Source organism: Heterodontus francisci, chromosome 28 (assembly GCF_036365525.1).
Source record: "Heterodontus francisci isolate sHetFra1 chromosome 28, sHetFra1.hap1, whole genome shotgun sequence".
Taxonomy (NCBI): Eukaryota; Metazoa; Chordata; class Chondrichthyes; order Heterodontiformes; family Heterodontidae; genus Heterodontus; species Heterodontus francisci.
The window spans coordinates 8,178,799-8,247,405 of NC_090398.1; positions in this window are offsets into that span (position 1 = coordinate 8,178,799).

Sequence of the window (68,607 nt, forward strand, 5' to 3'; positions counted from 1 at the left end):
CTTTTATTCTCCTGTGTCTCTTATTTTCTCCTGTGTCTCTTATTTTCCCTGTGTCTCTTTTATTCTCCTGTGTCTCTTTTATTCTCCTGTGTCTCTTATTTTCTCCTGTGTCTCTTTTATTCTCCTGTGTCTCTTATTTTCCCTGTGTCTCTTTTATTCTCCTGTGTCTCATTTATTCTCCTGTGTCTCTTATTTTCCCTGTGTCTCTTTTATTCTCCTGTGTCTCTTTTATTCTCCTGTGTCTCTTATTTTCCCTGTGTCTGTTTTATTCTCCTGTGTCTCTTATTTTCTCCTGTCTCTCTTATATTCCCTGTGTCTCTTTTATTCCCCTGTGTCTTTTATTTTCCCTGTGTCTCTTTTATTCTCCTGTGTCTCTTTTTTTCCCCTGTGTCTCTTTTATTCTCCTGTGTCTCTTATTTTCTCCTGTGTCTCTTTTATTCTCCTGTGTCTCTTATTTTCTCCTGTGTCTCTTATTTTCTCCTGTGTCTCTTATTTTCCATGTGTCTCTTTTATTCTCCTGTGTCTCTTTTATTCTCCTGTGTCTGTTATTTTCTCCTGTGTCTCTTTTATTCTCCTGTGTCTCTTATTTTCCCTGTGTCTCTTTTATTCTCCTGTGTCTCATTTACTCTCCTGTGTCTCTTATTTTCCCTGTCTCTCTTTTATTCTCCTGTGTCTCTTTTATTCTCCTGTGTCTCTTATTTTCCCTGTGTCTCTTTTATTCTCCTGTGTCTCTTTTTTTCTCCTGTGTCTCTTATTTTCTCCTGTCTCTCTTATATTCCCTGTGTCTCTTTTATTCCCCTGTGTCTCTTATTTTCCCTGTGTCTCTTTTATTCTCCTGTGTCTCTTTTATTCTCCTGTGTCTCTTTTATTCTCCTGTGTCTCTTATTTTCCCTGTGTCTCTTTTATTCTCCTGTGTCTCTTATTTTCCCTGTGTCACTTTTATTCTCCTGTGTCTCTTATTTTCTCCTGTGTCTCTTATTTTCCCTGTGTCTCTTTTATTCTCCTGTGTCTCTTTTATTCTCCTGTGTCTCTTATTTTCCCTGTATCTCTTATTTTCCCTGTGTCTCTTATTTTCCCTGTGTCTCTTTAATTCTCCTGTGTCTCTTTTATTCTCCTGTGTCTCTTATTTTCCCTGTGTCTCTTTAATTCTCCTGTGTCTCTTTAATTCTCCTGTGTCTCTTATTTTCTCCTGTGTGTCTTTAATTCTCCTGTGTCTCTTATTTTCTCCTGTGTCTCTTTTATTCTCCTGTGTCTCTTATTTTCCCTGTGTCTCTTTTATTCTCCTGTGTCTCTTATTTTCCCTGTGTCACTTTTATTCTCCTGTGTCTCTTATTTTCTCCTGTGTCTCTTATTTTCCCTGTGTCTCTTTTATTCTCCTGTGTCTCTTTTATTCTCCTGTGTCTCTTATTTTCCCTGTATCTCTTATTTTCCCTGTGTCTCTTATTTTCCCTGTGTCTCTTTAATTCTCCTGTGTCTCTTTTATTCTCCTGTGTCTCTTGTTTTCCCTGTGTCTCTTTTATTCTCCTGTGTCTTTTATTTTCTCCTGTGTCTCTTATTTTCTCCTGTGTCTCTTTTATTCTCCTGTGTCTCTTATTTTCCCTGTGTCTCTTTTATTCTCCTGTGTCTCTTATTTTCCCTGTGTCTCTTTTATTCTCCTGTGTCTCTTATTGTCCCTGTGTCTCTTTTATTCTCCTGTGTCTCTTATTTTCTCCTGTATCTCTTATTTTCCCTGTGTCTCTTTTATTCTCCTGTGTCTCTTTTATTCTCCTGTGTCTCTTATTTTCGTTGTGTCTCTTTTATTCTCCTGTGTCTCTTATTTTCTCCTGCCTCTCTTATATTCCCTGTGTCTCTTTTATTCCCCTGTGTCTCTTATTTTCCCTGTGTCTCTTTTATTCTCCTGTGTCTCTTATTTTCTCCTGTGTCTCTTTTATTCTCCTGTGTCTCTTATTTTCCCTGTGTCTCTTTTATTCTCCTGTGTCTCTTATTTTCTCCTTTGTCTCTTTTATTCTCCTGTGTCTCTTATTTTCCCTGTGTCTCTTTTATTCTCCGGTGTCTCTTTTATTCTCCTGTGTCTCTTATTTTCCCTGTGTCTCTTTTATTCTCCTGTGTCTCTTATTTTCTCCTGTATCTCTTATTTTCCCTGTGTCTCTTTTATTCTCCTGTGTCTCTTTTATACTCCTGTGTCTCTTTTATTCTCCTGTGTCTCTTATTTTCCCTGTGTCTCTTTTATTCTCCTGTGTCTCTTATTTTCTCCTGTCTCTCTTATATTCCCTGTGTCTCTTTTATTCCCCTGTGTCTCTTATTTTCCCTCTGTCTCTTATTTTCCCTGTGTCTCTTTTATTCTCCTGTGTCTCTTATTTTCTCCTGTGTCTCTTATTTTCCCTGTGTCTCTTTTATTCTCCTGTGTCTCTTTTATTCTCCTGTGTCTCTTATTTTCTCCTGTGTCTCTTTTATTCTCCTGTGTCTCTTATTTTCCCTTTGTCTCTTTTATTCTCCTATGTCTCATTTATTCTCCTGTGTCTCTTATTTTCCCTGTGTCTCTTTTATTCTCCTGTGTCTCTTATTTTCTCCTGTATCTCTTATTTTCTCCTGTGTCTCTTTTATTCTCCTGTGTCTCTTATTTTCTCCTGTGTCTCTTTTATTCTCCTGTGTCTCTTATTTTCCCTTTGTCTCTTTTATTCTCCTATGTCTCATTTATTCTCCTGTGTCTCTTATTTTCCCTGTGTCTCTTTTATTCTCCTGTGTCTCTTATTTTCTCCTGTATCTCTTATTTTCTCCTGTGTCTCTTTTATTCTCCTGTGTCTCTTTTATTCTCCTGTGTCTCTTATTTTCCCTGTGTCTCTTTTATTCTCCTGTGTCTCTTTTATTCTCCTGTGTCTCTTATTTTCCCTGTGTCTCTTATTTTCCCTGTGTCTCTTATTTTCCCTGTGTCTCTTTTTTTCTCCTCTGTCTCTTTTATTCTCCTGTGTCTCTTTTATTCTCCTGTGTCTCTTATTTTCTCCTGTGTCTCTTATTTTCCCTGTGTCTCTTTTATTCTCCTGTGTCTCTTTTATTCTCCTGTGTCTGTTATTTTCTCCTGTGTCTCTTTTATTCTCCTGTGTCTCTTATTTTCCCCGTGTCTCTTTTATTCTCCTGTGTCTCATTTATTCTCCTGTGTCTTTTATTTTCCCTGTGTCTCTTTTTCTTCTCCTGTGTCTCTTTTATTCTCCTGTGTCTCTTTTATTCTCCTGTGTCTCTTATTTTCCCTGTGTCTCTTTTATTCTCCTGTGTCTCTTTTATTCTCCTGTGTCTCTTATTTTCTCCTGTCTCTCTTATATTCCCTGTGTCTCTTTTATTCCCCTGTGTCTCTTTTATTCCCCTGTGTCTCTTATTTTCCCTGTGTCTCTTATTTTCTCTGTGTCTCTTTTATTCTCCTGTGTCTCTTATTTTCTCCTGTGTCTCTTATTTTCCCTGTGTCTCTTTTATTCTCCTGTGTCTCTTTTATTCTCCTGTGTCTCTTATTTTCTCCTGTGTCTCTTTTATTCTCCTGTGTCTCTTATTTTCCCTGTGTCTCTTTTATTCTCCTGTGTCTCATTTATTCTCCTGTGTCTCTTATTTTCCCTGTGTCTCTTTTATTCTCCTGTGTCTCTTATTTTCTCCTGTATCTCTTATTTTCCCTGTGTCTCTTTTATTCTCCTGTGTCTCTTTTATTCTCCCGTGTCTCTTATTTTCCCTGTGTCTCTTTTATTCTCCTGTGTCTCTTTTATTCTCCTGTGTCTCTTATTTTCTCCTGTCTCTCTTATATTCCCTGTGTCTCTTTTATTCCCCTGTGTCTCTTATTTTCCCTGTGTCTCTTATTTTCCCTGTGTCTCTTTTATTCTCCTGTGTCTCTTATTTTCTCCTGTGTCTCTTATTTTCCCTGTGTCTCTTTTATTCTCCTGTGTCTCTTTTATTCTCCTGTGTCTCTTATTTTCTCCTGTGTCTCTTTTATTCTCCTGTGTCTCTTATTTTCCCTGTGTCTCTTTTATTCTCCTGTGTCTCATTTATTCTCCTGTGTCTCTTATTTTCCCTGTGTCTCTTTTATTCTCCTGTGTCTCTTTTATTCTCCTGTGTCTCTTATTTTCCCTGTGTCTGTTTTATTCTCCTGTGTCTCTTATTTTCTCCTGTCTCTCTTATATTCCCTGTGTCTCTTTTATTCCCCTGTGTCTTTTATTTTCCCTGTGTCTCTTTTATTCTCCTGTGTCTCTTTTTTTCCCCTGTGTCTCTTTTATTCTCCTGTGTCTCTTATTTTCTCCTGTGTCTCTTTTATTCTCCTGTGTCTCTTATTTTCTCCTGTGTCTCTTATTTTCTCCTGTGTCTCTTATTTTCCCTGTGTCTCTTTTATTCTCCTGTGTCTCTTTTATTCTCCTGTGTCTGTTATTTTCTCCTGTGTCTCTTTTATTCTCCTGTGTCTCTTATTTTCCCTGTGTTTCTTTTATTCTCCTGTGTCTCATTTAATCTCCTGTGTCTCTTATTTTCCCTGTGTCTCTTTTATTCTCCTGTGTCTCTTTTATTCTCCTGTGTCTCTTTTATTCTCCTGTGTCTCTTATTTTCCCTGTGTCTCTTTTATTCTCCTGTGTCTCTTTTATTCTCCTGTGTCTCTTATTTTCTCCTGTCTCTCTTATATTCCCTGTGTCTCTTTTATTCCCCTGTGTCTCTTATTTTCCCTGTGTCTCTTTTATTCTCCTGTGTCTCTTTTATTCTCCTGTGTCTCTTATTTTCCCTGTGTCTCTTTTATTCTCCTGTGTCTCTTATTTTCCCTGTGTCACTTTTATTCTCCTGTGTCTCTTATTTTCTCCTGTGTCTCTTATTTTCCCTGTGTCTCTTTTATTCTCCTGTGTCTCTTTTATTCTCCTGTGTCTCTTATTTTCCCTGTATCTCTTATTTTCCCTGTGTCTCTTATTTTCCCTGTGTCTCTTTAATTCTCCTGTGTCTCTTTTATTCTCCTGTGTCTCTTATTTTCCCTGTGTCTCTTTAATTCTCCTGTGTCTCTTTAATTCTCCTGTGTCTCTTATTTTCTCCTGTGTCTCTTTAATTCTCCTGTGTCTCTTATTTTCTCCTGTGTCTCTTTTATTCTCCTGTGTCTCTTATTTTCCCTGTGTCTCTTTTATTCTCCTGTGTCTCTTATTTTCCCTGTGTCACTTTTATTCTCCTGTGTCTCTTATTTTCTCCTGTGTCTCTTATTTTCCCTGTGTCTCTTTTATTCTCCTGTGTCTCTTTTATTCTCCTGTGTCTCTTATTTTCCCTGTATCTCTTATTTTCCCTGTGTCTCTTATTTTCCCTGTGTCTCTTTAATTCTCCTGTGTCTCTTTTATTCTCCTGTGTCTCTTGTTTTCCCTGTGTCTCTTTTATTCTCCTGTGTCTTTTATTTTCTCCTGTGTCTCTTATTTTCTCCTGTGTCTCTTTTATTCTCCTGTGTCTCTTATTTTCCCTGTGTCTCTTTTATTCTCCTGTGTCTCTTATTTTCCCTGTGTCTCTTTTATTCTCCTGTGTCTCTTATTTTCCCTGTGTCTCTTTTATTCTCCTGTGTCTCTTATTTTCTCCTGTATCTCTTATTTTCCCTGTGTCTCTTTTATTCTCCTGTGTCTCTTTTATTCTCCTGTGTCTCTTATTTTCGTTGTGTCTCTTTTATTCTCCTGTGTCTCTTATTTTCTCCTGCCTCTCTTATATTCCCTGTGTCTCTTTTATTCCCCTGTGTCTCTTATTTTCCCTGTGTCTCTTTTATTCTCCTGTGTCTCTTATTTTCCCTGTGTCTCTTTTATTCTCCTGTGTCTCTTATTTTCCCTGTGTCTCTTTTATTCTCCTGTGTCTCTTATTTTCTCCTTTGTCTCTTTTATTCTCCTGTGTCTCTTATTTTCCCTGTGTCTCTTTTATTCTCCGGTGTCTCTTTTATTCTCCTGTGTCTCTTATTTTCCCTGTGTCTCTTTTATTCTCCTGTGTCTCTTATTTTCTCCTGTATCTCTTATTTTCCCTGTGTCTCTTTTATTCTCCTGTGTCTCTTTTATACTCCTGTGTCTCTTTTATTCTCCTGTGTCTCTTATTTTCCCTGTGTCTCTTTTATTCTCCTGTGTCTCTTATTTTCTCCTGTCTCTCTTATATTCCCTGTGTCTCTTTTATTCCCCTGTGTCTCTTATTTTCCCTCTGTCTCTTATTTTCCCTGTGTCTCTTTTATTCTCCTGTGTCTCTTATTTTCTCCTGTGTCTCTTATTTTCCCTGTGTCTCTTTTATTCTCCTGTGTCTCTTTTATTCTCCTGTGTCTCTTATTTTCTCCTGTGTCTCTTTTATTCTCCTGTGTCTCTTATTTTCCCTTTGTCTCTTTTATTCTCCTATGTCTCATTTATTCTCCTGTGTCTCTTATTTTCCCTGTGTCTCTTTTATTCTCCTGTGTCTCTTATTTTCTCCTGTATCTCTTATTTTCTCCTGTGTCTCTTTTATTCTCCTGTGTCTCTTATTTTCTCCTGTGTCTCTTTTATTCTCCTGTGTCTCTTATTTTCCCTTTGTCTCTTTTATTCTCCTATGTCTCATTTATTCTCCTGTGTCTCTTATTTTCCCTGTGTCTCTTTTATTCTCCTGTGTCTCTTATTTTCTCCTGTATCTCTTATTTTCTCCTGTGTCTCTTTTATTCTCCTGTGTCTCTTTTATTCTCCTGTGTCTCTTATTTTCCCTGTGTCTCTTTTATTCTCCTGTGTCTCTTTTATTCTCCTGTGTCTCTTATTTTCCCTGTGTCTCTTATTTTCCCTGTGTCTCTTATTTTCCCTGTGTCTCTTTTTTTCTCCTCTGTCTCTTTTATTCTCCTGTGTCTCTTTTATTCTCCTGTGTCTCTTATTTTCTCCTGTGTCTCTTATTTTCCCTGTGTCTCTTTTATTCTCCTGTGTCTCTTTTATTCTCCTGTGTCTGTTATTTTCTCCTGTGTCTCTTTTATTCTCCTGTGTCTCTTATTTTCCCCGTGTCTCTTTTAATCTCCTGTGTCTCATTTATTCTCCTGTGTCTTTTATTTTCCCTGTGTCTCTTTTATTCTCCTGTGTCTCTTTTATTCTCCTGTGTCTCTTTTATTCTCCTGTGTCTCTTATTTTCCCTGTGTCTCTTTTATTCTCCTGTGTCTCTTTTATTCTCCTGTGTCTCTTATTTTCTCCTGTCTCTCTTATATTCCCTGTGTCTCTTTTATTCCCCTGTGTCTCTTTTATTCCCCTGTGTCTCTTATTTTCCCTGTGTCTCTTATTTTCCCTGTGTCTCTTTTATTCTCCTGTGTCTCTTATTTTCTCCTGTGTCTCTTATTTTCCCTGTGTCTCTTTTATTCTCCTGTGTCTCTTTTATTCTCCTGTGTCTCTTATTTTCTCCTGTGTCTCTTTTATTCTCCTGTGTCTCTTATTTTCCCTGTGTCTCTTTTATTCTCCTGTGTCTCATTTATTCTCCTGTGTCTCTTATTTTCCCTGTGTCTCTTTTATTCTCCTGTGTCTCTTTTATTCTCCTGTGTCTCTTATTTTCCCTGTGTCTGTTTTATTCTCCTGTGTCTCTTATTTTCTCCTGTCTCTCTTATATTCCCTGTGTCTCCTTTATTCTCCTATGTCTCTTTTATTCTCCTGTGTCTCTTATTTTCTCCTGTGTCTCTTATTTTCTCCTGTGTCTCTTATTTTCTCCTGTGTCTCTTATTTTCACTGTGTCTCTTATTTCCACTGTGTCTCTTATTTTCACTGTGTCTGGAGGAGGTTACATAGATAGGGAGAGTTGTCGGAGCTGGAGGAGATTACAGAGATAGGGAGAGTTGTAGGATTTGGAGGTGGTTACAGAGATAGGGAGGGTTGTAGGTGCTGGAGGAGGTTACAGAGATAGGGAGGGTTGTAGGAGCTGGAGGAGGTTGCAGAGATAAGGAGTGTTGTAGCAACTGGAGGAGGTCGCAGAGATAGGTAGGTTTGTAGGGCTGGAAGAAGTTACAGAGATGAGGAGGGTTGTAGGGGCTGGAGGGGGTTATTGAGATAGGGAGGGGTGTTGGTGCTGGCGTCTGTTGCAGAGATGCGGAGGGTTGCCGGGACTGGAGGAGGCTAAAGAGATAGGGAGCTGTGTGGGGACCGGAGCAGTTTACAGAGATTGGGAGGGCTGGAGGGGGGTTAAACAGGTTGGGAGGGTTGCAGGTGCTGGAGGAGATTACAGAGATCGGGAGGATTGTAAGGTCTGGAGGAGGTTTAGGATAGGGAGGGTTGTATGTTCTGGAGGAGGTTAGAGATAGGGAGTGTTGTAGGGTCTGGAAGGAGTGACAGAGATAAGGAGGGCTGTCGGAGCTGGAGGGGGCTCCAGAGATAGGGAGGGTTGTGGGGTGGTGGAGGTTACAGAGATAGGGAGGGTTGTGGGCTGGAGGAGGTTTCAGAGATAGGGTGGGTTGTAGCAGCTGGAGGAGGTGACAGAGATAGGGAGGGTTGTAGGGTCTGGAGGAGATTACAGAGATAAGGAGTGTTGTAGGGGTTGGAGGAGTTTGCTGAGACAGGGAGGGTTGTAGGGGCTGGAGGAGATGACAGAGATAGCGAAGGTTGTTGGGGTTGGAGGAGGTTGCAGAGATAGGGAGGGTTTTTGGGGCTGGAGGAGTTTACAGAGATAGGGAGGGTTGTGGGCTGGAGGAGGTTTCAGAGATAGGGTGAGTTGTAGCAGCTGGAGGAGGTTACAGAGATAGGGAAGGTTGTTGGGGCTGGAGGAGGTTGCAGAGATAGGGAGGGTTGTAGGGGCTGGAGGAGTTTACAGAGATAGGGAGGGTTTTCGGGCCAGAGGAGGTTACAGAGGTTTGAAGGGTTTAGGGCCTGGTGGAGGTTACAGAGATAGGGATGGTTGTAGGGGCTGGAGGAGGTAACAGAGATAGGGAGGGTTGTAGAAGCTGGAGGAGATTACAGAGATAGGGAGGGATGTTGGATCTGGAGGAGGTTGCAGAGATAGGAGGGTTGTAGAGGCTGGAGGAGGTTACAGAGGTAGGGAGTGTTGTAGGGGCTGGAGGAGGTTGCTGAGATAGGGAAGGTTTGGGGGCTGGAGGAGGTTACAGAGGTTTGAAGGGGTGTAGAGCCTGGTGGGGATAATAGAGATAGGGAGTCTTGTAGGTGCTGGAGGAGCTCACAGAGATCGGGAGGGCTTTAGGGGCTGGAGGAGGTTAGAGAGATAGGGAGGGTTGTCTGGCCTGAAGGAATTCACAGAGGTAAGGAGTGTTGTCGGTGCTGGCGGGTGTTACAGAAATGGGGAGGTTTGTTGGGGCTGAAGGAGGTTTCAAAGATAGAGAAGGTTGCAGGGGCTGTCGGACGTTACAGAGATAGGGAGGGTTGTAGGGTCTGGAGGTGTTACAGAGATAGGGAGGGTTGTAGGGGCTGGAGGTGTTACAGAGATAGGGAGGGTTTCGTGGCTGTAGGAAGCAACAGAGATAGGGAGGGTTGTCGGAGCTGGAGGAGGTTACAGAGATAGGGAGGGTTGCAGGGGCTGGAGGTGTTACAGAGATAGGGAGGGTTTCGTGGCTGTAGGAAGCAACAGAGATAGGGAGGGTTGTCGGAGCTGGAGGAGGTTACAGAGATAGGGAGGGTTATAGCGTCTGGAGGAGATTACAGAGATAGGGAGAGTTGTAGGAGCTGGAGGAGGTTACAGAGATAGGGAGGGTTGTTGGGGCTGGAGGAGGTTACACAGATAGGGAGGGCTTTTGGGGCTGGAGGAGGTTACAGAGATAGGGAGGGTTGTCGGAGCTGGAGGAGGTTACAGAGAGAGGGAGAGTTGTAGGAGCTGGAGGATGTTGCAGAGATAGGGAGGGTTGTAGGAGCTGGAGGAGGTTACAGAGATAAGGAGAGTTGTAGGAGCTGGAGGATGTTACAGAGATAGGGAGCGGTGTAGGGTCTGGAGGAGGTTGCAGAGATAAGGAGTGTTGTAGCAACTGGAGGAGGTCGCAGAGATAGGGAGGTTTGTAGGGCTGGAAGAGGTTACAGAGATGAGGAGGGTTGTAGGGGCTGGAGGGGGTTATTGAGATCGGGAGGGGTGCAGGTGCTGGCGTCTGTTGCAGAGATGAGGAGGGTTGCCGGGATTGGAGCGGGTTATTGAGATAGGGAGGGGTGTAGGTGCTGGCGTCTGTTACAGAGATGAGGAGGGTTGCCGGGACTGGAGGAGGTTAAAGAGATAGGGAGGTGTGTGGGGTCCGGAGCAGTTTACAGAGATTGGGAGGGTTGTAGGGGCTGGAGGGGGGTTAAACAGGTTGGGAGGGTTGCAGGTGCTGGAGGAGATTACAGAGATAGGGAGGATTGTAGGGTCTGGAGGAGGTTTAGGATAGGGAGGGTTGTATGTTCTGGAGGAGGTTAGAGATAGGGAGTGTTGTAGGGTCTGGAAGGGGTGACAGAGATAGGGAGGGCTGTCGGAGCTGGAGGGGGTTACAGAGATAGGGAGGGTTGTGGGGTGGTGGAGGTTATAGAGATAGGGAGGGTTGTGGGCTGGAGGGGGTTACAGAGATAGGGAGGGCTGTCGGAGCTGGAGGGGGTTACAGAGATAGGGAGGGTTGTGGGGTGGTGGAGGTTATAGAGATAGGGAGGGTTGTGGGCTGGAGGAGGTTTCAGAGATAGGGTGGGATGTAGCAGCTGGAGGAGGTTACAGAGCTAAGGAGGGATGTGGGGCCTGGAGGGGGTAACAGAGATAAGGAGTGTTGTAGGGGTTGGAGGAGCTTCCAGAGACAGGGAGGGTTGTCGGGGCTGGAGGGGGTTACAGAGATAGGGAGGGTTTTTGGGCCCGAGGAGGTTACAGAGGTTTGAAGGTTTATGGCCTGATGGAGGTTACAGAGATAGGGAGGGTTGTTGGATCTGGAGGAGGTTACAGAGATAGGAGGGTTGTAGGGTCTGGAGGAGGTTACAGAGTTAGGGAGGGTTTTTGGATCTGGAGGAGGTTACAGAGATAGGAGGGTTGTAGGGTCTGGAGGAGGTTACAGAGTTAGGGAGGGTTGTTGGATCTGGAGGAGGTTACAGAGTTAGGGAGGGTTGTTGGATCTGGAGGAGTTTACAGAGATAGGGAGGGTTGTTGGATCTGGAGGAGTTTACAGAGGTTTGAAGGGTTTGTGGCCTGGTGGAGGTTACAGAGATAGGGAGGGTTGTAGGAGCTGGAGGAGGTTACCTACGTAGGGAGGGTTATCCGGCTGGAGAGGTTTCAGCAATACAAAGGGTTTTGGGAGCTGGAGCAGGTTACCTAGGTCGGGACGGTTGTCGGGTCAGGAGGAGGTTGCAGCGATGAGGAGTGTTGTAGGAGCTGGAAGAGTTCACAGAGATCGGGAAGGTTGTAGGGCTGGAGGAGGTTACAGAGATATGGTTGGTTGGGGGGAGCTGGATGACCTTACTGAGATAGGGTGGGTTGTTGGGTCTGGCGGGTGTTTCAGAGAGAGGGAACTTTGCCGGGACTGGAAGTGGTTACAGAGATCTGTAGGTTTGTGGGGACCGGAGACGTTTACAGAGATAGGAAGAGTTGTAGGAGCTGGAGGATGTTACAGAGATAGGGAGGGTTGTAGGAGCTGGAGGAGGTTACAGAGATAAGGAGAGTTGTAGGAGCTGGTGGATGTTACAGAGATAGGGAGGGGTGTAGGGTCTGGAGGAGGTTGCAGAGGTAAGGAGTGTCGTAGCAACTGGAGGAGGTCGCAGAGATAGGGAGTGTTGTAGGGGCTGGAGGAGGTTACAGAGATGAGGAGTCTTGTAGGAGCTGGAGGAGGTTACAGAGATAGGGAGGGTTGTAGGAGCTGGAGGAGGTGACAGAGATAGGGAGGGTTGTAGGGGCTGTCGGAGGTTACAGAGATAGGGAGCGTTGTTGGGGCTGTAGGAGGTTACAGAGATAGGGAGTGTTGTAGGGGCTGGAGGAGGTTTCAGAGATAGGGAGGTTCGTAGGCGCTGGAGGAGGTTACAGAGATAGGGAGTGTTGTAGGGGCTGGAGGAGGTTACAGAGATATGGAGGGTTGTAGGGGCTGGAGGAGGTTACAGAGATCGGGAGGGTTGTAGGGGCTGGAGGAGGTTACAGAGATAGGGAGGGTGGTATGGGCTGGAGGAGGTTACAGAGACAGGGAGTGTTGAAGGAGCTGGAGGAGGTTTCAGAGATAGGGAGGGTTGTCGTGGCTGGAGGAGGTGACAGACATAGGTAGGATTTTAGGGGCTGGAGGAGGTTACAGAGATCGGGAGGGTTGTCGGGGCTGGAGGAGGTTACTGAGATAGGGAGGGTTGTAGGGGCTGGAGGAGGTTCCTGAGATAGGGAGGGGTGTAGGTGCTGGAGAAGGTTACTGAGATAGGGAGGGTTGTAGGGGCTGTAGGAGGTTACAGAGATAGGGAGGGTTGTAGGGGCTGGAGGAGGTTACTGAGATAGCGTGGGGTGTAGGGGCTGGAGGAGGTTACTGAGATAGGGCGGGGTGTAGGGGCTGGAGGAGGTTACTGAGATAGGGAGGGGTGTAGGGGCTGGAGCAGGTTACTGAGATAGGGAGGGTTGTAGGGGCTGGAGGAGGTTACTGAGATAGGGAGGGGTGTAGGGGCTGGAGGAGGTTACAGGGGTAGGGAGGGTTGTAGGGGCTGGAGGAGGTTACAGAGATAGGGAGGGTTGTCGGGGCTGTAGGAGGTTACAGAGATAGGGAGGGTTGTAGGGGCTGGAGGAGGTTACAGAGATAGGGAGGGTTGTCGGTGCTCCAGGAGGTTACAGAGATAGGGAGGGTTGTAGGGGCTGGAGGAGGTTACAGAGATAGGGAGAGTTGTAGGGGCTCTAGGAGGTTACAGAGATAGGGAGAGTTGTCGGGGCTCTAGCAGGTTACAGAGATAGGGCGGGTTGTAGGAGCTGGAGGAGGTTACAGAGATAGGGAGAGTTGTAGGGGCTCTAGGAGGTTACAGAGATAGGGAGAGTTGTCGGGGCTCTAGCAGGTTACAGAGATAGGGAGAGTTGCAGGGGTTGGAGGAGGTTACAGAGATAGGGAGTATTGTAGGGGTTGGAGGAGGTTACTGAGATAGGGAGGGTTGTTGGAGCTGGAGGATGTTACAGAGACAGGGAGTGTTGTAGGGGCTGGAGGAGGTTACAGAGATAGGGAGTGTTGTAGGGGCTGTAGGAGTTTACAGAGATAAGGAGGGTTGTGGGGAGCTGGATGACCTTACTGAGATAGGGAGGGTTGTTGGTTCTGTTGGAGGTTACTGAGAAAGGGAGGGTTGTAGGGGCTGTAGCAGGTTACAGGGATAGGGAGGGTTGTAGGGGCTGCAGGAGGTTACAGAGATAGGGAGGATTGTAGGGGCTGTAGGAGGTTACAGGGATAGGGAGGGTTGTAGGGGCTGGAGGAGGTTACAGAGATAGGGTGGGTTGTAGGGGCTGGAGGAGGTTACAGGGATAGGGAGGGTTGTAGGGGCTGTAGGAGGGTACAGAGATAGGGTGGGTTGTAGGGGCTGGAGGAGGTTACAGAGATAGGGAGGATTGTAGGGGCTGGAGGAGGTTACAGAGATAAGGAGTCTTGTCGGAGCTGGAGGAGCTTACAGAGATAGGGAGGGTTGTTGGAGCTGGAGGAGGTTACAGAGATAGGGTGGGTTGTTGGTTCTGTAGGAGGTTACTGAGAAAGGGAGGGTTGTAGGGGCTGGAGGGGGTTACAGAGATAGGGAGGGTTGTAGGGGCTGTAGGAGGTTACAGAGATAGGGAGGGTTGTAGGGGCTGTAGCAGGTTACAGGGATAGGGAGGGTTGTAGGGGCTGGAGGAGGTGACAGAGATAGGGTGGGTTGTAGGGGCTGGAGGAGGTTACAGGGATAGGAAGGGTTGTAGGGGCTGGAGGAGGTTACAGAGATAGGGTGGGTTGTCGGGGCTGGAGGAGGTTACAGAGATAGGGAGGGTTGTCGGGGCTGTAGGAGGTTACAGAGATAGGGAGGGTTGTAGGCGCTGGAGGAGTTTACAGAGATAGGGACTCTTGTAGGGGCTGGAGGAGGTTACAGAGATAGGGAGGGTTGTAGGCGCTGGAGGAGTTTACAGAGATAGGGACTCTTGTAGGGGCTGGAGGAGGTTACAGAGATAGGGAGGGTTGTAGGAGCTGGAGGAGGTTACAGAGATAGGGAGGGTTGTAGGCGCTGGAGGAGGTTACAGAGATAGGGAAGGTTGTAGGGGCTGTAGGATGTTTCAGAGATAGGGAGGTTTTTACGGGCTGTTGGAGGCTACAGAGATAGGGAGGGTTGTAGGAGCTGGAGGAGGTTACAGAGATAGGGAGGGTTGTCGGGGCTGGAGGAGGTTACAGAGATAGGGAGGGTTGTAGGAGCTGGAGGAGGTTACAGAGATAGGGAGGGTTGTAGGAGCTGGAGGAGGTTACAGTGATAGGGTGGGTTGTTGGTTCTGTAGGAGGTTACTGAGAAAGGGAGGGTTGTAGGGGCTGGAGGGGGTTACAGAGATAGGGAGGGTTGTAGGGGCTGGAGGAGGTGACAGAGATAGGGTGGGTTGTAGGGGCTGGAGGAGGTTACAAGGATAGGGAGGGTTGTAGGGGCTGTAGGTGTGTACAGTGATAGGTTGGGCTGTGGGGGCTGGAGGAGGTTACAGAGATAGGGAGAATTGTAGGGGCTGGAGGAGGTTACAGAGATAGGGAGTCTTGTCGGAGCTGGAGGAGGTTACAGAGATAGGGAGGGTTGTAGGAGCTGGAGGAGGTTACAGAGATAGGGTGGGTTGTTGGTTCTGTAGGAGGTTACTGAGAAAGGGAGGGTTGTCGGGGCTGGAGGGGATTACAGAGATAGGGAGGGTTGTAGGGGCTGTAGGAGGTTACAGGGAAAGCGAGGGTTGTAGGGGCTGGAGGAGGTTACAGAGATAGGGTCGGTTTTCGGGGCTGGAGGAGGTTACAGGGATAGGGAGGGTTGTAGGGGCTGGAGGAGGTTACAGAGATAGGGTGGGTTGTAGGGGTTGGAGGAGGTCACAGAGATAGGGAGGATTGTAGGGGCTGGAGGAGGTTACAGAGATAGGGAGTGTTGTAGGAGCTGGAGGAGGTTTCAGAGATACGGAGGGTTGTAGGGGCTGGAGGAGGTTACAGAGATAGGGAGGGTCGTCGGGGCTGTAGGAGGTTACAGAGATAGGGACTCTTGTCGCGGCTGGAGGAGGTGACAGAGATAGGGAGGGTTGCAGGGGCTGGAGGAGGTTACTGAGATCGGGAGGGTTATAGGGGCTGGAGGAGGTTACAGAGATAGGGACTCTTGTAGGGGCTGGAGGAGGTTACAGAGATAGGGAGGGTTGCAGGGGCTGGAGGAGGTTATGGAGATCGGGAGGGTTGTCGGGGCTGGAGGAGGTTACAGTGATAGGGAGTGTTGTAGGAGCTGGAGGAGGTTACAGAGATAGGGAGAGTTGTAGGGGCTCTAGGAGGTTACAGAGATAGGGAGAGTTGTCGGGGCTCTAGCAGGTTACAGAGATAGGGAGAGTTGCAGGGGTTGGAGGAGGTTACAGAGATAGGGAGTATTGTAGGGGTTGGAGGAGGTTACTGAGATAGGGAGGGTTGTTGGAGCTGGAGGATGTTACAGAGACAGGGAGTGTTGTAGGGGCTGGAGGAGGTTACAGAGATAGGGAGTGTTGTAGGGGCTGTAGGAGTTTACAGAGATAAGGAGGGTTGTGGGGAGCTGGATGACCTTACTGAGATAGGGAGGGTTGTTGGTTCTGTTGGAGGTTACTGAGAAAGGGAGGGTTGTAGGGGCTGGAGGGGGTTACAGAGATAGGGAGGGTTGTAGGGGCTGCAGGAGGTTACAGAGATAGGGAGGATTGTAGGGGCTGTAGGAGGTTACAGGGATAGGGAGGGTTGTAGGGGCTGGAGGAGGTTACAGAGATAGGGTGGGTTGTAGGGGCTGGAGGAGGTTACAGGGATAGGGAGGGTTGTAGGGGCTGTAGGAGGGTACAGAGATAGGGTGGGTTGTAGGGGCTGGAGGAGGTTACAGAGATAGGGAGGATTGTAGGGGCTGGAGGAGGTTACAGAGATAAGGAGTCTTGTCGGAGCTGGAGGAGCTTACAGAGATAGGGAGGGTTGTTGGAGCTGGAGGAGGTTACAGAGATAGGGTGGGTTGTTGGTTCTGTAGGAGGTTACTGAGAAAGGGAGGGTTGTAGGGGCTGGAGGGGGTTACAGAGATAGGGAGGGTTGTAGGGGCTGTAGGAGGTTACAGAGATAGGGAGGGTTGTAGGGGCTGTAGCAGGTTACAGGGATAGGGAGGGTTGTAGGGGCTGGAGGAGGTGACAGAGATAGGGTGGGTTGTAGGGGCTGGAGGAGGTTACAGGGATAGGAAGGGTTGTAGGGGCTGGAGGAGGTTACAGAGATAGGGTGGGTTGTCGGGGCTGGAGGAGGTTACAGAGATAGGGAGGGTTGTCGGGGCTGTAGGAGGTTACAGAGATAGGGAGGGTTGTAGGCGCTGGAGGAGTTTACAGAGATAGGGACTCTTGTAGGGGCTGGAGGAGGTTACAGAGATAGGGAGGGTTGTAGGCGCTGGAGGAGTTTACAGAGATAGGGACTCTTGTAGGGGCTGGAGGAGGTTACAGAGATAGGGAGGGTTGTAGGAGCTGGAGGAGGTTACAGAGATAGGGAGGGTTGTAGGCGCTGGAGGAGGTTACAGAGATAGGGAAGGTTGTAGGGGCTGTAGGATGTTTCAGAGATAGGGAGGTTTTTACGGGCTGTTGGAGGCTACAGAGATAGGGAGGGTTGTAGGAGCTGGAGGAGGTTACAGAGATAGGGAGGGTTGTCGGGGCTGGAGGAGGTTACAGAGATAGGGAGGGTTGTAGGAGCTGGAGGAGGTTACAGAGATAGGGAGGGTTGTAGGAGCTGGAGGAGGTTACAGTGATAGGGTGGGTTGTTGGTTCTGTAGGAGGTTACTGAGAAAGGGAGGGTTGTAGGGGCTGGAGGGGGTTACAGAGATAGGGAGGGTTGTAGGGGCTGGAGGAGGTGACAGAGATAGGGTGGGTTGTAGGGGCTGGAGGAGGTTACAAGGATAGGGAGGGTTGTAGGGGCTGTAGGTGTGTACAGTGATAGGTTGGGCTGTGGGGGCTGGAGGAGGTTACAGAGATAGGGAGAATTGTAGGGGCTGGAGGAGGTTACAGAGATAGGGAGTCTTGTCGGAGCTGGAGGAGGTTACAGAGATAGGGAGGGTTGTAGGAGCTGGAGGAGGTTACAGAGATAGGGTGGGTTGTTGGTTCTGTAGGAGGTTACTGAGAAAGGGAGGGTTGTAGGGGCTGGAGGGGATTACAGAGATAGGGAGGGTTGTAGGGGCTGTAGGAGGTTACAGGGAAAGCGAGGGTTGTAGGGGCTGGAGGAGGTTACAGAGATAGGGTCGGTTTTCGGGGCTGGAGGAGGTTACAGGGATAGGGAGGGTTGTAGGGGCTGGAGGAGGTTACAGAGATAGGGTGGGTTGTAGGGGTTGGAGGAGGTCACAGAGATAGGGAGGATTGTAGGGGCTGGAGGAGGTTACAGAGATAGGGAGTGTTGTAGGAGCTGGAGGAGGTTTCAGAGATACGGAGGGTTGTAGGGGCTGGAGGAGGTTACAGAGATAGGGAGGGTCGTCGGGGCTGTAGGAGGTTACAGAGATAGGGACTCTTGTCGCGGCTGGAGGAGGTGACAGAGATAGGGAGGGTTGCAGGGGCTGGAGGAGGTTACTGAGATCGGGAGGGTTATAGGGGCTGGAGGAGGTTACAGAGATAGGGACTCTTGTAGGGGCTGGAGGAGGTTACAGAGATAGGGAGGGTTGCAGGGGCTGGAGGAGGTTATGGAGATCGGGAGGGTTGTCGGGGCTGGAGGAGGTTACAGTGATAGGGAGTGTTGTAGGAGCTGGAGGAGGTTTCAGAGAAAGGGAGGGTTGTAGGGGCTGGAGGAGGTTACTGAGATAGGGAGGGTTGTAGGAGCTGGAGGAGGTTGCAGAGATAGGGAGGGTTGTAGGCGCTGGAGGAGGTTACAGAGATAGGGAGTCTTGTAGGGGCTGGAGGACGTTACTGAGATAGGGAGGGTTGTAGGGGCTGTAGGATGTTACAGAGATAGGGAGGGTTGTAGGGGCTGGAGGAGGTTACAGAGATAGGGAGGGTTGTAGGGGCTGGAGGAGGTTACAGAGATAGGGAGGGTTGTAGGAGCTGGACGAGGTTACAGAGATAGGGAAGGTTGTAGGGGCTGTAGGATGTTACAGAGATAGGGAGGTTTTTACAGGCTGTTGGAGGCTACAGAGATAGGGAGGGTTGTCAGGGCTGGAGGAGGTTACAGAGATAGGGAGGGTTGTAGGAGCTGGAGGAGTTTACAGAGATAGTGAGGGTTGCAGGGGCTGGAGGAGGTTACAGCGATAGGGTGGGTTGTTGGTTCTGTAGGAGGTTACTGAGAAAGGGAGGGTTGTAAGGGCTGGAGGGGGTTACAGAGATAGGGAGGGTTGTAGGGGCTGCAGGAGGTTACAGAGATAGGGAGGATTGTAGGGGCTGTAGGAGGTTACAGGGATAGGGAGGGTTGTAGGGGCTGGAGGAGGTTACAGAGATAGGGTGGGTTGTAGGGGCTGGAGGAGGTTACAGGGATAGGGAGGGTTGTAGGGGCTGTAGGAGGGTACAGAGATAGGGTGGGTTGTAGGGGCTGGAGGAGGTTACAGAGATAGGGAGGATTGTAGGGGCTGGAGGAGGTTACAGAGATAAGGAGTCTTGTCGGAGCTGGAGGAGCTTACAGAGATAGGGAGGGTTGTTGGAGCTGGAGGAGGTTACAGAGATAGGGTGGGTTGTTGGTTCTGTAGGAGGTTACTGAGAAAGGGAGGGTTGTAGGGGCTGGAGGGGGTTACAGAGATAGGGAGGGTTGTAGGGGCTGTAGGAGGTTACAGAGATAGGGAGGGTTGTAGGGGCTGTAGCAGGTTACAGGGATAGGGAGGGTTGTAGGGGCTGGAGGAGGTGACAGAGATAGGGTGGGTTGTAGGGGCTGGAGGAGGTTACAGGGATAGGAAGGGTTGTAGGGGCTGGAGGAGGTTACAGAGATAGGGTGGGTTGTCGGGGCTGGAGGAGGTTACAGAGATAGGGAGGGTTGTCGGGGCTGTAGGAGGTTACAGAGATAGGGAGGGTTGTAGGGGCTGGGGGAGGTTACAGAGATAGGGAGGGTTGTAGGCGCTGGAGGAGTTTACAGAGATAGGGACTCTTGTAGGGGCTGGAGGAGGTTACAGAGATAGGGAGGGTTGTAGGAGCTGGAGGAGGTTACAGAGATAGGGAGGGTTGTAGGCGCTGGAGGAGGTTACAGAGATAGGGAAGGTTGTAGGGGCTGTAGGATGTTTCAGAGATAGGGAGGTTTTTACGGGCTGTTGGAGGCTACAGAGATAGGGAGGGTTGTAGGAGCTGGAGGAGGTTACAGAGATAGGGAGGGTTGTCGGGGCTGGAGGAGGTTACAGAGATAGGGAGGGTTGTAGGAGCTGGAGGAGGTTACAGAGATAGGGAGGGTTGTAGGAGCTGGAGGAGGTTACAGTGATAGGGTGGGTTGTTGGTTCTGTAGGAGGTTACTGAGAAAGGGAGGGTTGTAGGGGCTGGAGGGGGTTACAGAGATAGGGAGGGTTGTAGGGGCTGGAGGAGGTGACAGAGATAGGGTGGGTTGTAGGGGCTGGAGGAGGTTACAAGGATAGGGAGGGTTGTAGGGGCTGTAGGTGTGTACAGTGATAGGTTGGGCTGTGGGGGCTGGAGGAGGTTACAGAGATAGGGAGAATTGTAGGGGCTGGAGGAGGTTACAGAGATAGGGAGTCTTGTCGGAGCTGGAGGAGGTTACAGAGATAGGGAGGGTTGTAGGAGCTGGAGGAGGTTACAGAGATAGGGTGGGTTGTTGGTTCTGTAGGAGGTTACTGAGAAAGGGAGGGTTGTAGGGGCTGGAGGGGATTACAGAGATAGGGAGGGTTGTAGGGGCTGTAGGAGGTTACAGGGAAAGCGAGGGTTGTAGGGGCTGGAGGAGGTTACAGAGATAGGGTCGGTTTTCGGGGCTGGAGGAGGTTACAGGGATAGGGAGGGTTGTAGGGGCTGGAGGAGGTTACAGAGATAGGGTGGGTTGTAGGGGTTGGAGGAGGTCACAGAGATAGGGAGGATTGTAGGGGCTGGAGGAGGTTACAGAGATAGGGAGTGTTGTAGGAGCTGGAAGAGGTTTCAGAGATACGGAGGGTTGTAGGGGCTGGAGGAGGTTACAGAGATAGGGAGGGTCGTCGGGGCTGTAGGAGGTTACAGAGATAGGGACTCTTGTCGCGGCTGGAGGAGGTGACAGAGATAGGGAGGGTTGCAGGGGCTGGAGGAGGTTACTGAGATCGGGAGGGTTATAGGGGCTGGAGGAGGTTACAGAGATAGGGACTCTTGTAGGGGCTGGAGGAGGTTACAGAGATAGGGAGGGTTGCAGGGGCTGGAGGAGGTTATGGAGATCGGGAGGGTTGTCGGGGCTGGAGGAGGTTACAGTGATAGGGAGTGTTGTAGGAGCTGGAGGAGGTTTCAGAGAAAGGGAGGGTTGTAGGGGCTGGAGGAGGTTACTGAGATAGGGAGGGTTGTAGGAGCTGGAGGAGGTTGCAGAGATAGGGAGGGTTGTAGGCGCTGGAGGAGGTTACAGAGATAGGGAGTCTTGTAGGGGCTGGAGGACGTTACTGAGATAGGGAGGGTTGTAGGGGCTGTAGGATGTTACAGAGATAGGGAGGGTTGTAGGGGCTGGAGGAGGTTACAGAGATAGGGAGGGTTGTAGGGGCTGGAGGAGGTTACAGAGATAGGGAGGGTTGTAGGAGCTGGAGGAGGTTACAGAGATAGGGAAGGTTGTAGGGGCTGTAGGATGTTACAGAGATAGGGAGGTTTTTACAGGCTGTTGGAGGCTACAGAGATAGGGAGGGTTGTCAGGGCTGGAGGAGGTTACAGAGATAGGGAGGGTTGTAGGAGCTGGAGGAGTTTACAGAGATAGTGAGGGTTGCAGGGGCTGGAGGAGGTTACAGCGATAGGGTGGGTTGTTGGTTCTGTAGGAGGTTACTGAGAAAGGGAGGGTTGTAAGGGCTGGAGGGGGTTACAGAGATAGGGAGGGTTGTAGGGGCTGCAGGAGGTTACAGAGATAGGGTGGGTTGTAGGGGCTGGAGGAGGTTACAGAGAGAGGGAGGGTTGTAGGGGCTGTGGGTGGGTACAGAGATAAGGTGGTTTGTAGGGGCTGGAGGAGGTTACAGAGATAGGGAGGATTGTAGGAGCTGGAGGAGTTTACAGAGATAGTGAGGGTTGTAGGGGCTGGAGGAGGTTACAGAGATAGGGTGGGTTGTTGGTTCTGTAGGAGGTTACTGAGAAAGGGAGGGTTGTAGGGGCTGGAGGAGGTTACAGAGATAGGGAGGGTTGTAGGAGCTGGAGGAGTTTACAGAGATAGTGAGGGTTGTCGGGGCTGGAGGAGGTTACAGAGATAGGGTGGGTTGTTGGTTCTGTAGGAGGTTACTGAGAAAGGGAGGGTTGTAGGGGCTGGAGTAGGTTACAGAGATAGGGAGTCTTGTCGGAGCTGGAGGAGCTTACAGAGATAGGGAGGGTTGTAGGAGCTGGAGGAGATTACAGAGATAGGGTGGGTTGTTGGTTCTGTAGGAGGTTACTGAGAAAGGGAGGGTTGTCGGGGCTGTAGGGGGTTACAGAGATAGGGAGGGTTGTAGGGGCTGTAGGAGGTTACAGAGATAGGGAGGGTTGTAGGGGCTGTAGGAGGTTACAGGGATAGGGAGGGTTGTAGGGGCTGGAGGAGGTTACAGAGATAGGGTGGGTTGTCGGGGCTGGAGGAGGTTACAGGGATAGGGAGGGTTGTAGTGGCTGGAGGAGGTTACTGAGATGGGGTGGGTTGTAGGGGCTGGAGGAGGTCACAGAGATAGGGAGGATTGTAGGGGCTGGAGGAGGTTACAGAGATAGGGAGTGTTGTAGGAGCTGGAGGCGGTTTCAGAGATACGGAGGGTTGTAGGGGCTGGAGGAGGTTACAGAGATAGGGAGGGTTGTCGGAGCTGGAGGAGGTTACAGAGTTAGGGAGTGTTGTCGGAGCTGGAAGAGGTTTCAGAGATACGGAGGGTTGTAGGGGCTGGAGGAGGTTACAGAGATAGGGAGGGTTGTCGGGGCTGTAGGAGGTTACAGAGATAGGGAGTGTTGTAGGGGCTGGGGGAGGTTACAGAGATTGGGAGGGTTGTAGGCGCTGGAGGAGGTTACAGAGATAGGGACTCTTGTCGGGACTGGAGGAGGTTACAGAGATAGGGAGGGTTGTAGGGGCTGGAGGAGGTTACGGAGATCGGGAGGGTTGTAGGGGCTGGAGGAGGTTACAGTGATAGGGAGTGTTGTAGGAGCTGGAGGAGGTTTCAGAGAAAGGGAGGGTTGTAGGGGCTGTAGGAGGGTACAGAGATAGGGAGGATTGTAGGTGTTGGAGGAGGTTACTGAGATAGGGAGGGGTGTAGGGGCTGGAGGAGGTTACAGAGATAGGGAGGGTTGTAGGAGCTGGAGGAGGTTACAGAGATAGGGAGGGTTGTAGGGGCTGTAGGAGGGTACAGAGATAGGGAGTATTGTAGGGGTTGGTGGAGGTTACTGAGATAGGGAGGGGTGTCGGGGCTGGAGGAGGTTACAGAGATAGGGAGGGTTGTAGGGGCTGTAGGAGGTTACAGAGATAGGGAGTGTTGTAGGGGCTGGAGGAGGTTACAGAGATAGGGAGGGTTGTAGTTGCTGGAGGAGGTTACAGAGTTAGGGAGGGTTGTAGGGGCTGGAGGAGGTTACAGAGATAGGGAGGGTTGTAGGGGCTGGAGGAGGTTACAGAGAGAGGGAGTTTTGTAGAGGCTGCAGGAGGTTACAGAGATAGGGAGGGTTGTAGGGGCTGTAGGAGGTTACAGGGATAGGGAGAGTTGTAGGGGCTGGAGGAGGTTACAGAGATAGGGTGGGTTGTAGGGGCTGGAGGAGGTTACAGGGATAGGGAGGGTTGTAGGGGCTGTAGGAGGTTACAGGCATAGGGTGGGTTGCAGGGGCTGGAGGAGGCTACAGGGATAGGGAGGGTTGTAGGGGCTGGAGGAGGTTTCAGAGATAGGGTGGGTTGTAGGGGCTGGAGGAGGTCACAGAGATAGGGAGTCTTGTCGGAGCTGGAGGAGCTTACAGAGATAGGGAGGGTTGTCGGAGCTGGAGGAGGTTACAGAGATAGGGAGTGTTGTCGGAGCTGGAGGAGGTTTCAGAGATACGGAGGGTTGTAGGGGCTGGAGGAGGTTACAGAGATAGGGAGGGTTGTAGGGGCTGGAGGAGGTTACTGAGATTGGGAGGGGTGTAGGTGCTGGAGGAGGTTACTGAGATAGGAAGGGTTGTAGGGGCTGTAGGCGGTTACAGAGATAGGGAGGGTTGTAGGGGCTGGAGGAGGTTACTTAGATAGGGAGGGGTGTAGGGGCTGGAGGAGGTTACTGAGATAGGGAGGATTGTTGGGGCTGGAGGAGGTTACTGAGATAGGGAGGGGTGTAGGGGCTGGAGGAGGTTACTGAGATAGGGAGGATTGTTGGGGCTGGAGGAGGTTACTTAGATAGGGAGGGGTGTAGGGGCTGGAGGAGGTTACTGAGATAGGGAGGATTGTTGGGGCTGGAGCAGGTTACTGAGATAGGGAGGATTATCGGGGCTGGAGGAGGTTACTGAGATAGGGAGGGGTGTAGGGGCTGGAGGAGGTTACAGAGATAGGGAGGATTGTTGGGGCTGGAGGAGGTTACTGAGATAGGGAGGGGTGTAGGGGCTGGAGGAGGTTACAGAGATGGGGAGTGTTGTAGGAGCTGGAGGAGGTTTCAGAGATGGGGAGGGTTGTAGGGGCTGGAGGAGGTTACTGAGATAGGGAGGGTTGTCGGGGCTGTAGGAGGTTACCGAGATAGGGAGGGTTGTAGGGGCTGGAGGAGGTTACTGAGATATGGAGGGGTTGCAGGGGCTGGAGTAGGTTACTGAGATAGGAAGGGTTGCAGGGGCTGTAGGCGGTTACAGAGATAGGGAGGGTTGTAGGGGCTGGAGGAGGTTACTGAGATAGGGAGGGGTGTAGGGGCTGGAGGAGGTTACTGAGATATGGAGGGGTGTAGGGGCTGGAGGAGGTTACTGAGATAGAGAGGGGTGTAGGGGCTGGAGGAGGTTACTGAGATAGGGAGGATTGTCGGGGCTGGAGGAGGTTACTGAGATAGGGAGGGGTGTAGGGGCTGGAGGAGGTTACAGAGATAGGGAGGGTTGTCGGGGCTGTAGGAGGTTACCGAGATAGGGAGGGTTGTAGGGGCTGGTGGAGGTTACAGAGATACGGAGGGTTGTCGGGGCTGGAGGAGTTTACAGAGATCGTTAGGGTTGTAGGGGTTGGAGGAGGTTACAGAGATAGGGAGGGTTGTAGGGGCTGTCGGAGGTTACTGAAATAGGGAGGATTGTGGGGGCTGTAGGAGATTACAGAGATAGGGAGGGTTGTCGGGGCTGGAGGAGGTTACAGAGATAGGGAGTCTTGCAGGAGCTAGAGGAGGTTACAGAGATAGGGAGGGTTGTAGGAGCTGGACGAGGTTACTGAGATAGGGAGGTTTGTAGGAGATGGAGGAGGTTTCAGAGATACGGAGGGTTGTAGGGGCTGGAGGAGGTTACAGAGGTAGGGAGTGTTGTAGGGGCTGGTGGACGTTACAGAGATACGGAGGGTTGTAGGGGCTGGAGGAGGTTACAGAGATCATTAGGGTTGTAGGGGCTGGAGGAGGTTACAGAGATAGGGAGTGTTGTCGGAGCTGGAGGAGGTTTCAGAGATGGGGAGGGTTGTAGGGGCTGGAGGAGGTTACTGAGATAGGGAGGGTTGTAGGGGCTGGAGGAGGTTACAGAGATAGGGAGGGTTGTAGGGGCTGGAGGAGGTTACAGAGATAGGGAGGGTTGTAGGGGCTGGAGGAGGTTACTGAGATAGGAAGGGTTGTAGGGGCTGTAGGCGGTTACTGAGATAGGGAGGGTTGTAGGGGCTGGAGGAGGTTACTGAGATAGGGAGGGGTGTAGGGGCTGGAGGAAGTTACTGAGATATGGAGGGGTGTAGGGGCTGGAGGAGGTTACTGAGATAGGGAGGGGTGTAGGGGCTGGAGGAGGTTACTGAGTTAGGGAGGATTGGCCGGGCTGGAGGAGGTTACTGCGATAGGGAGGATTGGCGGGGCTGGAGGAGGTTACTGAGATAGGGAGGGTTGTCGGGGCTGTAGGAGGTTACAGAGATAGGGAGGGTTGTAGGGGCTGGAGGAGGTTACAGAAATAGGAGGGTTGTAGGGGCTCTAGGAGGTAACAGAGATAGGGAGGGTTGTAGGGGCTCTAGGAGGTTACAGAGATAGGGAGAGTTGTTGGGGTTGGTGGAGGTTACTCAGATAGGGAGGGGTGTAGGGGCTGGAGGAGTTTACTGAGATAGGGAGGGGTGTAGGTGCTGGAGGACGTTACAGAGATAGGGAGGGTTGGATGGGCTGTAGGAGGTTACTGAGATAGGGAGGGTTGTCGGGGCTGGAGGAGGTTACTGAGATAGGGAGGGGTGTAGGGGCTGGAGGAGGTTACTGAGATAGGGATAGTTGTCTGGGCTTGAGGAGGTTACTGAGATAGGGAGGGGTGTAGGGGCTGGAGGAGGTTACTGAGATAGGGAGGGTTGTAGGGGCTAGAGGGGGTTACTGAGATAGGGAGGGGTGTAGAGGCTGGAGGAGGTTACTGAGATAGGGAGGGTTGTAGAGGCTGTAGGAGGTTACAGAGATAGGGAGGGTTGTAGGTGTTGGAGGAGGTTACTGACATAGGGAGGGGTGTAGGGGCTGGAGGAGGTTACTGAGATAGGGAGGGGTGTAGAGGCTGGAGGAGGTTACTGAGATAGGGAGTGTTGTAGGAGCTGGAGGAGGTTTCAGAGATGGGGAGGGTTGTAGGGGCTGGAGGAGGTTACTGAGATATGGAGGGGTGTAGGGGCTGGAGGAGGTTACTGAGATAGGGAGGGGTGTAGGGGCTGGAGGAGGTTACAGAGATAGGGAGGGTTGTTGGGGCTGGAGGAGGTTACAGAGATAGGGAGGGGTGTAGGGGCTGGAGGAGGTTACTGAGATATGGAGGGGTGTAGGGGCTGGAGGAGGTTACTGAGATAGGGAGGGGTGTAGGGGCTGGAGGAGGTTACTGAAATAGGGAGGATTGTCGCGGCTGGAGGAGGTTACTGAGATAGGGAGGGGTGTAGGGGCTGGAGGAGGTTACAGAGATAGGGAGGGTTGTCGGGGCTGGAGGAGGTTACAGAGATAGGGAGGGTTGTAGGGGCTGGTGGAGGTTACAGAGATACGGAGGGTTGTTGGGGCTGGAGGAGGTTACAGAGATCGTTAGGGTTGTAGGGGCTGTAGGAGGTTACTGAAATAGGGTGGGTTGTGGGGGCTGTAATATGTTACAGAGATAGGGAGGGTTGTAGGGGCTGGAGGAGGTTACAGAGATAGAGAGGGTTGAAGGGGTTGGAGGAGGTTACAGAGATAGGGAGGGTTGTAGGGGCTGGTGGATGTTACAGAGATAGGGAGGGTTGTAGGGGCTGGAGGAGGTTACAGAGATAGGGAGGGTTGTAGGGGCTGGTGGATGTTACAGAGATAGGGAGGGTTGTAGGGGCTGGAGGAGGTTACAGAGATAGGGAGGGTTGTAGGGGCTGTAGGAAGTTACTGAAATAGGGAGGATTGTGGGGGCTGTAGGAGGTTACAGAGATAGGGAGGGTTGTCAGGGCTGGAGGAGGTTACAGAGATAGGGAGGGTTGTAGGGGCTGGAGGAGGTTACAGAGATACGGAGTCTTGTAGGAGCTAGAGGAGGTTACAGAGATAGGGAGGGTTGTAGGAGCTGGACGAGGTTACTGTGATAGGGAGGTTTGTAGGAGATGGAGGTGGTTTCAGAGATACGGAGGGTTGTAGGGGCTGGCGGAGGTTACAGAGATAGGGAGGGTTGTAGGCGCTGGAGGAGGTTACAGAGATAGGGAGTGTTGTAGGGGCTGGTGGAGGTTACAGAGATACGGAGGGTTGTAGGGGCTGGAGGAGGTTACAGAGATCATTAGGGTTGTAGGGGCTGGAGGAGGTTACAGAGATAGGGAGTGTTGTAGGAGCTGGAGGAGGTTTCAGAGATGGGGAGGGTTGTAGGGGCTGGAGGAGGTTATTGAGATAGGGAGGGTTGTAAGGGCTGGTAGGAGGTTACTGAGATAGGGAGGGGTGTAGGTGCTGGAGGAGGTTACTGAGATAGGAAGGGTTGTAGGGGCTGTAGGCGGTTACAGAGATAGGGAGGGTTGTAGGGGCTGGAGCAGGTTACTGAGATAGGGAGGATTGTCGGGGCTGGAGGAGGTTACTGAGATAGGGAGGGGTGTAGGGGCTGGAGGAGGTTACTGAGATAGGGAGGGGTGTAGGGGCTGGAGCAGGTGACTGAGATAGGGAGGATTGTCGGGGCTGGAGGAGGTTACTGAGATAGGGAGGGGTGTAGGGGCTGGAGGAGGTTACAGAGATAGGAAGGTTTGTCGGGGCTGGAGGAGGTTACAGAGATAGGGAGGGTTGTCGGGGCTGTAGGAAGTTACAGAGATAGGGAGGGTTGTCGGGGCTGTAGGAGGTTACAGAGATAGGGAGGGTTGTCGGGGCTGGAGGAGGTTACAGAAATAGGAGGGTTGTAGGGGCTCTAGGAGGTAACAGAGATAGGGAGGATTGTAGGGGCTCTTGGAGGTTACAGAGATAGGGAGAGTTGTTGGGGTTGGAGAAGGTTACTCAGATAGGGAGGGGTGTAGGGGCTGGAGGAGGTTACTGAGATAGGGAGGGGTGTAGGGGCTGGAGGACGTTACAGAGATAGGGAGGGTTGGATGGGCTGTAGGAGGTTGCAGAGATAGGGAGGGGTGTAGGGGCTGGAGGCGGTTACTGAGATAGGGAGGGGTGTAGGGGCTGGAGGAGGTTACTGAGATAGGGAGGGTTGTAGGGGCTGGTGGAGGTTACTGAGATAGGGAGGGATGTAGGGGCTGGAGGAGGTTACTGAGATAGGGATAGTTGTCTGGGCTTGAGGAGGTTACTGAGATAGGGAGGGGTGTAGGGGCTGGAGGAGGTTACTGAGATAGGGAGGGTTGTAGGGGCTAGAGGAGGTTACTGAGATAGGGAGGGGTGTAGAGGCTGGAGGAGGTTACTCAGATAGGGAGGGTTGTAGAGGCTGTAGGAGGTTACAGAGATAGGGAGGGTTGTAGGGGTTGGAGGAGGTTACTGAGATAGGGAGGGGTGTAGGGGCTGGAGGAGGTTACTGAGATAGGGAGGGGTGTAGAGGCTGGAGGAGGTTACTGAGATAGGGAGTGTTGTAGGAGCTGGAGGAGGTTTCAGAGATGGGGAGGGTTGTAGGGGCTGGAGGAGGTTACTGAGATAGGGAGGGTTGTCGGGGCTGTAGGAGGTTACCGAGATAGGGAGGGTTGTAGGGGCTGGAGGAGGTTACTGAGATATGGAGGGGTTGCAGGGGCTGGAGTAGGTTACTGAGATAGGAAGGGTTGCAGGGGCTGTAGGCGGTTACAGAGATAGGGAGGGTTGTAGGGGCTGGAGGAGGTTACTGAGATAGGGAGGGGTGTAGGGGCTGGAGGAGGTTACTGAGATATGGAGGGGTGTAGGGGCTGGAGGAGGTTACTGAGATAGAGAGGGGTGTAGGGGCTGGAGGAGGTTACTGAGATAGGGAGGATTGTCGGGGCTGGAGGAGGTTACTGAGATAGGGAGGGGTGTAGGGGCTGGAGGAGGTTACAGAGATAGGGAGGGTTGTCGGGGCTGTAGGAGGTTACCGAGATAGGGAGGGTTGTAGGGGCTGGTGGAGGTTACAGAGATACGGAGGGTTGTCGGGGCTGGAGGAGTTTACAGAGATCGTTAGGGTTGTAGGGGTTGGAGGAGGTTACAGAGATAGGGAGGGTTGTAGGGGCTGTCGGAGGTTACTGAAATAGGGAGGATTGTGGGGGCTGTAGGAGATTACAGAGATAGGGAGGGTTGTCGGGGCTGGAGGAGGTTACAGAGATAGGGAGTCTTGCAGGAGCTAGAGGAGGTTACAGAGATAGGGAGGGTTGTAGGAGCTGGACGAGGTTACTGAGATAGGGAGGTTTGTAGGAGATGGAGGAGGTTTCAGAGATACGGAGGGTTGTAGGGGCTGGAGGAGGTTACAGAGGTAGGGAGTGTTGTAGGGGCTGGTGGACGTTACAGAGATACGGAGGGTTGTAGGGGCTGGAGGAGGTTACAGAGATCATTAGGGTTGTAGGGGCTGGAGGAGGTTACAGAGATAGGGAGTGTTGTCGGAGCTGGAGGAGGTTTCAGAGATGGGGAGGGTTGTAGGGGCTGGAGGAGGTTACTGAGATAGGGAGGGTTGTAGGGGCTGGAGGAGGTTACAGAGATAGGGAGGGTTGTAGGGGCTGGAGCAGGTTACAGAGATAGGGAGGGTTGTAGGGGCTGGAGGAGGTTACTGAGATAGGAAGGGTTGTAGGGGCTGTAGGCGGTTACTGAGATAGGGAGGGTTGTAGGGGCTGGAGGAGGTTACTGAGATAGGGAGGGGTGTAGGGGCTGGAGGAAGTTACTGAGATATGGAGGGGTGTAGGGGCTGGAGGAGGTTACTGAGATAGGGAGGGGTGTAGGGGCTGGAGGAGGTTACTGAGTTAGGGAGGATTGGCCGGGCTGGAGGAGGTTACTGCGATAGGGAGGATTGGCGGGGCTGGAGGAGGTTACTGAGATAGGGAGGGTTGTCGGGGCTGTAGGAGGTTACAGAGATAGGGAGGGTTGTAGGGGCTGGAGGAGGTTACAGAAATAGGAGGGTTGTAGGGGCTCTAGGAGGTAACAGAGATAGGGAGGGTTGTAGGGGCTCTAGGAGGTTACAGAGATAGGGAGAGTTGTTGGGGTTGGTGGAGGTTTCTCAGATAGGGAGGGGTGTAGGGGCTGGAGGAGTTTACTGAGATAGGGAGGGGTGTAGGTGCTGGAGGACGTTACAGAGATAGGGAGGGTTGGATGGGCTGTAGGAGGTTACTGAGATAGGGAGGGTTGTCGGGGCTGGAGGAGGTTACTGAGATAGGGAGGGGTGTAGGGGCTGGAGGAGGTTACTGAGATAGGGATAGTTGTCTGGGCTTGAGGAGGTTACTGAGATAGGGAGGGGTGTAGGGGCTGGAGGAGGTTACTGAGATAGGGAGGGTTGTAGGGGCTAGAGGGGGTTACTGAGATAGGGAGGGGTGTAGAGGCTGGAGGAGGTTACTGAGATAGGGAGGGTTGTAGAGGCTGTAGGAGGTTACAGAGATAGGGAGGGTTGTAGGTGTTGGAGGAGGTTACTGACATAGGGAGGGGTGTAGGGGCTGGAGGAGGTTACTGAGATAGGGAGGGGTGTAGAGGCTGGAGGAGGTTACTGAGATAGGGAGTGTTGTAGGAGCTGGAGGAGGTTTCAGAGATGGGGAGGGTTGTAGGGGCTGGAGGAGGTTACTGAGATATGGAGGGGTGTAGGGGCTGGAGGAGGTTACTGAGATAGGGAGGGGTGTAGGGGCTGGAGGAGGTTACAGAGATAGGGAGGGTTGTTGGGGCTGGAGGAGGTTACAGAGATAGGGAGGGGTGTAGGGGCTGGAGGAGGTTACTGAGATATGGAGGGGTGTAGGGGCTGGAGGAGGTTACTGAGATAGGGAGGGGTGTAGGGGCTGGAGGAGGTTACTGAAATAGGGAGGATTGTCGGGGCTGGAGGAGGTTACTGAGATAGGGAGGGGTGTAGGGGCTGGAGGAGGTTACAGAGATAGGGAGGGTTGTCGGGGCTGGAGGAGGTTACAGAGATAGGGAGGGTTGTAGGGGCTGGTGGAGGTTACAGAGATACGGAGGGTTGTTGGGGCTGGAGGAGGTTACAGAGATCGTTAGGGTTGTAGGGGCTGTAGGAGGTTACTGAAATAGGGTGGGTTGTGGGGGCTGTAATATGTTACAGAGATAGGGAGGGTTGTAGGGGCTGGAGGAGGTTACAGAGATAGAGAGGGTTGAAGGGGTTGGAGGAGGTTACAGAGATAGGGAGGGTTGTAGGGGCTGGTGGATGTTACAGAGATAGGGAGGGTTGTAGGGGCTGGAGGAGGTTACAGAGATAGGGAGGGTTGTAGGGGCTGGTGGATGTTACAGAGATAGGGAGGGTTGTAGGGGCTGGAGGAGGTTACAGAGATAGGGAGGGTTGTAGGGGCTGTAGGAAGTTACTGAAATAGGGAGGATTGTGGGGGCTGTAGGAGGTTACAGAGATAGGGAGGGTTGTCAGGGCTGGAGGAGGTTACAGAGATAGGGAGGGTTGTAGGGGCTGGAGGAGGTTACAGAGATACGGAGTCTTGTAGGAGCTAGAGGAGGTTACAGAGATAGGGAGGGTTGTAGGAGCTGGACGAGGTTACTGTGATAGGGAGGTTTGTAGGAGATGGAGGTGGTTTCAGAGATACGGAGGGTTGTAGGGGCTGGCGGAGGTTACAGAGATAGGGAGGGTTGTAGGCGCTGGAGGAGGTTACAGAGATAGGGAGTGTTGTAGGGGCTGGTGGAGGTTACAGAGATACGGAGGGTTGTAGGGGCTGGAGGAGGTTACAGAGATCATTAGGGTTGTAGGGGCTGGAGGAGGTTACAGAGATAGGGAGTGTTGTAGGAGCTGGAGGAGGTTTCAGAGATGGGGAGGGTTGTAGGGGCTGGAGGAGGTTATTGAGATAGGGAGGGTTGTAAGGGCTGGTAGGAGGTTACTGAGATAGGGAGGGGTGTAGGTGCTGGAGGAGGTTACTGAGATAGGAAGGGTTGTAGGGGCTGTAGGCGGTTACAGAGATAGGGAGGGTTGTAGGGGCTGGAGCAGGTTACTGAGATAGGGAGGATTGTCGGGGCTGGAGGAGGTTACTGAGATAGGGAGGGGTGTAGGGGCTGGAGGAGGTTACTGAGATAGGGAGGGGTGTAGGGGCTGGAGCAGGTGACTGAGATAGGGAGGATTGTCGGGGCTGGAGGAGGTTACTGAGATAGGGAGGGGTGTAGGGGCTGGAGGAGGTTACAGAGATAGGAAGGTTTGTCGGGGCTGGAGGAGGTTACAGAGATAGGGAGGGTTGTCGGGGCTGTAGGAAGTTACAGAGATAGGGAGGGTTGTCGGGGCTGTAGGAGGTTACAGAGATAGGGAGGGTTGTCGGGGCTGGAGGAGGTTACAGAAATAGGAGGGTTGTAGGGGCTCTAGGAGGTAACAGAGATAGGGAGGATTGTAGGGGCTCTTGGAGGTTACAGAGATAGGGAGAGTTGTTGGGGTTGGAGAAGGTTACTCAGATAGGGAGGGGTGTAGGGGCTGGAGGAGGTTACTGAGATAGGGAGGGGTGTAGGGGCTGGAGGACGTTACAGAGATAGGGAGGGTTGGATGGGCTGTAGGAGGTTGCAGAGATAGGGAGGGGTGTAGGGGCTGGAGGCGGTTACTGAGATAGGGAGGGGTGTAGGGGCTGGAGGAGGTTACTGAGATAGGGAGGGTTGTAGGGGCTGGTGGAGGTTACTGAGATAGGGAGGGATGTAGGGGCTGGAGGAGGTTACTGAGATAGGGATAGTTGTCTGGGCTTGAGGAGGTTACTGAGATAGGGAGGGGTGTAGGGGCTGGAGGAGGTTACTGAGATAGGGAGGGTTGTAGGGGCTAGAGGAGGTTACTGAGATAGGGAGGGGTGTAGAGGCTGGAGGAGGTTACTCAGATAGGGAGGGTTGTAGAGGCTGTAGGAGGTTACAGAGATAGGGAGGGTTGTAGGGGTTGGAGGAGGTTACTGAGATAGGGAGGGGTGTAGGGGCTGGAGGAGGTTACTGAGATAGGGAGGGGTGTAGAGGCTGGAGGAGGTTACTGAGATAGGGAGTGTTGTAGGAGCTGGAGGAGGTTTCAGAGATGGGGAGGGTTGTAGGGGCTGGAGGAGGTTACTGAGATAGGGAGGGTTGTAGGGGCTGGAGGAGGTTACTGAGATAGGGAGGGGTGTAGGTGCTGGAGGAGGTTACTGAGATAGGAAGGGTTGTAGGGGCTGTAGGCGGTTACAGAGATAGGGAGGGTTGTCGGGGCTGGAGGAGGTTACTGAGATAGGGAGGGGTGTAGGGGCTGGAGGAGGTTACTGAGATAGGGAGGGGTGTAGGGGCTGGAGGAGGTTACTGAGATATGGAGGGGTGTAGGGGCTGGAGGAGGTTACTGAGATAGGGAGGGGTGTAGGGGCTGGAGGAGGTTACAGAGATAGGGAGGGTTGTCGGGGCTGTAGGAGGTTACAGAGATAGGGAGGGTTGTAGGGGCTGGAGGAGGTTACAGAGATAGGGAGGGTTGTCGGGGCTGTAGGAAGTTACAGAGATAGGGAGGGTTGTCGGGGCTGTAGGAGGTTACAGAGATGGGGAGGATTGTAGGGGCTGGAGGAGGTTACAGAAATAGGAGGGTTGTAGGGGCTCTAGGAGGTAACAGAGATAGGGAGGGTTGTAGGGGCTCTAGGAGGTTACAGAGATAGGGAGAGTTGTTGGGGTTGGAGGAGGTTACTCAGATAGGGAGGGGTGTATGGGCTGTAGGAGGCTACAGAGATAGGGAGGGGTGTAGGGGCTGGAGGCGGTTACTGAGATAGGGAGGGGTGTAGGGGCTGGAGGATGTTACTGAGATAGGGAGGGTTGTAGGGGCTGGAGGAGGTTACTGAGATAGGGAGGGGTGTAGGGGCTGGAGGAGGTTACTGAGATAGGGATAGTTGTCTGGGCTTGAGGAGGTTACTGAGATAGGGAGGGGTGTAGGGGATGGAGGAGGTTACTGAGATAGGGAGGGTTGTAGGGGCTAGAGGAGGTTACTGAGATAGGGAGGGTTGTAGGGGCTGGCGGAGGTTACAGAGATAGGGAGGGTTGTAGGCGCTGGAGGAGGTTACAGAGATAGGGAGTGTTGTAGGGGCTGGTGGAGGTTACAGAGATACGGAGGGTTGTAGGGGCTGGAGGAGGTTACAGAGATCATTAGGGTTGTAGGGGCTGGAGGAGGTTACAGAGATAGGGAGTGTTGTAGGAGCTGGAGGAGGTTACAGAGATAGGGAGGGTTGTAGGAGCTGGACGAGGTTACTGTGATAGGGAGGTTTGTAGGAGATGGAGGTGGTTTCAGAGATACGGAGGGTTGTAGGGGCTGGCGGAGGTTACAGAGATAGGGAGGGTTGTAGGCGCTGGAGGAGGTTACAGAGATAGGGAGTGTTGTAGGGGCTGGTGGAGGTTACAGAGATACGGAGGGTTGTAGGGGCTGGAGGAGGTTACAGAGATCATTAGGGTTGTAGGGGCTGGAGGAGGTTACAGAGATAGGGAGTGTTGTAGGAGCTGGAGGAGGTTTCAGAGATGGGGAGGGTTGTAGGGGCTGGAGGAGGTTATTGAGATAGGGAGGGTTGTAAGGGCTGGTAGGAGGTTACTGAGATAGGGAGGGGTGTAGGTGCTGGAGGAGGTTACTGAGATAGGAAGGGTTGTAGGGGCTGTAGGCGGTTACAGAGATAGGGAGGGTTGTAGGGGCTGGAGCAGGTTACTGAGATAGGGAGGATTGTCGGGGCTGGAGGAGGTTACTGAGATAGGGAGGGGTGTAGGGGCTGGAGGAGGTTACTGAGATAGGGAGGGGTGTAGGGGCTGGAGCAGGTGACTGAGATAGGGAGGATTGTCGGGGCTGGAGGAGGTTACTGAGATAGGGAGGGGTGTAGGGGCTGGAGGAGGTTACAGAGATAGGAAGGTTTGTCGGGGCTGGAGGAGGTTACAGAGATAGGGAGGGTTGTCGGGGCTGTAGGAAGTTACAGAGATAGGGAGGGTTGTCGGGGCTGTAGGAGGTTACAGAGATAGGGAGGGTTGTCGGGGCTGGAGGAGGTTACAGAAATAGGAGGGTTGTAGGGGCTCTAGGAGGTAACAGAGATAGGGAGGATTGTAGGGGCTCTTGGAGGTTACAGAGATAGGGAGAGTTGTTGGGGTTGGAGAAGGTTACTCAGATAGGGAGGGGTGTAGGGGCTGGAGGAGGTTACTGAGATAGGGAGGGGTGTAGGGGCTGGAGGACGTTACAGAGATAGGGAGGGTTGGATGGGCTGTAGGAGGTTGCAGAGATAGGGAGGGGTGTAGGGGCTGGAGGCGGTTACTGAGATAGGGAGGGGTGTAGGGGCTGGAGGAGGTTACTGAGATAGGGAGGGTTGTAGGGGCTGGTGGAGGTTACTGAGATAGGGAGGGATGTAGGGGCTGGAGGAGGTTACTGAGATAGGGATAGTTGTCTGGGCTTGAGGAGGTTACTGAGATAGGGAGGGGTGTAGGGGCTGGAGGAGGTTACTGAGATAGGGAGGGTTGTAGGGGCTAGAGGAGGTTACTGAGATAGGGAGGGGTGTAGAGGCTGGAGGAGGTTACTCAGATAGGGAGGGTTGTAGAGGCTGTAGGAGGTTACAGAGATAGGGAGGGTTGTAGGGGTTGGAGGAGGTTACTGAGATAGGGAGGGGTGTAGGGGCTGGAGGAGGTTACTGAGATAGGGAGGGGTGTAGAGGCTGGAGGAGGTTACTGAGATAGGGAGTGTTGTAGGAGCTGGAGGAGGTTTCAGAGATGGGGAGGGTTGTAGGGGCTGGAGGAGGTTACTGAGATAGGGAGGGTTGTAGGGGCTGGAGGAGGTTACTGAGATAGGGAGGGGTGTAGGTGCTGGAGGAGGTTACTGAGATAGGAAGGGTTGTAGGGGCTGTAGGCGGTTACAGAGATAGGGAGGGTTGTCGGGGCTGGAGGAGGTTACTGAGATAGGGAGGGGTGTAGGGGCTGGAGGAGGTTACTGAGATAGGGAGGGGTGTAGGGGCTGGAGGAGGTTACTGAGATATGGAGGGGTGTAGGGGCTGGAGGAGGTTACTGAGATAGGGAGGGGTGTAGGGGCTGGAGGAGGTTACAGAGATAGGGAGGGTTGTCGGGGCTGTAGGAGGTTACAGAGATAGGGAGGGTTGTAGGGGCTGGAGGAGGTTACAGAGATAGGGAGGGTTGTCGGGGCTGTAGGAAGTTACAGAGATAGGGAGGGTTGTCGGGGCTGTAGGAGGTTACAGAGATGGGGAGGATTGTAGGGGCTGGAGGAGGTTACAGAAATAGGAGGGTTGTAGGGGCTCTAGGAGGTAACAGAGATAGGGAGGGTTGTAGGGGCTCTAGGAGGTTACAGAGATAGGGAGAGTTGTTGGGGTTGGAGGAGGTTACTCAGATAGGGAGGGGTGTATGGGCTGTAGGAGGCTACAGAGATAGGGAGGGGTGTAGGGGCTGGAGGCGGTTACTGAGATAGGGAGGGGTGTAGGGGCTGGAGGATGTTACTGAGATAGGGAGGGTTGTAGGGGCTGGAGGAGGTTACTGAGATAGGGAGGGGTGTAGGGGCTGGAGGAGGTTACTGAGATAGGGATAGTTGTCTGGGCTTGAGGAGGTTACTGAGATAGGGAGGGGTGTAGGGGATGGAGGAGGTTACTGAGATAGGGAGGGTTGTAGGGGCTAGAGGAGGTTACTGAGATAGGGAGGGTTGTAGAGGCTGTAGGAGGTTACAGAGATAGGGAGGGTTTTAGGGGTTGGAGGAGGTAACTGAGATAGGGAGGGGTGTAGGGGCTGGAGGAGGTTACTGAGATAGGGAGGGGTGTAGGGGCTGGAGGAGGCTACTGACATAGGGAGGGGTGTAGGGGCTGGAGAAGGTTACAGAGATAGGGAGGGTTGTCGGGGCTGTAGGAGGTTTCAGAGATAGGGAGGGTTGTAGGTGCTGGAGGAGGTTACAGAGATAGGGAGGGTTGTAGGGGCTGGAGGATGTTACTGAGATAGGGAGGGGTGTAGGGGCTGCAGGCGGTTACTGAGATAGGGAGGGTTGTAGGGGCTAGAGGAGGTTACTGAGATAGGGAGGGGTGTAGAGGCTGTAGGAGGTTACAGAGATAGGGAGGGTTGTCAGGGTTGGAGGAGGTTACTGAGATAGGGAGGGGTGTAGGGGCCGGAGGAGGTTACTGAGATAGGGAGGGGTGTAGAGGCTGGAGGAGGTTACTGAGATAGGGAGTGTTGTAGGAGCTGGAGGAGGTTTCAGAGATGGGGAGGGTTGTAGGGACTGGAGGAGGTTACTGAGATAGGGAGGGTTGTAGGGGCTGGAGGAGGTTACTGAGATAGGGAGGGGTGTAGGTGCTGGAGGAGGTTACTGAGATAGGAATGGTTGTAGGGGCTGTAGGCGGTTACATAGATAGGGAGGGTTGTAGGGGCTGGAGGAGGTTACTGAGATAGGGAGGGGTGTAGGGGCTGGAGGAGGTTACTGAGATATGGAGGGGTGTAGGGGCTGGAGGAGGTTACTGAGATAGGGAGGGGTGTAGGGGCTGGAGGAGGTTACTGAGTTAGCGAGGATTGGCGGGGCTGGAGGAGGTTACTGAGATAGGGAGGGGTGTAGGGGCTGGAGGAGGTTACAGAGATAGGGAGGGTTGTCGGGGCTGTAGGAAGTTACAGAGATAGGGAGGGTTGTCGGGGCTGTAGGAGGTTACAGAGATAGGGAGGGTTGTAGGGGCTGGAGGAGGTTACAGAAATAGGAGGGTTGTAGGGGCTCTAGGAGGTAACAGAGATAGGGAGGGTTGTAGGGGCTCTAGGAGGTTACAGAGATAGGGAGAGTTGTTGGGGTTGGAGGAGGTTACTCAGATAGGGGGGGTGTAGGGGCTGGAGGAGGTTACTGAGATAGGGAGGGGCGTATGGGCTGTAGGAGGCTACAGAGATAGGGAGGGGTGTAGGGGCTGGAGGCGGTTACTGAGATAGGGAGGGGTGTAGGGGCTGGAGGATGTTACTGAGATAGGGAGGGTTGTAGGGGCTGGAGGAGGTTACTGAGATAGGGAGGGGTGTAGGGGCTGGAGGAGGTTACTGAGATAGGTAGAGTTGTCTGGGCTTGAGGAGGTTACTGAGATAGGGAGGGGTGTAGGGGCTGGAGGAGGTTCCTGAGATAGGGATGGTTGTAGGGGCTAGAGGAAGTTACTGAGATAGGGAGGGGTGTAGAGGCTGGAGGAGGTTACTGAGATAGGGAGGGTTGTAGAGGCTGTAGGAGGTTACAGAGATAGGGAGGGTTGTAGGGGTTGGAGGAGGTTACTGAGATAGGGAGGGGTGTAGGGGCTGGAGGAGGTTACTGAGATAGGGAGGGGTGTAGAGGCTGGAGGAGGTTAATGAGATAGGGAGGGGTGTAGGGGCTGGAGGAGGCTACTAACATAGGGAGGGGTGAAGGGGCTGGAGGAGGTTACAGAGATAGGGAGGGTTGTCGGGGCTGTAGGAGGTTTCAGAGATAGGGAGGGTTGTAGGGGCTGGAGGATGTTACTGAGATAGGGAGGGGTGTAGGGGCTGCAGGAGGTTACAGCGAAAGGGAGGGTTGTAGGGACTGTAGGAGGGTACAGAGATAGGGAGGGTTGGAGGAGGTTACTGAGATAGGGAGGGGTGTAGGAGCTCGAGGAGGTTACAGAGATAGGGAGGGTTGTAGGGGCTGGAGGAGGTTACTGAGATAGGGAGTGTTGTAGGCGCTGGAGGAGGTTACAGCGATAGGGAGTGTTGTAGGGGCTGGAGGAGGTTACAGAGATAGGGAGGGTTGTAGGGGCTGTAGGAGGTTACTGAGATAGGGAGGGGTGTAGGGGCTGGAGGAGGTTACTGAGATAGGGAGGGGTGTGGGGGCTGGAGCAGGTTACTGAGATAGGGAGGATTGTCGGGGCTGGAGGAGGTTACTGAGATAGGGAGGGGTGTAGGGGCTGGAGGAGGTTACAGAGATAGGAAGGTTTGTCGGGGCTGGAGGAGGTTACAGAGATAGGGAGGGTTGTCGGGGCTGTAGGAAGTTACAGAGATAGGGAGGGTTGTCGGGGCTGTAGGAGGTTACAGAGATAGGGAGGGTTGTCGGGGCTGGAGGAGGTTACAGAAATAGGAGGGTTGTAGGGGCTCTAGGAGGTAACAGAGATAGGGAGGGTTGTAGGGGCTCTTGGAGGTTACAGAGATAGGGAGAGTTGTTGGGGTTGGAGGAGGTTACTCAGATAGGGAGGGGTGTAGGGGCTGGAGGAGGTTACTGAGATAGGGAGGGGTGTAGGGGCTGGAGGACGTTACAGAGATAGGGAGGGTTGGATGGGCTGTAGGAGGTTGCAGAGATAGGGAGGGGTGTAGGGGCTGGAGGCGGTTACTGAGATAGGGAGGGGTGTAGGGGCTGGAGGAGGTTACTGAGATAGGGAGGGTTGTAGGGGCTGGTGGAGGTTACTGAGATAGGGAGGGATGTAGGGGCTGGAGGAGGTTACTGAGATAGGGATAGTTGTCTGGGCTTGTGGAGGTTACTGAGATAGGGAGGGGTGTAGGGGCTGGAGGAGGTTACTGAGATAGGGAGGGTTGTCGGGGCTAGAGGAGGTTACTGAGATAGGGAGGGGTGTAGAGGCTGGAGGAGGTTACTGAGATAGGGAGGGTTGTAGAGGCTGTAGGAGGTTACAGAGATAGGGAGGGTTGTAGGGGTTGGAGGAGGTTACTGAGATAGGGAGGGGTGTAGGGGCTGGAGGAGGTTACTGAGATAGGGAGGGGTGTAGAGGCTGGAGGAGGTTACTGAGATAGGGAGTGTTGTAGGAGCTGGAGGAGGTTTCAGAGATGGGGAGGGTTGTAGGGGCTGGAGGAGGTTACTGAGATAGGGAGGGTTGTTGGGGCTGGAGGAGGTTTCTGAGATAGGGAGGGGTGTAGGTGCTGGAGGAGGTTACAGAGATAGAGAGGGTTGTCGGGCCTGTAGGAAGTTACAGAGATAGGGAGGGTTGTCGGGGCTGTAGGAAGTTACAGAGATGGGGAGGGTTGTAGGGGCTGGAGGAGGTTACAGAAATAGGAGGGTTGTAGGGGCTCTAGGAGGTAACAGAGATAGGGAGGGTTGTAGGGGCTCTAGGAGGTTACAGAGATAGGGAGAGTTGTTGGGGTTGGAGGAGGTTACTCAGATAGGGAGGGGTGTATGGGCTGTAGGAGGCTACAGAGATAGGGAGGGGTGTAGGGGCTGGAGGCGGTTACTGAGATAGGGAGGAGTGTAGGGGCTGGAGGATGTTACTGAGATAGGGAGGGTTGTAGGGGCTGGAGGAGGTTACTGAGATAGGGAGGGGTGTAGGGGCTGGAGGAGGTTACTGAGATAGGGATAGTTGTCTGGGCTTGAGGAGGTTACTGAGATAGGGAGGGGTGTAGGGGATGGAGGAGGTTACTGAGATAGGGAGGGTTGTAGAGGCTAGAGGAGGTTACTGAGATAGGGAGGGTTGTAGAGGCTGTAGGAGGTTACAGAGATAGGGAGGGTTTTAGGGGTTGGAGGAGGTTACTGAGATAGGGAGGGGTGTAGGGGCTAGAGGAGGTTACTGAGATAGGGAGGGTTGTAGAGGCTGTAGGAGGTTACAGAGATAGGGAGGGTTTTAGGGGTTGGAGGAGGTTACTGAGATAGGGAGGGGTGTAGGGGCTGGAGGAGGTTACTGAGATAGGGAGGGGTGTAGGGGCTGGAGGAGGTTACTGAGATAGGGAGGGGTGTAGGGGCTGGAGGAGGCAACTGACATAGGGAGGGGTGTAGGGGCTGGAGAAGGTTACAGAGATAGGGAGGGTTGTCGGGGCTGTAGGAGGTTTCAGAGATAGGGAGGGTTGGAGGAGCTGGAGGAGGTTACAGAGATAGGGAGGGTTGTCGGGGCTGGAGGATGTTACTGAGATAGGGAGGGGTGTAGGGGCTGCAGGCGGTTACTGAGATAGGGAGGGTTGTAGGGGCTAGAGGAGGTTACTGAGATAGGGAGGGGTGTAGAGGCTGGAGGAGGTTACTGAGATAGGGAGGGTTGTAGAGGCTGTAGGAGGTTACAGAGATAGGGAGGGTTGTAGGGGTTGGAGGAGGTTACTGAGATAGGGAGGGGTGTAGGGGCCGGAGGAGGTTACTGAGATAGGGAGGGGTGTAGAGGCTGGAGGAGGTTACTGAGATAGGGAGTGTTGTAGGAGCTGGAGGAGGTTTCAGAGATGGGGAGGGTTGTAGGGACTGGAGGAGGTTACTGAGATAGGGAGGGTTGTAGGGGCTGGAGGAGGTTACTGAGATAGGGAGGGGTGTAGGTGCTGGAGGAGGTTACTGATATAGGAAGGGTTGTAGGGGCTGTAGGCGGTTACATAGATAGTGAGGGTTGTAGGGGCTGGAGGAGGTTACTGAGATAGGGAGGGGTGTAGGGGCTGGAGGAGGTTACTGAGATATGGAGGGGTGTAGGGGCTGGAGGAGGTTACTGAGATAGGGAGGGGTGTAGGGGCTGGAGGAGGTTACTGAGTTAGCGAGGATTGGCGGGGCTGGAGGAGGTTACTGAGATAGGGAGGATTGGCGGGGCTGGAGGAGGTTACTGAGATAGGGAGGGGTGTAGGGGCTGGAGGAGGTTACAGAGATAGGGAGGGTTGTAGGGGCTGTAGGAGGTTACAGAGATAGGGAGGGTTGTAGGGGCTGGGGGATGTTACTGAGATAGGGAGGGTTGTAGGGGCTGGAAAAGGTTACTAAGATATGGAGGGTTCTCGGTGCTGGAGAAAGTTACAGAGATAGGGAGGTTTGCAGGGTCTGGAGGAGGTTACAGAGATAGGGAGGTTTGTAGGGGCTGGAGTCGGTTACAGAGATAGGGAGGTTTGTAGGGCCTGGAGTAGGTTACAGAGATAGGGAGGTTTGTAGGGACTGGAGTAGGTTGCAGAGATAGGGAGGTTTGTAGGGGCTGGAGTAGGTTACAGAGATAGGGAGGTTTGTGGGGGCTGGAGTAGGTTACAGAGATAGGGAGGTTTGTAGGGACTGGAGTAGGTTACAGAGATAGGGAGGTTTGTAGGGACTGGAGTAGGTTACAGAGATAGGGAGGTTTGTAGGGGCTGGAGTAGGTTACAGAGATAGGGAGGGTTGTAGGGACTGGAGGAGGTTACAGAGATAGGGAGGGTTATAGGGGCTGGAGTAGGTTACAGAGATAGGGAGGTTTGTGGGGGCTGGAGTAGGTTACAGAGATAGGGAGGTTTGTAGGGACTGGAGGAGGTTACCGAGCTAGGGAGGGTTAAAGGGACTGGAGGAGGTTACAGAGATAGGGAGGTTTGCAGGGGCTGGAGTAGGTTACAGAGATAGGGAGGTTTGTAGGGGCTGGAGTAGGTTACAGAGATAGTGAGGTTTGTAGGGGCTGGAGGAGGTTACAGAGATTGTGAGGTTTGTCGGGACTGGAGGAGGTTACAGAGATAGGGAGGTTTGTAGGGGCTGGAGTAGGTTACAGAGATAGGGAGGGTTATAGGGGCTGGAGGAGTTACTGAGATAGGGAGGGGTGTAGGGGCTGGAGGAGGTTACTGAGATATCGAGGGGTGTAGGGGCTGGAGGAGGTTACTGAGATAGGGAGGGGTGTAGGGGCTGGAGGAGGTTACTGAAATAGGGAGGATTGTCGGGGCTGGAGGAGGTTACTGAGATAGGGAGGGGTGTAGGGGCTGGAGGAGGTTACAGAGATAGGGAGGGTTGTCGGGGCTGTAGGAGGTTACAGAGATAGGGAGGGTTGTAGGGGCTGGTGGAGGTTACAGAGATACGGAGGGTTGTAGGGGCTGGAGGAGGTTACAGAGATCGTTAGGGTTGTAGGGGCTGTAGGAGGTTACAGAGTTAGAGAGGGTTGAAGGGGTTGGAGGAGGTTACAGAGATAGGGAGGGTTGTAGCGGCTGGTGGATGTTACAGAGATAGGGAGGGTTGTAGGGGCTGGAGGAGGTTACAGAGATAGGGAGGGTTGTAGGGGCTGTAGGAGGTTACTGAAATAGGGAGGATTGTGGGGGCTGTAGGAGGTTACAGAGATAGGGAGGGTTGTCGGGGCTGGAGGAGGTTACAGAGATAGGGAGTCTTGTAGGAGCTAGAGGAGGTTACAGAGATAGGGAGGGTTGTAGGAGCTGGACGAGGTTACTGTGATAGGGAGGTTTGTAGGAGATGGAGGTGGTTTCAGAGATACGGAGGGTTGTAGGGGCTGGCGGAGGTTACAGAGATAGGGAGGGTTGTAGGCGCTGGAGGAGGTTACAGAGATAGGGAGTGTTGTAGGGGCTGGTGGAGGTTACAGAGATCATTAGGGTTGTAGGGGCTGGAGGAGGTTACAGAGATAGGGAGTGTTGTAGGAGCTGGAGGAGGTTTCAGAGATGGGGAGGGTTGTAGGGGCTGGAGGAGGTTATTGAGATAGGGAGGGTTGTAAGGGCTGGAGGAGGTTACTGAGATAGGGAGGGGTGTAGGTGCTGGAGGAGGTTACTGAGATAGGAAGGGTTGTAGGGGCTGTAGGCGGTTACAGAGATAGGGAGGGTTGTAGGGGCTGGAGCAGGTTACTGAGATAGGGAGGATTGTCGGGGCTGGAGGAGGTTACTGAGATAGGGAGGGGTGTAGGGGCTGGAGGAGGTTACTGAGATAGGGAGGGGTGTAGGGGCTGGAGCAGGTTACTGAGATAGGGAGGATTGTCGGGGCTGGAGGAGGTTACTGAGATAGGGAGGGGTGTAGGGGCTGGAGGAGGTTACAGAGATAGGAAGGTTTGTCGGGGCTGGAGGAGGTTACAGAGATAGGGAGTGTTGTCGGTGCTGGAGGAGGTTACAGAAATAGGAGGGTTGTAGGGGCTCTAGGAGGTAACAGAGATAGGGAGGGTTGTAGGGGCTCTTGGAGGTTACAGAGGTAGGGAGAGTTGTTGGGGTTGGAGGAGGTTACTCAGATAGGGAGGGGTGTAGGGGCTGGAGGAGGTTACTGAGATAGGGAGGGGTGTAGGGGCTGGAGGACGTTACAGAGATAGGGAGGGTTGGATGGGCTGTAGGAGGTTGCAGAGATAGGGAGGGGTGTAGGGGCTGGAGGCGGTTACTGAGATAGGGAGGGGTGTAGGGGCTGGAGTAGGTTACAGAGATAGGGAGGTTTGTAGGGACTGGAGGAGGTTACAGAGATAGGGAGGTTTGTAGGGGCTGGAGTAGGTTACAGAGATAGGGAGGGTTATAGGGACTGGAGGAGGTTACAGAGATAGGGAGGTTTGTAGGGGCTGGAGTAGGTTACAGAGATAGGGAGGGTTATAGGGACTGGAGGAGGTTACAGAGATAGGGAGGGGTGTCAGGACTGGAGGAGGTTACCGAGATAGGGAGGGGTGTAGGGACTGGAGGAGGTTACAGAGAGAGGGAGGGTTGTTGGGGTGCAGGAGGTAACCGAGATAGGGAGGGTTGTTGGGGCTGGAGGAGGTTACAGAGATAGGGAGGGCTGTTGGGGCTGGAGGAGGTTACAGAGATAGGAAGGGTTGTAGGGGCTGTAGGAGGTTACAGAGATAGGGAGGGTTGTAGGGGCTGTAGGAGGTTACAGAGATAGGGAGGGTTGTAGGGGCTGGGGGATGTTACTGAGATATGGAGGGTTGTAGGGGCTGGAAAAGGTTACTGAGATAGGGAGGGGTGTAGGGGCTGGAGGATGTCACTGAGATAGGGAGGGTTGTAGGGGCTGGAGGAGGTTACTGAGATAGGGAGGGGTGTAGGGGCTGGAGGAGGTTACTGAGATAGGTAGAGTTGTCTGGGCTTGAGGAGGTTACTGAGATAGGGAGGGGTGTAGGGGCTGGAGGAGGTTACTGAGATATGGAGGGGTGTAGGGGCTGGAGCAGGTTACAGAGATAGGGAGGTTTGTAGGGACTGGAGGAGGTTACAGAGATAGGGAGGGGTGTAGGGGCTAGAGGAAGTTACTGAGATAGGGAGGGGTGTAGAGGCTGGAGGAGGTTACTGAGATAGGGAGGGTTGTAGAGGCTGTAGGAGGTTGCAGAGATAGGGAGGGTTGTAGGGGTTGGAGGAGGTTACTGAGATAGGGAGGGGTGTAGGGGCTGGAGGAGGTTACTGAGATAGGGAGGGGTGTAGAGGCTGGAGGAGGTTAATGAGATAGGGAGGGGTGTAGGGGCTGGAGGAGGCTACTAACATAGGGAGGGGTGAAGGGGCTGGAGGAGGTTACAGAGATAGGGAGGGTTGTCGGGGCTGTAGGAGGTTTCAGAGATAGGGAGGGTTGTAGGGGCTGGAGGATGTTACTGAGATAGGGAGGGGTGTAGGGGCTGCAGGAGGTTACAGCGAAAGGGAGGGTTGTAGGGACTGTAGGAGGGTACAGAGATAGGGAGGGTTGGAGGAGGTTACTGAGATAGGGAGGGGTGTAGGGGCTGCAGGAGGTTACAGAGATAGGGAGGGTTGTAGGAGCTCGAGGAGGTTACAGAGATAGGGAGGGTTGTAGGGGCTGGAGGAGGTTACTGAGATAGGGAGTGTTGTAGGCGCTGGAGGAGGTTACAGAGATAGGGAGTGTTGTAGGGGCTGGAGGAGGTTACAGAGATAGGGAGGGTTGTAGGGGCTGTAGGAGGTTACAGAGATAGGGAGGATTGTAGGGGCTGGAGCAGGTTACAGAGATAGGGAGGTTTGTAGGGACTGGAGGAGGTTACAGAGATAGGGAGAGTTGTCGGTGCTGGAGTAGGTTACAGAGATAGGGAGGTTTGTAGGGATTGGAGGAGGTTACAGAGATAGGGAGGTTTGTAGGGACTGGAGGAGGTTACAGAGATAGGGAGGGTTATAGGAGCTGGAGTAGGTTACAGAGATAGGGAGGTTTGTGGGGGCTGGAGTAGGTTACAGAGATAGGGAGAGTTGTCGGGGCTGGAGTAGGTTACAGAGATAGGGAGGTTTGTAGGGATTGGAGGAGGTTACAGAGATAGGGAGGTTTGTAGGGACTGGAGGAGGTTACAGAGATAGGGAGGGTTATAGGAGCTGGAGTAGGTTACAGAGATAGGGAGGTTTGTGGGGGCTGGAGTAGGTTACAGAGATAGGGAGGTTTGTGGGGGCTGGAGTAGGTTACAGAGATAGGGAGGTTTGTAGGGACTGGAGGAGGTTACAGAGATAGGGAGGTTTGTAGGGACTGGAGGAGGTTACCGAGCTAGGGAGGGTTAAAGGGACTGGAGGAGGTTACAGAGATAGGGAGGTTTGTAGGGACTGGAGGAGGTTACAGAGATAGGGAGGGTTATAGGGGCTGGAGTAGGTTACAGAGATAGGGAGGTTTGTCGGGGCTGGAGTAGGTTACAGAGATAGTGAGGTTTGTAGGGGCTGGAGGAGGTTACAGAGATTGTGAGGTTTGTAGGGGCTGGAGTAGGTTACAGAGATAGGGAGGTTTGTAGGGACTGGAGGAGGTTACAGAGATAGGGAGGTTTGTAGGGGCTGGAGTAGGTTACAGAGATAGGGAGGTTTGTAGGGACTGGAGGAGGTTACAGAGATAGGGAGGTTTGTAGGGGCTGGAGTAGGTTACAGAGATAGGGAGGGTTATAGGGACTGGAGGAGGTTACAGAGATAGGGAGGGGTGTCAGGACTGGAGGAGGTTACCGAGATAGGGAGGGGTGTAGGGACTGGAGGAGGTTACAGAGAGAGGGAGGGTTGTTGGGGTGCAGGAGGTTACCGAGATAGGGAGGGTTGTTGGGGCTGGAGGAGGTTACAGAGATAGGGAGGGCTGTTGGGGCTGGAGGAGGTTACTGAGATAGGGAGCGGTGTAGGGGCTGGAGGAATTTACTGAGATAGGGAGGGTTGTAGGGGCTGGAGGAGGTTACAGAGATAGGGAGTTTTGTAGGGGCTGTAGGAGGTTACAGAGATAGGGAGGGTTGTAGGGGCTGGGGGATGTTACTGAGATAGGGAGGGTTGTAGGGGCTGGAAAAGGTTACTGAGATATGGAGGGTTCTCGGTGCTGGGGAAAGTTACAGAGATAGGGAGGTTTGCAGGGTCTGGAGGAGGTTACAGAGATAGGGAGGTTTGTAGGGGCTGGAGTCGGTTACAGAGATAGGGAGGTTTGTAGGGCCTGGAGTAGGTTACAGAGATAGGGAGGTTTGTAGGGACTGGAGTAGGTTGCAGAGATAGGGAGGTTTGTAGGGGCTGGAGTAGGTTACAGAGATAGGGAGGTTTGTGGGGGCTGGAGTAGGTTACAGAGATAGGGAGGTGTGTAGGGACTGGAGTAGGTTACAGAGATAGGGAGGTTTGTAGGGACTGGAGTAGGTTACAGAGATAGGGAGGTTTGTAGGGGCTGGAGTAGGTTACAGAGATAGGGAGGGTTGTAGGGACTGGAGGAGGTTACAGAGATAGGGAGGGTTATAGGGGCTGGAGTAGGTTACAGAGATAGGGAGGTTTGTGGGGGCTGGAGTAGGTTACAGAGATAGTGAGGTTTGTAGGGACTGGAGGAGGTTACCGAGCTAGGGAGGGTTAAAGGGACTGGAGGAGGTTACAGAGATAGGGAGGTTTGCAGGGGCTGGAGTAGGTTACAGAGATAGGGAGGTTTGTAGGGGCTGGAGTAGGTTACAGAGATAGTGAGGTTTGTAGGGGCTGGAGGAGGTTACAGAGATTGTGAGGTTTGTCGGGATTGGAGGAGGTTACAGAGATAGGGAGGTTTGTAGGGGCTGGAGTAGGTTACAGAGATAGGGAGGGTTATAGGGGCTGGAGGAGTTACTGAGATAGGGAGGGGTGTAGGGGCTGGAGGAGGTTACTGAGATATGGAGGGGTGTAGGGGCTGGAGGAGGTTACTGAGATAGGGAGGGGTGTAGGGGCTGGAGGAGGTTACTGAAATAGGGAGGATTGTCGGGGCTGGAGGAGGTTACTGAGATAGGGAGGGGTGTAGGGGCTGGAGGAGGTTACAGAGATAGGGAGGGTTGTCGGGGCTGTAGGAGGTTACAGAGATAGGGAGGGTTGTAGGGGCTGGTGGAGGTTACAGAGATACGGAGGGTTGTAGGGGCTGGAGGAGGTTACAGAGATAGGGAGGGTTGTCGGGGCTGGAGGAGGTTACAGAGATAGGGAGGGTTGTAGGGGCTGGAGGAGGTTACAGAGATAGGGAGTCTTGTAGGAGCTAGAGGAGGTTACAGAGATAGGGAGGGTTGTAGGAGCTGGACGAGGTTACTGTGATAGGGAGGTTTGTAGGAGATGGAGGTGGTTTCAGAGATACGGAGGGTTGTAGGGGCTGGCGGAGGTTACAGAGATAGGGAGGGTTGTAGGCGCTGGAGGAGGTTACAGAGATAGGGAGTGTTGTAGGGGCTGGTGGAGGTTACAGAGATACGGAGGGTTGTAGGGGCTGGAGGAGGTTACAGAGATAGGGAGTGTTGTAGGAGCTGGAGGAGGTTTCAGAGATGGGGAGGGTTGTAGGGGCTGGAGGAGGTTATTGAGATAGGGAGGGTTGTAAGGGCTGGAGGAGGTTACTGAGATAGGGAGGGGTGTAGGTGCTGGAGGAGGTTACTGAGATAGGAAGGGTTGTAGGGGCTGTAGGCGGTTACAGAGATAGGGAGGGTTGTAGGGGCTGGAGCAGGTTACTGAGATAGGGAGGATTGTCGGGGCTGGAGGAGGTTACTGAGATAGGGAGGGGTGTAGGGGCTGGAGGAGGTTACTGAGATAGGGAGGGGTGTAGGGGCTGGAGCAGGTTACTGAGATAGGGAGGATTGTCGGGGCTGGAGGAGGTTACTGAGATAGGGAGGGGTGTAGGGGCTGGAGGAGGTTACAGAGATAGGAAGGTTTGTCGGGGCTGGAGGAGGTTACAGAGATAGGGAGGGTTGTCGGGGCTGTAGGAAATTACAGAGATAGGGAGGGTTGTCGGGGCTGTAGGAGGTTACAGAGATAGGGAGGGTTGTCGGTGCTGGAGGAGGTTACAGAAATAGGAGGGTTGTAGGGGCTCTAGGAGGTAACAGAGATAGGGAGGGTTGTAGGGGCTCTTGGAGGTTACAGAGGTAGGGAGAGTTGTTGGGGTTGGAGGAGGTTACTCAGATAGGGAGGGGTGTAGGGGCTGGAGGAGGTTACTGAGATAGGGAGGGGTGTAGGGGCTGGAGGACGTTACAGAGATAGGGAGGGTTGGATGGGCTGTAGGAGGTTGCAGAGATAGGGAGGGGTGTAGGGGCTGGAGGAGGTTACTGAGATAGGGAGGGATGTAGGTGCTGGAGGAGGTTACTGAGATAGGGATAGTTGTCTGGGCTTCAGGAGGTTACTGAGATAGGGAGGGGTGTAGGGGCTGGAGGAGGTTACTGAGATAGGGAGGGGTGTAGAGGCTGGAGGAGGTTACTGAGATAGGGAGGGTTGTAGAGGCTGTAGGAGGTTACAGAGATAGGGAGGGTTGTAGGGGTTGGAGGAGGTTACTGAGATAGGGAGGGGTGTAGGGGCTGGAGGAGGTTACTGAGATAGGGAGGGGTGTAGAGGCTGGAGGAGGTTACTGAGATAGGGAGTGTTGTAGGAGCTGGAGGAGGTTTCAGAAATGGGGAGGGTTGTAGGGGCTGGAGGAGGTTACTGAGATAGGGAGGGTTGTAGGGGCTGGAGGAGGTTACTGAGATAGGGAGGGGTGTAGGTGCTGGAGGAGGTTACTGAGATAGGAAGGGTTGTACGGGCTGTAGGCGGTTACAGAGATAGGGAGGGTTGTCGGGGCTGGAGGAGGTTACTGAGATAGGGAGGGGTGTAGGGGCTGGAGGAGGTTACTGAGATATGGAGGGGTGTAGGGGCTGGAGGAGGTTACTGAGATAGGGAGGGGTGTAGGGGCTGGAGGAGGTTACAGAGATAGGGAGGGTTGTCGGGGCTGTAGGAGGTTACAGAGATAGGGAGGGTTGTAGGGGCTGGAGGAGGTTACAGAGATAGGGAGGGTTGTCGGGACTGTAGGAAGTTACAGAGATAGGGAGGGTTGTCGGGGCTGTAGGAGGTTACAGAGATGGGGAGGGTTGTAGGGGCTGGAGGAGGTTACAGAAATAGGAGGGTTGTAGGGGCTCTAGGAGGTAACAGAGATAGGGAGGGTTGTAGGGGCTCTAGGAGGTTACAGAGATAGGGAGAGTTGTTGGGGTTGGAGGAGGTTACTCAGATAGGGAGGGGTGTATGGGCTGTAGGAGGCTACAGAGATAGGGAGGTTTGTAGGGGCTGGAGTAGGTTACAGAGATAGGGAGGTTTGTAGGGACTGGAGGAGGTTACAGAGATAGGGAGGTTTGTAGGGGCTGGAGTAGGTTACAGAGATAGGGAGGGTTATAGGGACTGGAGGAGGTTACAGAGATAGGGAGGGGTGTCAGGACTGGAGGAGGTTACCGAGATAGGGAGGGGTGTAGGGACTGGAGGAGGGTACAGAGAGAGGGAGGGTTGTTGGGGTGCAGGAGGTTACCGAGATAGGGAGGGTTGTTGTGGCTGGAGGAGGTTACAGAGATAGGGAGGGCTGTTGGGGCTGGAGGAGGTTACTGAGATAGGGAGCGGTGTAGGGGCTGGAGGAATTTACTGAGATAGGGAGGGTTGTAGGGGCTGGAGGAGGTTACAGAGATAGGGAGGGTTGTAGGGGCTGTAGGAGGTTACAGAGATAGGGAGGGTTGTAGGGGCTGGGGGATGTTACTGAGATAGGGAGGGTTGTAGGGGCTGGAAAAGGTTACTGAGATATGGAGGGTTCTCGGTGCTCGAGAAAGTTACAGAGATAGGGAGGTTTGCAGGGTCTGGAGGAGGTTACAGAGATAGTGAGGTTTGTAGGGGCTGGAGGAGGTTACAGAGATTGTGAGGTTTGTCGGGGCTGGAGTAGGTTACAGAGATAGGGAGGTTTGTAGTGACTGGAGGAGGTTACAGAGATAGGGAGGTTTGTAGGGGCTGGAGTAGGTTACAGAGATAGGGAGGGTTATAGGGGCTGGAGGAGTTACTGAGATAGGGAGGGGTGTAGGGGCTGGAGGAGGTTACTGAGAGAGGGAGGGGTGTAGGGGCTGGAGGAGGTTACTGAAATAGGGAGGATTGTCGGGGCTGGAGGAGGTTACTGAGATAGGGAGGGGTGTAGGGGCTGGAGGAGGTTACAGAGATAGGGAGGGTTGTCGGGGCTGGAGGAGGTTACAGAGATCGTTAGGGTTGTAGGGGCTGTAGGAGGTTACTGAAATAGGGTGGGTTGTGGGGGCTGTAGGATGTTACAGAGATAGGGAGGGTTGTAGGGGCTGGAGGAGGTTACAGAGATAGAGAGGGTTGAAGGGGTTGGAGGAGGTTACAGAGATAGGGAGGGTTGTAGGGGCTGGTGGATGTTACAGAGATAGGGAGGGTTGTAGGGGCTGGAGGAGGTTACAGAGATAGGGAGGGTTGTAGGGGCTGTCGGAGATTACTGAAATAGGGAGGATTGTGGGGGCTGTAGGAGGTTACAGAGATAGGGAGGGTTGTCGGGGCTGGAGGAGGTTACAGAGATAGGGAGGGTTGTAGGGGCTGGAGGAGGTTACAGAGATAGGGAGTCTTGTAGGAGCTAGAGGAGGTTACAGAGATAGGGAGGGTTGTTGGGGCTGGAGGAGGTTACAGAGATAGGGAGGGCTGTTGGGGCTGGAGGAGGTTACTGAGATAGGGAAGGGTGTAGGGGCTGGAGGAGGTTACTGAGATAGGGAGGTGTGTAGGGGCTGGAGCAGGTTACTGAGATAGGGAGGATTGTCAGGTCTGGAGGAGGTTACTGAGATAGGGAGGGGTGTAGGGGCTGGAGGAGGTTACAGAGATAGGAAGGTTTGTCGGGGCTGGAGGAGGTTACAGAGATAGGGAGGGTTGTCGGGGCTGTAGAAAGTTACAGAGATAGGGAGGGTTGTCGGGGCTGTAGGAGGTTACAGAGATAGGGAGGGTTGTCGGGGCTGGAGGAGGTTACAGAAATAGGAGGGTTGTAGGGGCTCTCGGAGGTAACAGAGATAGGGAGGGTTGTAGGGGCTCTTGGAGGTTACAGAGATAGGGAGAGTTGTTGGGGTTGGAGGAGGTTACTCAGATAGGGAGGGGTGTAGGGGCTGGAGGAGGTTACTGAGATAGGGAGGGGTGTAGGGGCTGGAGGACGTTACAGAGATAGGGAGGGTTGGATGGGCTGTAGGAGGTTGCAGAGATAGGGAGGGGTGTAGGGGCTGGAGGCGGTTACTGAGATAGGGAGGGGTGTAGGGGCTGGAGGAGGTTACTGAGATAGGGAGGGTTGTAGGGGCTGGTGGAGGTTACTGAGATAGGGAGGGATGTAGGGGCTGGAGGAGGTTACTGAGATAGGGATAGTTGTCTGGGCTTGAGGAGGTTACTGAGATAGGGAGGGGTGTAGGGGCTGGAGGAGGTTACTGAGATAGGGAGGGTTGTAGGGGCTAGAGGAGGTTACTGAGATAGGGAGGGGTGTAGAGGCTGGAGGAGGTTACTGAGATAGGGAGGGTTGTAGAGGCTGTAGGAGGTTACAGAGATAGGGAGGGTTGTAGGGGTTGGAGGAGGTTACTGAGATAGGGAGGGGTGTAGGGGCTGGAGGAGGTTACTGAGATAGGGAGGGGTGTAGAGGCTGGAGGAGGTTACTGAGATAGGGAGTGTTGTAGGAGCTGGAGGAGGTTTCAGAGATGGGGAGGGTTGTAGGGGCTGGAGGAGGTTACTGAGATAGGGAGGGTTGTCGGGCCTGGAGGAGGTTACTGAGATAGGGAGGGGTGTAGGTGCTGGAGGAGGTTACTGAGATAGGAAGGGTTGTAGGGGCTGTAGGCGGTTACAGAGATAGGGAGGGTTGTCGGGGCTGGAGGAGGTTACTGAGATAGGGAGGGGTGTAGGGGCTGGAGGAGGTTACTGAGATAGGGAGGGGTGTAGGGGCTGGAGGAGGTTACTGAGATATGGAGGGGTGTAGGGGCTGGAGGAGGTTACTGAGATAGGGAGGGGTGTAGGGGCTGGAGGAGGTTACAGAGATAGGGAGGGTTATCGGGGCTGTAGGAGGTTACAGAGATAGGGAGGGTTGTAGGGGCTGGAGGAGGTTACAGAGATAGGGAGGGTTGTCGGGGCTGTAGGAAGTTACAGAGATAGGGAGGGTTGTCGGGGCTGTAGGAGGTTACAGAGATGGGGAGGGTTGTAGGGGCTGGAGGAGGTTACAGAAATAGGAGGGTTGTAGGGGCTCTAGGAGGTAACAGAGATAGGGAGGGTTGTAGGGGCTCTAGGAGGTTACAGAGATAGGGAGAGTTGTTGGGGTTGGAGGAGGTTACTCAGATAGGGAGGGGTGTATGGGCTGTAGGAGGCTACAAAGATAGGGAGGGGTGTAGGGGCTGGAGGCGGTTACTGAGATAGGGAGGGGTGTAGGGGCTGGAGGATGTTACTGAGATAGGGAGGGTTGTAGGGGCTGGAGGAGGTTACTGAGATAGGGAGGGGTGTAGGGGCTGGAGGAGGTTACTGAGATAGGGATAGTTGTCTGGGCGTGAGGAGGTTACTGAGATAGGGAGGGGTGTAGGGGATGGAGGAGGTTACTGAGATAGGGAGGGTTGTAGAGGCTGTAGGAGGTTACAGAGATAGGGAGGGTTTTAGGGGTTGGAGGAGGTTACTGAGATAGGGAGGGGTGTAGGGGCTGGAGGAGGTTACTGAGATAGGGAGGGCTGTAGAGGCTGGAGGAGGTTACTGAGATAGGGAGAGGTGTAGGGGCTGGAGGAGGCTACTGACATAGGGAGGGGTGTAGGGGCTGGAGAAGGTTACAGAGATAGGGAGGGTTGTCGGGGCTGTAGGAGGTTTCAGAGATAGGGACGGTTGTAGGGGCTGGAGGAGGTTACTGAGATAGGGAGGGTTGTAGGGGCTGGAGGATGTTACTGAGATAGGGAGGGGTGTAGGGGCTGCAGGCGGTTACTGAGATAGGGAGGGTTGTAGGAGCTGGAGGAGGTTACAGAGATAGGGAGGGTTGTAGGGGCTGGAGGATGTTACTGAGATAGGGAGGGGTGTAGGGGCTGCAGGCGGTTACTGAGATAGGGAGGGTTGTAGGGGCTGGAGGAGGTTACTGAGATAGGGAGGGTTGTCGGGGCTAGAGGAGGTTACTGAGATAGGGAGGGGTGTAGAGGCTGGAGGAGGTTACTGAGATAGGGAGGGTTGTAGAGGCTGTAGGAGGTTACAGAGATAGGGAGGGTTGTAGGGGTTGGAGGAGGTTACTGAGATAGGGAGGGGTGTAGGGGCCGGAGGAGGTTACTGAGATAGGGAGGGGTGTAGAGGCTGGAGGAGGTTACTGAGATAGGGAGGGTTGTAGGGGCTGGAGGATGTTACTGAGATAGGGAGGGGTGTAGGGGCTGCAGGCGGTTACTGAGATAGGGAGGGTTGTAGGAGCTGGAGGAGGTTACAGAGATAGGGAGGGTTGTAGGGGCTGGAGGATGTTACTGAGATAGGGAGGGGTGTAGGGGCTGCAGGCGGTTACTGAGATAGGGAGGGTTGTAGGGGCTGGAGGAGGTTACTGAGATAGGGAGGGTTGTCGGGGCTAGAGGAGGTTACTGAGATAGGGAGGGGTGTAGAGGCTGGAGGAGGTTACTGAGATAGGGAGAGGTGTAGGGGCTGGAGGAGGCTACTGACATAGGGAGGGGTGTAGGGGCTGGAGAAGGTTACAGAGATAGCGAGGGTTGTCGGGGCTGTAGGAGGTTTCAGAGATAGGGAGGGTTGTAGGGGCTGGAGGAGGTTACTGAGATAGGGAGGGTTGTAGGGGCTGGAGGATGTTACTGAGATAGGGAGGGGTGTAGGGGCTGCAGGCGGTTACTGAGATAGGGAGGGTTGTAGGAGCTGGAGGAGGTTACAGAGATAGGGAGGGTTGTAGGGGCTGGAGGATGTTACTGAGATAGGGAGGGGTGTAGGGGCTGCAGGCGGTTACTGAGATAGGGAGGGTTGTAGGGGCTGGAGGAGGTTACTGAGATAGGGAGGGTTGTCGGGGCTAGAGGAGGTTACTGAGATAGGGAGGGGTGTAGAGGCTGGAGGAGGTTACTGAGATAGGGAGGGTTGTAGAGGCTGTAGGAGGTTACAGAGATAGGGAGGGTTGTAGGGGTTGGAGGAGGTTACTGAGATAGGGAGGGGTGTAGGGGCCGGAGGAGGTTACTGAGATAGGGAGGGGTGTAGAGGCTGGAGGAGGTTACTGAGATAGGGAGGGTTGTAGGGGCTGGAGGATGTTACTGAGATAGGGAGGGGTGTAGGGGCTGCAGGCGGTTACTGAGATAGGGAGGGTTGTAGGAGCTGGAGGAGGTTACAGAGATAGGGAGGGTTGTAGGGGCTGGAGGATGTTACTGAGATAGGGAGGGGTGTAGGGGCTGCAGGCGGTTACTGAGATAGGGAGGGTTGTAGGGGCTGGAGGAGGTTACTGAGATAGGGAGGGTTGTCGGGGCTAGAGGAGGTTACTGAGATAGGGAGGGGTGTAGAGGCTGGAGGAGGTTACTGAGATAGGGAGGGTTGTAGAGGCTGTAGGAGGTTACAGAGATAGGGAGGGTTGTAGGGGTTGGAGGAGGTTACTGAGATAGGGAGGGGTGTAGGGGCCGGAGGAGGTTACTGAGATAGGGAGGGGTGTAGAGGCTGGAGGAGGTTACTGAGATTGGGAGTGTTGTAGGAGCTGGAGGAGGTTTCAGAGATGGGGAGGGTTGTAGGGACTGGAGGAGGTTACTGAGATAGGGAGGGTTGTAGGGGCTGGAGGAGGTTACTGAGATAGGGAGGGGTGTAGGTGCTGGAGGAGGTTACTGAGATAGGAAGGGTTGTAGGGGCTGTAGGCGGTTACATGGATAGGGAGTGTTGTAGGGGCTGGAGGAGGTTACTGAGATAGGGAGGGGTGTAGGGGCTGGAGGAGGTTACTGAGATATGGAGGGGTGTAGGGGCTGGAGGAGGTTACTGAGATAGGGAGGGGTGTAGGGGCTGGAGGAGGTTACTGAGTTAGCGAGGATTGGCGGGGCTGGAGGAGGTTACTGAGATAGGGAGGATTGGCGGGGCTGGAGGAGGTTACTGAGATAGGGAGGGGTGTAGGGGCTGGAGGAGGTTACAGAGATAGGGAGGGTTGTCGGGGCTGTAGGAGGTTACAGAGATAGGGAGGGTTGTAGGGGCTGGAGGAGGTTACAGAAATAGGAGGGTTGTAGGGGCTCTAGGAGGTTACAGAGATAGGGAGAGTTGTTGGGGTTGGAGGAGGTTACTCAGATAGGGGGGGTGTAGGGGCTGGAGGAGGTTACTGAGATAGGGAGGGGTGTATGGGCTGTAGGAGGCTACAGAGATAGGGAGGGTTGTAGGGGCTGGAGGAGGTTACTGAGATAGGGAGGGTTGTCGGGGCTAGAGGAGGTTACTGAGATAGGGAGGGGTGTAGAGGCTGGAGGAGGTTACTGAGATAGGGAGAGGTGTAGGGGCTGGAGGAGGCTACTGACATAGGGAGGGGTGTAGGGGCTGGAGAAGGTTACAGAGATAGCGAGGGTTGTCGGGGCTGTAGGAGGTTTCAGAGATAGGGAGGGTTGTAGGGGCTGGAGGAGGTTACTGAGATAGGGAGGGTTGTAGGGGCTGGAGGATGTTACTGAGATAGGGAGGGGTGTAGGGGCTGCAGGCGGTTACTGAGATAGGGAGGGTTGTAGGAGCTGGAGGAGGTTACAGAGATAGGGAGGGTTGTAGGGGCTGGAGGATGTTACTGAGATAGGGAGGGGTGTAGGGGCTGCAGGCGGTTACTGAGATAGGGAGGGTTGTAGGGGCTGGAGGAGGTTACTGAGATAGGGAGGGTTGTCGGGGCTAGAGGAGGTTACTGAGATAGGGAGGGGTGTAGAGGCTGGAGGAGGTTACTGAGATAGGGAGGGTTGTAGAGGCTGTAGGAGGTTACAGAGATAGGGAGGGTTGTAGGGGTTGGAGGAGGTTACTGAGATAGGGAGGGGTGTAGGGGCCGGAGGAGGTTACTGAGATAGGGAGGGGTGTAGAGGCTGGAGGAGGTTACTGAGATAGGGAGGGTTGTAGGGGCTGGAGGATGTTACTGAGATAGGGAGGGGTGTAGGGGCTGCAGGCGGTTACTGAGATAGGGAGGGTTGTAGGAGCTGGAGGAGGTTACAGAGATAGGGAGGGTTGTAGGGGCTGGAGGATGTTACTGAGATAGGGAGGGGTGTAGGGGCTGCAGGCGGTTACTGAGATAGGGAGGGTTGTAGGGGCTGGAGGAGGTTACTGAGATAGGGAGGGTTGTCGGGGCTAGAGGAGGTTACTGAGATAGGGAGGGGTGTAGAGGCTGGAGGAGGTTACTGAGATAGGGAGGGTTGTAGAGGCTGTAGGAGGTTACAGAGATAGGGAGGGTTGTAGGGGTTGGAGGAGGTTACTGAGATAGGGAGGGGTGTAGGTGCCGGAGGAGGTTACTGAGATAGGGAGGGGTGTAGAGGCTGGAGGAGGTTACTGAGATAGGGAGTGTTGTAGGAGCTGGAGGAGGTTTCAGAGATGGGGAGGGTTGTAGGGACTGGAGGAGGTTACTGAGATAGGGAGGGTTGTAGGGGCTGGAGGAGGTTACTGAGATAGGGAGGGGTGTAGGTGCTGGAGGAGGTTACTGAGATAGGAAGGGTTGTAGGGGCTGTAGGCGGTTACATAGATAGGGAGTGTTGTAGGGGCTGGAGGAGGTTACTGAGATAGGGAGGGGTGTAGGGGCTGGAGGAGGTTACTGAGATACGGAGGGGTGTAGGGGCTGGAGGAGGTTACTGAGATAGGGAGGGGTGTAGGGGCTGGAGGAGGTTACTGAGTTAGCGAGGATTGGCGGGGCTGGAGGAGGTTACTGAGATAGGGAGGATTGGCGGGGCTGGAGGAGGTTACTGAGATAGGGAGGGGTGTAGGGGCTGGAGGAGGTTACAGAGATAGGGAGGGTTGTCGGGGCTGTAGGAGGTTACAGAGATAGGGAGGGTTGTAGGGGCTGGAGGAGGTTACAGAAATAGGAGGGTTGTAGGGGCTCTAGGAGGTTACAGAGATAGGGAGAGTTGTTGGGGTTGGAGGAGGTTACTCAGATAGGGGGGGTGTAGGGGCTGGAGGAGGTTACTGAGATAGGGAGGGGTGTATGGGCTGTAGGAGGCTACAGAGATAGGGAGGGGTGTAGGGGCTGGAGGCGGTTACTGAGATAGGGAGGGGTGTAGGGGCTGGAGGATGTTACTGAGATAGGGAGGGTTGTAGGGGCTTTAGCAGGTTACTGAGATAGGGAGGGGTGTAGGGGCTGGAGGAGGTTCCTGAGATAGGGATGGTTGTAGGGGCTAGAGGAAGTTACTGAGATAGGGAGGGGTGTAGAGGCTGGAGGAGGTTACTGAGATAGGGAGGGTTGTAGGGGTTGGAGGAGGTTACTGAGATAGGGAGGGGTGTAGGGGCTGGAGGAGGTTACTGAGATAGGGAGGGGTGTAGGGGCTGGAGGAGGCTACTAACATCGGGAGGGGTGAAGGGGCTGGAGGAGGTTACAGAGATAGGGAGGGTTGTCGGGGCTGTAGGAGGTTTCAGAGATAGGGAGGGTTGTAGGGGCTGGAGGATGTTACTGAGATAGGGAGGGGTGTAGGGGCTGCAGGAGGTTACAGCGAAAGGGAGGGTTGTAGGGACTGTAGGAGGGTACAGAGATAGGGAGGGTTGGAGGAGGTTACTGAGATAGGGAGGGGTGTAGGGGCTGCAGGAGGTTACAGAGATAGGGAGGGTTGTAGGAGCTCGAGGAGGTTACAGAGATAGGGAGTGTTGTAGGCGCTGGAGGAGGTTACAGAGATAGGGAGTGTTGTAGGGGCTGGAGGAGGTTACAGAGATAGGGAGGGTTGTAGGGGCTGCAGGAGGTTACAGAGATAGGGAGGATTGTAGGGGCTGGAAGAGGTTACAGAGATAGGGAGGTTTGTAGGGACTGGAGGAGGTTACAGAGATAGGGAGGGTTGTAGGGGCTGTAGGAGGTTACAGAGATAGGGAGGATTGTAGGGGCTGGAGGAGGTTACAGAGATAGGGAGAGTTGTAGGGGCTGGAGTAGGTTACAGAGATAGGGAGGTTTGTAGGGACTGGAGGAGGTTACAGAGATAGGGAGGGTTGTGGGGGCTGGAGTAGGTTACAGAGATAGGGAGGTTTGTGGGGGCTGGAGTAGGTTACAGAGATAGGGAGGTTTGTAGGGACTGGAGGAGGTTACAGAGATAGGGAGGGTTGTGGGGGCTGGAGTAGGTTACAGAGATAGGGAGGTTTGTGGGGGCTGGAGTAGGTTACAGAGATAGGGAGGTTTGTAGGGACTGGAGGAGATTACCGAGCTAGGGAGGGTTAAAGGGACTGGAGGAGGTTACAGAGATAGGGAGGTTTGTAGGGACTGGAGGAGGTTACAGAGATAGGGAGGGTTATAGGGGCTGGAGTAGGTTACAGAGATAGGGAGGTTTGTAGGGACTGGAGGAGGTTACAGAGATAGGGAGGGTTATAGGGGCTTCAGTAGGTTACAGAGATAGGGAGGTTTGTTGGGACTGGAGGAGGTTACCGAGCTAGGGAGGGTTAAAGGGACTGGAGGAGGTTACAGAGATAGGGAGGTTTGTAGGGACTGGAGGAGGTTACAGAGATAGGGAGGGTTATAGGGGCTGGAGTAGGTTACAGAGATAGTGAGTTTTGTAGGGGCTGGAGGAGGTTACAGAGATTGTGAGGTTTGTAGGGGCTGGAGTAGGTTACAGAGATAGGGAGGTTTGTAGGGACTGGAGGAGGTTACAGACATAGGGAGGTTTGTAGGGGCTGGAGTAGGTTACAGAGATAGGGAGGGTTATAGGGACTGGAGGAGGTTACAGAGATAGGGAGGGGTGTCAGGACTGGAGGAGGTTACCGAGATAGGGAGGGGTGTAGGGACTGGAGGAGGTTACAGAGAGAGGGAGGGTTGTTGGGGTGCAGGAGGTTACCGAGATAGGGAGGGTTGTTGGGGCTGGAGGAGGTTACAGAGATAGGGAGAGTTGTTGGGGTTGGAGGAGGTTACTCAGATAGGGGGGGTGTAGGGGCTGGAGGAGGTTACTGAGATAGGGAGGGGTGTATGGGCTGTAGGAGGCTACAGAGATAGGGAGGGGTGTAGGGGCTGGAGGCGGTTACTGAGATAGGGAGGGGTGTAGGGGCTGGAGGATGTTACTGAGATAGGGAGGGTTGTAGGGGCTTTAGCAGGTTACTGAGATAGGGAGGGGTGTAGGGGCTGGAGGAGGTTCCTGAGATAGGGATGGTTGTAGGGGCTAGAGGAAGTTACTGAGATAGGGCGGGGTGTAGAGGCTGGAGGAGGTTACTGAGATAGGGAGGGTTGTAGGGGTTGGAGGAGGTTACTGAGATAGGGAGGGGTGTAGGGGCTGGAGGAGGTTACTGAGATAGGGAGGGGTGTAGGGGCTGGAGGAGGCTACTAACATCGGGAGGGGTGAAGGGGCTGGAGGAGGTTACAGAGATAGGGAGGGTTGTCGGGGCTGTAGGAGGTTTCAGAGATAGGGAGGGTTGTAGGGGCTGGAGGATGTTACTGAGATAGGGAGGGGTGTAGGGGCTGCAGGAGGTTACAGCGAAAGGGAGGGTTGTAGGGACTGTAGGAGGGTACAGAGATAGGGAGGGTTGGAGGAGGTTACTGAGATAGGGAGGGGTGTAGGGGCTGCAGGAGGTTACAGAGATAGGGAGGGTTGTAGGAGCTCGAGGAGGTTACAGAGATAGGGAGTGTTGTAGGCGCTGGAGGAGGTTACAGAGATAGGGAGTGTTGTAGGGGCTGGAGGAGGTTACAGAGATAGGGAGGGTTGTAGGGGCTGCAGGAGGTTACAGAGATAGGGAGGATTGTAGGGGCTGGAAGAGGTTACAGAGATAGGGAGGTTTGTAGGGACTGGAGGAGGTTACAGAGATAGGGAGGGTTGTAGGGGCTGTAGGAGGTTACAGAGATAGGGAGGATTGTAGGGGCTGGAGGAGGTTACAGAGATAGGGAGAGTTGTAGGGGCTGGAGTAGGTTACAGAGATAGGGAGGTTTGTAGGGACTGGAGGAGGTTACAGAGATAGGGAGGGTTGTGGGGGCTGGAGTAGGTTACAGAGATAGGGAGGTTTGTGGGGGCTGGAGTAGGTTACAGAGATAGGGAGGTTTGTAGGGACTGGAGGAGGTTACAGAGATAGGGAGGGTTGTGGGGGCTGGAGTAGGTTACAGAGATAGGGAGGTTTGTGGGGGCTGGAGTAGGTTACAGAGATAGGGAGGTTTGTAGGGACTGGAGGAGGTTACCGAGCTAGGGAGGGTTAAAGGGACTGGAGGAGGTTACAGAGATAGGGAGGTTTGTAGGGACTGGAGGAGGTTACAGAGATAGGGAGGGTTATAGGGGCTGGAGTAGGTTACAGAGATAGGGAGGTTTGTAGGGACTGGAGGAGGTTACAGAGATAGGGAGGGTTATAGGGGCTTCAGTAGGTTACAGAGATAGGGAGGTTTGTTGGGACTGGAGGAGGTTACCGAGCTAGGGAGGGTTAAAGGGACTGGAGGAGGTTACAGAGATAGGGAGGTTTGTAGGGACTGGAGGAGGTTACAGAGATAGGGAGGGTTATAGGGGCTGGAGTAGGTTACAGAGATAGTGAGTTTTGTAGGGGCTGGAGGAGGTTACAGAGATTGTGAGGTTTGTAGGGGCTGGAGTAGGTTACAGAGATAGGGAGGTTTGTAGGGACTGGAGGAGGTTACAGACATAGGGAGGTTTGTAGGGGCTGGAGTAGGTTACAGAGATAGGGAGGGTTATAGGGACTGGAGGAGGTTACAGAGATAGGGAGGGGTGTCAGGACTGGAGGAGGTTACCGAGATAGGGAGGGGTGTAGGGACTGGAGGAGGTTACAGAGAGAGGGAGGGTTGTTGGGGTGCAGGAGGTTACCGAGATAGGGAGGGTTGTTGGGGCTGGAGGAGGTTACAGAGATAGGGAGGGCTGTTGGGGCTGGAGGAGGTTACTGAGATAGGGAGCGGTGTAGGGGCTGGAGGAATTTACTGAGATAGGGAGGGTTGTAGGGGCTGGAGGAGGTTACAGAGATAGGGAGGGTTGTAGGGGCTGTAGGAGGTTACAGAGATAGGGAGGGGTGTAGGGGCTGGAGGAGGTTACTGAGATAGGGAGGGGTGTAGAGGCTGGAGGAGGTTAATGAGATAGGGAGGGGTGTAGGGGCTGGAGGAGGTTACTGAGATAGGGAGCGGTGTAGGGGCTGGAGGAATTTACTGAGATAGGGAGGGTTGTAGGGGCTGGAGGAGGTTACAGAGATAGGGAGGGTTGTAGGGGCTGTAGGAGGTTACAGAGATAGGGAGGGGTGTAGGGGCTGGAGGAGGTTACTGAGATAGGGAGGGGTGTAGAGGCTGGAGGAGGTTAATGAGATAGGGAGGGGTGTAGGGGCTGGAGGAGGCTACTAACATCGGGAGGGGTGAAGGGGCTCGAGGAGGTTACAGAGATAGGGAGGGTTGTCGGGGCTGTAGGAGGTTTCAGAGATAGGGAGGGTTGTAGGGGCTGGAGGATGTTACTGAGATAGGGAGGGGTGTAGGGGCTGCAGGAGGTTACAGCGAAAGGGAGGGTTGTAGGGACTGTCGGAGGGTACAGAGATAGGGAGGGTTGGAGGAGGTTACTGAGATCGGGAGGGGTGTAGGGGCTGCAGGAGGTTACAGAGATAGGGAGGGTTGTAGGAGCTCGAGGAGGTTACAGAGATAGGGAGGGTTGTAGGGGCTGGAGGAGGTTACTGAGATAGGGAGTGTTGTAGGCGCTGGAGGAGGTTACAGAGATAGGGAGTGTTGTAGGGGCTGGAGGAGGTTACAGAGATAGGGAGGGTTGTAGGGGCTGTTGGAGGTTACAGAGATAGGGAGGATTGTAGGGGCTGGAGGAGGTTACAGAGATAGGGAGGTTTGTAGGGACTGGAGGAGGTTACAGAGATAGGGAGGTTTGTAGGGACTGGAGGAGGTTACAGAGATAGGGAGGGTTATAGGAGCTGGAGTAGGTTACAGAGATAGGGAGGTTTGTGGGGGCTGGAGTAGGTTACAGAGATAGTGAGGTTTGTAGGGATTGGAGGAGGTTACAGAGATAGGGAGGTTTGTAGGGACTGGAGGAGGTTACAGAGATAGGGAGGGTTATAGGAGCTGGAGTAGGTTACAGAGATAGGGAGGGTTATAGGGGCTGGAGTAGGTTACAGAGATAGGGAGGTTTGTAGGGATTGGAGGAGGTTACAGAGATAGGGAGGTTTGTAGGGACTGGAGGAGGTTACAGAGATAGGGAGGGTTATAGGAGCTGGAGTAGGTTACAGAGATAGGGAGGTTTGTGGGGGCTGGAGTAGGTTACAGAGATAGTGAGGTTTGTAGGGATTGGAGGAGGTTACAGAGATAGGGAGGTTTGTAGGGACTGGAGGAGGTTACAGAGATAGGGAGGGTTATAGGAGCTGGAGTAGGTTACAGAGATAGGGAGGTTTGTGGGGGCTGGAGTAGGTTACAGAGATAGTGAGGTTTGTAGGGATTGGAGGAGGTTACAGAGATAGGGAGGTTTGTAGGGACTGGAGGAGGTTACAGAGATAGGGAGGGTTATAGGAGCTGGAGTAGGTTACAGAGATAGGGAGGTTTGTGGGGGCTGGAGTAGGTTACAGAGATAGGGAGGTTTGTAGGGACTGGAGGAGGTTACCGAGCTAGGAAGGGTTAAAGGGACTGGAGGAGGTTACAGAGATAGGGAGGTCTGTAGGGACTGGAGGAGGTTACAGAGATAGGGAGGGTTATAGGGGCTGGAGTAGGTTACAGAGATAGGGAGGTTTGTAGGGGCTGGAGTAGGTTACAGAGATAGTGAGGTTTGTAGGGGCTGGAGGAGGTTACAGAGATTGTGAGGTTTGTAGGGGCTGGAGTAGGTTACAGAGATAGGGAGGTTTGTAGGGACTGGAGGAGGTTACAGAGATAGGGAGGTTTGTAGGGGCTGGAGTAGGTTACAGATATAGGGAGGGTTATAGGGACTGGAGGAGGTTACAGAGATAGGGAGGGGTGTCAGGACTGGAGGAGGTTACCGAGATAGGGAGGGGTGTAGGGACTGGAGGAGGTTACAGAGAGAGGGAGGGTTGTTGGGGTGCAGGAGGTTACCGAGATAGGGAGGGTTGTTGGGGCTGGAGGAGGTTACAGAGATAGGGAGGGCTGTTGGGGTGCAGGAGGTTACCGAGATAGGGAGGTTTGTGGGGGCTGGAGTAGGTTACAGAGATAGGGAGGTTTGTAGGGACTGGAGGAGGTTACAGAGATAGGGAGGGTTGTGGGGGCTGGAGTAGGTTACAGAGATAGGGAGGTTTGTGGGGGCTGGAGTAGGTTACAGAGATAGGGAGGTTTGTAGGGACTGGAGGAGGTTACCGAGCTAGGGAGGGTTAAAGGGACTGGAGGAGGTTACAGAGATAGGGAGGTTTGTAGGGACTGGAGGAGGTTACAGAGATAGGGAGGGTTATAGGGGCTTCAGTAGGTTACAGAGATAGGGAGGTTTGTTGGGACTGGAGGAGGTTACCGAGCTAGGGAGGGTTAAAGGGACTGGAGGAGGTTACAGAGATAGGGAGGTTTGTAGGGACTGGAGGAGGTTACAGAGATAGGGAGGGTTATAGGGGCTGGAGTAGGTTACAGAGATAGTGAGTTTTGTAGGGGCTGGAGGAGGTTACAGAGATTGTGAGGTTTGTAGGGGCTGGAGTAGGTTACAGAGATAGGGAGGTTTGTAGGGACTGGAGGAGGTTACAGACATAGGGAGGTTTGTAGGGGCTGGAGTAGGTTACAGAGATAGGGAGGGTTATAGGGACTGGAGGAGGTTACAGAGATAGGGAGGGGTGTCAGGACTGGAGGAGGTTACCGAGATAGGGAGGGGTGTAGGGACTGGAGGAGGTTACAGAGAGAGGGAGGGTTGTTGGGGTGCAGGAGGTTACCGAGATAGGGAGGGTTGTTGGGGCTGGAGGAGGTTACAGAGATAGGGAGGGCTGTTGGGGCTGGAGGAGGTTACTGAGATAGGGAGCGGTGTAGGGGCTGGAGGAATTTACTGAGATAGGGAGGGTTGTAGGGGCTGGAGGAGGTTACAGAGATAGGGAGGGTTGTAGGGGCTGTAGGAGGTTACAGAGATAGGGAGGGGTGTAGGGGCTGGAGGAGGTTACTGAGATAGGGAGGGGTGTAGAGGCTGGAGGAGGTTAATGAGATAGGGAGGGGTGTAGGGGCTGGAGGAGGTTACTGAGATAGGGAGCGGTGTAGGGGCTGGAGGAATTTACTGAGATAGGGAGGGTTGTAGGGGCTGGAGGAGGTTACAGAGATAGGGAGGGTTGTAGGGGCTGTAGGAGGTTACAGAGATAGGGAGGGGTGTAGGGGCTGGAGGAGGTTACTGAGATAGGGAGGGGTGTAGAGGCTGGAGGAGGTTAATGAGATAGGGAGGGGTGTAGGGGCTGGAGGAGGCTACTAACATCGGGAGGGGTGAAGGGGCTGGAGGAGGTTACAGAGATAGGGAGGGTTGTCGGGGCTGTAGGAGGTTTCAGAGATAGGGAGGGTTGTAGGGGCTGGAGGATGTTACTGAGATAGGGAGGGGTGTAGGGGCTGCAGGAGGTTACAGCGAAAGGGAGGGTTGTAGGGACTGTAGGAGGGTACAGAGATAGGGAGGGTTGGAGGAGGTTACTGAGATCGGGAGGGGTGTAGGGGCTGCAGGAGGTTACAGAGATAGGGAGGGTTGTAGGAGCTCGAGGAGGTTACAGAGATAGGGAGGGTTGTAGGGGCTGGAGGAGGTTACTGAGATAGGGAGTGTTGTAGGCGCTGGAGGAGGTTACAGAGATAGGGAGTGTTGTAGGGGCTGGAGGAGGTTACAGAGATAGGGAGGGTTGTAGGGGCTGTTGGAGGTTACAGAGATAGGGAGGATTGTAGGGGCTGGAGGAGGTTACAGAGATAGGGAGGTTTGTAGGGACTGGAGGAGGTTACAGAGATAGGGAGAGTTGTAGGGGCTGGAGTAGGTTACAGAGATAGGGAGGTTTGTAGGGATTGGAGGAGGTTACAGAGATAGGGAGGTTTGTAGGGACTGGAGGAGGTTACAGAGATAGGGAGGGTTATAGGAGCTGGAGTAGGTTACAGAGATAGGGAGGTTTGTGGGGGCTGGAGTAGGTTACAGAGATAGGGAGGGTTGTAGGGACTGGAGGAGGTTACAGAGATAGGGAGGTTTGTAGGGGCTGGAGTAGGTTACAGATATAGGGAGGGTTATAGGGACTGGAGGAGGTTACAGAGATAGGGAGGTTTGTAGGGACTGGAGGAGGTTACAGAGATAGGGAGGGTTATAGGAGCTGGAGTAGGTTACAGAGATAGGGAGGTTTGTGGGGGCTGGAGTAGGTTACAGAGATAGGGAGGTTTGTAGGGACTGGAGGAGGTTACCGAGCTAGGGAGGGTTAAAGGGACTGGAGGAGGTTACAGAGATAGGGAGGTTTGTAGGGACTGGAGGAGGTTACAGAGATAGGGAGGGTTATAGGGGCTGGAGTAGGTTACAGAGATAGGGAGGTTTGTAGGGGCTGGAGTAGGTTACAGAGATAGTGAGGTTTGTAGGGGCTGGAGGAGGTTACAGAGATTGTGAGGTTTGTAGGGGCTGGAGTAGGTTACAGAGATAGGGAGGTTTGTAGGGGCTGGAGTAGGTTACAGAGATAGTGAGGTTTGTAGGGGCTGGAGGAGGTTACAGAGATTGTGTGGTTTGTAGGGACTGGAGGAGGTTACAGAGATAGGGAGGTTTGTAAGGGCTGGAGTAGGTTACAGATATAGGGAGGGTTATAGGGACTGGAGGAGGTTACAGAGATAGGGAGGGGTGTCAGGACTGGAGGAGGTTACCGAGATAGGGAGGGGTGTAGGGACTGGAGGAGGTTACAGAGAGAGGGAGGGTTGTTGGGGTGCAGGAGGTTACCGAGATAGGGAGGGTTGTTGGGGCTGGAGGAGGTTACAGAGATAGGGAGGGCTGTTGGGGTGCAGGAGGTTACCGAGATAGGGAGGGTTGTTGGGGCTGGAGGAGGTTACAGAGATAGGGAGGGTTGTCGGGGCTGGAGGAATTTACTGAGATAGGGAGGGGTGTAGGGGCTGGAGGAGGTTACTGAGATAGGGAGGGGTGTAGAGGCTGGAGGAGGTTAATGAGATAGGGAGGGGTGTAGGGGCTGGAGGAGGCTACTAACATCGGGAGGGGTGAAGGGGCTGGAAGAGGTTACAGAGATAGGGAGGGTTGTCGGGGCTGTAGGAGGTTTCAGAGATAGGGAGGGTTGTAGGGGCTGGAGGATGTTACTGAGATAGGGAGGGGTGTAGGGGCTGCAGGAGGTTACAGCGAAAGGGAGGGTTGTAGGGACTGTAGGAGGGTACAGAGATAGGGAGGGTTGGAGGAGGTTACTGAGATAGGGAGGGGTGCAGGGGCTGCAGGAGGTTACAGAGATAGGGAGGGTTGTAGGAGCTCGAGGAGGTTACAGAGATAGGGAGGGTTGTAGGGGCTGGAGGAGGTTACTGAGATAGGGAGTGTTGTAGGGGCTGGAGGAGGTTACAGAGATAGGGAGGGTTGTAGGGGCTGTAGGAGGTTACAGAGATAGGGAGGATTGTAGGGGCTGGAGGAGGTTACAGAGATAGGGAGGTTTGTAGGGACTGGAGGAGGTTACAGAGATAGGGAGAGTTGTAGGGGCTGGAGTAGGTTACAGAGATAGGGAGGTTTGTAGGGATTGGAGGAGGTTACAGAGATAGGGAGGTTTGTAGGGACTGGAGGAGGTTACAGAGATAGGGAGGGTTATAGGAGCTGGAGTAGGTTACAGAGATAGGGAGGTTTGTGGGGGCTGGAGGAGGTTACAGAGATAGGGAGGTTTGTAGGGACTGGAGGAGGTTACAGAGATAGGGAGGGTTATAGGAGCTGGAGTAGGTTACAGAGATAGGGAGGTTTGTAGGGATTGGAGGAGGTTACAGAGATAGGGAGGTTTGTAGGGACTGGAGGAGGTTACAGAGATAGGGAGGGTTATAGGAGCTGGAGTAGGTTACAGAGATAGGGAGGTTTGTGGGGGCTGGAGTAGGTTACAGAGATAGGGAGGTTTGTAGGGACTGGAGGAGGTTACCGAGCTAGGGAGGGTTAAAGGGACTGGAGGAGGTTACAGAGATAGGGAGGTTTGTAGGGACTGGAGGAGGTTACAGAGATAGGGAGGGTTATCGGGGCTGGAGTAGGTTACAGAGATAGGGAGGTTTGTCGGGGCTGGAGTAGGTTACAGAGATAGTGAGGTTTGTAGGGGCTGGAGGAGGTTACAGAGATTGTGAGGTTTGTAAGGGCTGGAGTAGGTTACAGAGATAGGGAGGTTTGTAGGGACTGGAGGAGGTTACAGAGATCGGGAGGTTTGTAGGGGCTGGAGTAGGTTACAGAGATAGGGAGGGTTATAGGGACTGGAGGAGGTTACAGAGATAGGGAGGGGTGTCAGGACTGGAGGAGGTTACCGAGATAGGGAGGGGTGTAGGGACTGGAGGAGGTTACAGAGAGAGGGAGGGTTGTTGGGGTGCAGGAGGTTACCGAGATAGGGAGGGTTGTTGGGGCTGGAGGAGGTTACAGAGATAGGGAGGGCTGTTGGGGCTGGAGGAGGTTACTGAGATAGGGAGCGGTGTAGGGGCTGGAGGAATTTACTGAGATAGGGAGGGTTGTAGGGGCTGGAGGAGGTTACAGAGATAGGGAGGGTTGTAGGGGCTGTAGGAGGTTACAGAGATAGGGAGGGTTGTAGGGGCTGGGGGATGTTACTGAGATAGGGAGGGTTGTAGGGGCTGGAGGAGGTTCCTGAGATAGGGAGGGTTCTCGGTGCTGGAGAAAGTTACAGAGATCGGGAGGTTTGCAGGGTCTGGAGGAGGTTACAGAGATAGGGAGAGTTAAAGGGACTGGAGTAGGTTACAGAGATAGGGAGGTTTGTAGGGGCTGGAGTCGGTTACACAGATAGGGAGGTTTGTAGGGACTGGAGGAGGTTACAGAGATAGGGAGGGTTGTAGGGGCTGGAGTAGGTTACAGACATGTGATGGGTTATAGGGGCTGGAGTAGGTTACAGAGATAGGGAGGGTTATAGGGGCTGGAGTCGGTTACAGAGATAGGGAGGGTTGTAGGGACTGGAGGAGGTTACACAGATAGGGAGGTTTGTAGGGCCTGGAGTAGGTTACGGAGATAGGGAGGTTTGTAGGGACTGGAGTAGGTTACAGAGATAGGGAGGTTTGTAGGGGCTGGAGTAGGTTACAGAG